The sequence below is a fragment of the Bufo bufo genome, chromosome 8, assembly GCF_905171765.1.
Source record: "Bufo bufo chromosome 8, aBufBuf1.1, whole genome shotgun sequence".
In the NCBI taxonomy this organism is placed as follows: Eukaryota; Metazoa; Chordata; class Amphibia; order Anura; family Bufonidae; genus Bufo; species Bufo bufo.
This window is the reverse complement of record NC_053396.1, coordinates 12,768,724-12,820,885: the sequence shown is the minus strand read 5'-3', so window position 1 is coordinate 12,820,885 and position 52,162 is coordinate 12,768,724. Positions and strand designations below refer to the sequence as shown.

At 49.5% G+C, this 52,162-nt stretch overlaps 2 protein-coding genes and 1 long non-coding RNA gene across 6 annotated transcripts; 2 read left to right on the top strand and 1 right to left on the bottom strand.

The window, feature by feature from the left end:
• The first annotated feature begins 7,720 nt into the window (after positions 1 to 7,720).
• OTUD5 (OTU deubiquitinase 5) lies at positions 7,721 to 36,094 on the top strand. Of its 4 annotated transcripts, none has more exons than XM_040442557.1 (9): positions 7,721 to 8,262; positions 19,985 to 20,075; positions 28,225 to 28,289; positions 28,378 to 28,534; positions 29,346 to 29,494; positions 30,152 to 30,337; positions 33,487 to 33,688; positions 35,330 to 35,443; positions 35,530 to 36,094. In XM_040442557.1, the coding sequence occupies exons 1-9, from the start codon at positions 7,816 to 7,818 to the stop codon at positions 35,649 to 35,651; spliced, it is 1,533 nt and encodes a 510-aa protein (XP_040298491.1). In that variant the 5' UTR covers positions 7,721 to 7,815; the 3' UTR covers positions 35,652 to 36,094. The 4 variants fall into 4 exon arrangements, with proteins under 4 accessions (XP_040298491.1, XP_040298492.1, XP_040298493.1 ...); XM_040442559.1 differs by having other exon boundaries at positions 7,786 to 7,808; XM_040442556.1 differs by having other exon boundaries at positions 7,816 to 8,262; positions 19,982 to 20,075.
• A 3,124-nt stretch (positions 36,095 to 39,218) lies between these two features.
• PIM2 (Pim-2 proto-oncogene, serine/threonine kinase) lies at positions 39,219 to 49,948 on the top strand. The gene is made up of 7 exons (XM_040405137.1): positions 39,219 to 39,473; positions 46,343 to 46,449; positions 47,180 to 47,295; positions 47,379 to 47,429; positions 47,704 to 48,067; positions 48,529 to 48,705; positions 48,799 to 49,948. Exons 2-7 carry the CDS (start codon positions 46,419 to 46,421, stop codon positions 48,900 to 48,902), a joined length of 843 nt encoding a protein of 280 aa, XP_040261071.1. The 5' UTR covers positions 39,219 to 39,473; positions 46,343 to 46,418; the 3' UTR covers positions 48,903 to 49,948.
• On the bottom strand, positions 44,439 to 45,181 carry LOC120977282. The gene is made up of 2 exons (XR_005773864.1): positions 44,879 to 45,181; positions 44,439 to 44,753 (listed from the first exon to the last, which is right to left on the bottom strand). It is a non-coding gene; the product is annotated as an uncharacterized LOC120977282 (long non-coding RNA).
• Positions 49,949 to 52,162: the final 2,214 nt, after the last annotated feature.

The window sequence follows — 52,162 nt, the reverse complement described above, 5'->3', positions numbered from 1 at the left end:
GGTGGGGAACTGTGGAGGTCACTGTTATAGGGGATACTGCCGATATCTTTTAACGACACACACAAACATTAAATTAAATAGATGAAATATACCCGTGCGAAGCCGGGTCCTTCTGCTAGTATGTATATATTAACAGATTCCATGTTATATCATCAGAGAACGCTCTACAGCTATATAATAATCGATCCCATGTTATAGCATCAGAGAGCACTCTACAGCTATATATTAACAGAGCCCAAGTTGTATCATCAGAGAGCATTCTACAGCTATATAATAATAGATCCCATGTTATAGCAACAGTGAGCACTCTATAGATATATAATAATATATCAAATGGTATATCACCAGAGAGCCCTCTACAGTATATAATAACTGATCCCATGTTATATCATCAGAGAGTACTCTACTATTATATTACAGAGCCCATGTTATATCACCAGAGAGCACTCTACAGCTATATAATAACAGATCTCATGTTATATCACCAGAGGGCACTCTACAGCTATATAATAACAGATCCCATGTTATATCACCAGAGAGCACTATACAGCTATATGATAACAGATCCCATGTTATATCACCAGAGAGCACTCTACAGCTATATAATAACAGATCCCATGTTATATCACCAGAGAGCACTCTACAGCTATATGATAACAGATCCCATGTTATATCACCAGAGAGCACTCTACAGCTATATATTAACAGAGCCCAAGTTGTATCATCAGAGAGCATTCTACAGCTATATAATAATAGATCCCATGTTATAGCAACAGTGAGCACTCTATAGATATATAATAATATATCAAATGGTATATCACCAGAGAGCCCTCTACAGCTATATAATAACAGATCCCATGTTATATTATCAGAGAGCACTCTAGTACTACAGTATATAATAACTGATCCCATGTTATATCATCAGAGAGTACTCTACTATTATATAACAGATCCCATGTTATATCACCAGAGAGCACTCTACAGCTATATAATAACAGATCCCATGTTATATCACCAGAGAGTACTCTACAGCTATGTAACTGATCCGATGTTATAACATCTGTGGGGATTCGCTCTGGTAGACAGGAGTCAGGACAAGCGGACGCCGTATAGAGGCAAAGACCAGTTTGTAACTCAAAAACTTTAGTGTATTATTCACACTTATGGCAAGAAAACAGTATGGCAGTCCATTTGCAGTTTTGGTGTTCGTTCACACCTAGACAGTTCATACAGCAAAACAGTCACCTGTTATCCTTGGTGTTAGTTCACACCCGATCAGCATTGCTCAGGACACAGCAGCCCTCCCAAACTCAGGCCTCCAGCCTAGCACACGGCTCAGATCCCAGTCCAGTGATTGCCAGAGCTCCTCTGTCAGAGAGAGAGGTAATTACTACCAGCTGACACTGCTGGCTGGGTTTTTATATAGGCCAGTCAAGACCCGGCCTGGAACGTGGGGATTAGTCACCCACCCAGCACTTTGACTACTCCCAGTAAGAGCCGTCCCGGATCAGCTATTACAGCTATACTAAATAGCAAGGTGTCAAACAGCAGCTGCTGCTGACATATGAAAACTGTCTCTTACTCCACCAAGGCCAAGAACCTCGTGACACATACCTTCCGTCAACGATGCTCCCTTGCGCCTTCCTACACATCAGAGAGCACTCTACAGCTATATAATAAACGATCCCAGGTTATATCACCAGAGGGCACTCTACAGCTATATAACTGATCCCATGTTATACCATCAGAGAGCACTCTACAGCTATATAACTTATCTCATGTTATATAATCAGAGAGCACTCTACAGCTATATAACTGATCCCATGTTATATAATCAGAGAGCACTCTACAGGTATATAATAACAGACCCCATGTTATATAATCAGAGAGCACTCTACAGGTATATAATAACAGACCCCATGTTATATAATCAGAGGGCACTCTACAGGTATATAATAACAGATCCCATGTTATATAATCAGAGGGCACTCTACAGGTATATAATAACAGATCCCATGTTATATAATCAGAGAGCACTCTTTAGGTATATAATAACTTATCCCATGTGATATAATCAGAGAGCACTCTACAGGTATATAATAACAGATCCCATGTTATATAATCAGAGAGCACTCTTTAGGTATATAATAACAGATCCCATGTTATATAATCAGAGAACACTCTACAGGTATATAATAACAGATCCCATGTTAAAGCATCAGAGGGCACTCTACTGCTGAGATACACGATAAAGTCCTATTATTATGACCACCACTTAATATCCAGAATAACCGCCGTGTGCAGCACAGACAGCAGCTAGATGGGCCAGGGGTCACTCCATAAGGTCCAGGTAGGTTGTCACAGGTATCTGGAGCCCTGCTGACAACAAGGATGGATTCATAGAGCCTTCCACATGCATGAGTGGACCCAGAGAATGCCCCAAAAACCTTCCCCAGACCATAACGTTGCCCCCACCAGCTTGTGTTATTCCAGCAATGGCTGCAGGGGGTACCTTGATGTTTCTCGCCTGACACGCCAACGTCCATCCGTTCCATGGAGCAGAAAATGTGACTCATCGGAGAAGACAACCCTTTACCAATCAGTTGGGGTCTAATTCCAATACTGCCACAAAAATGAAAGCTTTTACTGCCGATTAGTAGAGGTGCAGTGACCATCCGTCTGCTCCGGAGCCCCATATGAGTAGGGTTCTCCGAACTGTTGTGTTAAGGCCTCATGCACACGATCGTTGTTTTGGTCCGCATCCGAGCCGCAGTTTTGGCGGCTCGGATGCGGACCCATTCACTTCAATGGGGCCTCAAAAGATGAGGACAGCACTCAGTGTGCTGTCCGCATCCGTTGCTCCGTTCCGTGGTCCGCAAAAAAAATATAACCTGTCCTATTCTTGTCCGCGTTTTGCAGACAATAGGAAGTTATATTAAAGGCTGTCCGCTCCGTTCCGCAAATTGTGGAATGCCCTTGGACGCCATCCGTGTTTTGCGGACCCGCAAAACACACAATGGTCGTGTGCATGAGGCCTTAGACACACGTCTGGTAGCCCCTGGTTTATTTTGGCAATGAGCTGCTCCACTGTAGTGTGTCGGTTCGCCCTGGCGCCTGCAGTCGCTAATTCACAATGGTGCCATTTTTCCACTGACGATACACTTTCACAACAGCAGCACAAGAAAAGTTCACAAACTGCGCAGTTTCAAAAATCCAATAATCATCCCTTTTTGCAACTATGATAAATCACCCGTTTACCCATGAAAGGGACAAGGGATATGTGTGCAGACAGCCTATCACACACCTTATATACCCACCGAGGAATATGTGTGCAGACAACTTATCACACCCCTTATATACCGACTGAGGGATATGTGTTCAGACAGCCTATCACACCCCTTATATACTGACTGAGGGATATGGGTGCAGACAGCCTATCACACCCCTTATATACTGACTGAGGGATATGGGTGCAGACAGCCTATCACACCCCTTATATAATGACTGAGGGATATGTGTGCAGACAGCCTATCACACCTTATATACTCACCGAGGGATATGTGTGCAGACAGCCTATCACACCTTATATACTCACCGAGGGATATGTGTGCAGACAGCCTATCACACCTTATATACTCACCGAGGGATATGTGTGCAGACAGCCTATCACACCTTATATACTCACCGAGGGATATGTGTGCAGACAGCCTATCACACCTTATATACTCACCGAGGGATATGTGTGCAGACAGCCTATCACACACCTTATATACTCACCGAGGGATATGTGTGCAGACAACTTATCACACCCCTTATATACTGACCGAGGGATATGTGTGCAGACAGCCTATCACACACCTTATATACTCACCGAGGGATATGTGTGCAGACAGCCTATCACACACCTTATATACTCACCGAGGGATATGTGTGCAGACAACTTATCACACCCCTTATATACTGACCGAGGGATATGTGTGCAGACAGCCTATCACACACCTTATATACTCACCGAGGGATATGTGTGCAGACAACTTATCACATACCTTATATACTCACCGAAGGACATGTGTGCAGACAGCCTATCAGACACCTTATATACTGACCGAGGGATATGTGTGCAGACCACCTATCACACACCTTATATACTGACCGAGGGATATGTGTGCAGACAGCCTATCACATACCTTATATACTCACCGAAGGATATGTGTGCAGACAGCCTATCACACCCCTTATATATACCCATACCTCCCAACCGTCCTGGATGCAGTGGCTGTCCTGTGGTCCTGGAATGGGTGAGGTACGTCCCGCTCCCATAGGACGCAGAGACAGGTGCCTGTAATGGTGAAGCAAGGAGCTTTGATCATCAGAGAAGCCAGGTAAGAATTTACTGTTTGTTTTCTTCCTGTAAAGGGGGTACATATCTGGCCATAACTACTGTGAAGGGCACATATCTGGCCACAGGTCCAGCATCAGCACCTAGCAAACCCAGGCAAGTGCCGGGGCCCACTCAGGTCTATGCAGAAGATGGCTAATTTAGCCTCTATTTCTTAAATGCTTCTGCCGGGATTTGAACTCACAACCTTCTACATTAGAAGCAAGAACCTTAACCACTGAGATATGGACTGTGCTAGAAAAACCCTGTAGTTTCTAATGTATTAGGTATTCCTATACAGCAGAAGTATAATGTTATATATTTCTTTGTAATTGTAAAAAAATGTATGGCAGAAAATAAATGTGTAATTACTAAAAAAAATACATATATACAGTACAGACCAAAAGTTTGGACACACCTTCTCATTGAAAGAGTTTTCTTTATTTTCATGACTATGAAGGCATCAAAACTATGAATTAACACATGTGGAATTATATACATAACAAACAAGTGTGAAACAACTGAAAATATGTCATATTCTAGGTTCTTCAAAGTAGCCACCTTTTGCTTTGATTACTGCTTTGCACACTCTTGGCATTCTCTTGATGAGCTTCAAGAGGTAGTCCCCGGAAATGGTTTTCCAACAGTCTTGAAGGAGTTCCCAGAGATGCTTAGCACTTGTTGGCCCTTTTGCCTTCACTCTGCGGTCCAGCTCACCCCAAACCATCTCGATTGGGTTCAGGTCCGGTGACTGTGGAGGCCAGGTCATCTGGCGCAGCACCCCATCACTCTCCTTCATGGTCAAATAGCCCTTACTTTCAACGTTTTCCCAATTTTTCGGCTGACTGACTGACCTTCATTTCTTAAAGTAATGATGGCCACTCGTTTTTCTTTACTTAGCTGCCTTTTTCTTGCCATAATACAAATTCTAACAGTCTATTCAGTAGGACTATCAGCTGTGTATCCACCTGACTTCTCCTCAACGCAACTGATGGTCCCAACCCCATCTATAAGGCAAGAAATCCCACTTATTAAACCTGACAGGGCACACCTGTGAAGTGAAAACCATTTCAGGGGACTACCTCTTGAAGCTCATCAAGAGAATGCCAAGAGTGTGCAAAGCAGTAATCAAAGCAAAAGGTGGCTACTTTGAAGAACCTAGAATATGACATATTTTCAGTTGTTTCACACTTGTTTGTTATGTATATAATTCCACATGTGTTAATTCATAGTTTTGATGCCTTCATAGTCATGAAAATAAAGAAAACTCTTTGGATGAGAAGGTGTGTCCAAACTTTTGGTCTTTTTCTGTATATAAAATCATACTTCTGATATACAGTGCTGCCCATAATTATTCATACCCCTGGCAAATTTTGATTTAAATTTACTTTTATTCAACCTGCAAGTTAATTTTTGACGGGAAATGACAAGATAATAAGACGATGTACAAGAGGCATTATTGTGGGGGGAAAAAAACATTTCTCAGCTTTTATTTACATTTGAGCAAAAAGTGTTGAGTCCAAAATTATTCCTACCCTTCTCAATAATCAATAGAAAAGGCTTTATTGGTTATTACAGCAATCAAACGCTTCCTATAATTGCAGACCAGCTTTTCGCATGTCTCCACAGGTATTTTTTCCCATTCATCTTTAGCACTGAGCTCCACATCTTTCAGGTTGGAGGGTCTTCTTGCCATCACCCTGATCTTTAGCTCCCTCCACAGATTCTCCAGTGGATTAAAGTCTGGACTCTGGCTGGGCCGCTCCAAAACGTTAATGTTGTTGTCTGCCAACCATTTCTTCACCACTTTTGCTGTGTGTTTTGGGTCGTTGTCATGATGAAATGTCCACTGGTGCCCAAGGCCACGTTTCTCTGCAGACGGCCTGATCGATGTCGTTGAAAATCCTCATGTGTTGCTCTTTTTTCATGGTGCCGTTTACTGTGATTAGGTTCTCTGGTCTATTGGCTGAAAAACACCCCCAAAGCATTAGGTTCCCACCACCATGTTTGACAGTGGGGATGGTGTTCTTTGGGTTGTTTCATCTGACCATAACACAGAAGACCAGAAGTCTTCTTCTTTGTCCAGATGAGCTTTTGCAAAGGCCCAGCGAGCTTTTGTGTGCCTTATCTGGAGAAGTGGCGTCCTCCTTGGTCTGCAGTGCAGTGTGCAGTGTCCGTTGGATTGTCTGCCTTGAGACATTGCCACCAGCAGAGCCCAGATTCACCAGGGCGGCCTTGGTGGTGATCCTTGGATTCTTTTTCACCTCTCTATCCTCCTTGCAGCACAGGTGTCACTTTTGGCTTCCGACCACGTCCTCTGAGATTTTCCACAGTGCAGAACATCTTGTATTTTTTGCTCAAATGTAAATAAAAGCTGAGAAATGTTTTTTTTCCCACAATAATGCCTCTTGTACATCGTCTTATTATCTTTTGGGAGACACCTATGTCATTTCCCGTCAAAAAATTACTTGCTGGTTGAATAAAAGTAACTTTAAGTCAAAATTTGCCAGGGGTATGAATAATTATGGGCAGCACTGTATATGAATGCGTAATATGTGGGAAACTACTACTAAGGTTTTTAGCCATAATATATGTACAGCAGATTAACGTGAAGCTCTGTAGCCCAGTGGTTAAGGTTCTTGACTTCAATATAGAAGGCCGTGAGTTCGAATTCCGGCAGAATTGTGGGATTTGAAATAGAGGCTAAATAGGCACCAACCTTTTTAATTTGTATAACTATTATTTTTTGTCTGACCAGGAAGCCCGCGCTTCCGTTTTTTTAACACTCTCAGATGCCGTGGTGACATTTGACAAATGCCACAAGGGGGCCCACTGAGATTTATCGCCCAAGGGCCCACATGTACCTGGAGCCGGCCCTGTCTGGCCATAACTACTGTGAGGGGCACCTATCTGGGTATAACTACTGTGAAGGGGGCAAATGTGAGCATTACTGTTGTGAGGGGGCACATCTGGGCATAACTATTGTGAAAAGGCACATGTGGGTATAACTTTAGTGTGGGCATTACTACGTGGGGAGATTAATAAGGGCAGTGGGTGCATATAGCTAGGTATGTTTGGGCGGAAGTGAGTCAATATTATCAGAGAACACTCTTTATTAATAAAGTTGATTAGAATATATACATATATATGAGCTCTATGTACATTATCTGACATTCACTTCCTATAGCCTCTGTCCTGGGTCTGCAGAGGCTGTTACCATGGTAACCCCTGGTTGCAATAGAGGCCTGGAACGCAAGCACGGACGCGCTGACGACAGAGCGGCACGCGCCGCATTAGGTCCCACCTCTTTGTTTCCTCACCAATCAGGGGTAGGGATACGCCCCGTCACGTGGTGTAGGAGGACGCGTTGCGTAGGGACGTTCTGCCCGGTCCGGCGGTCGGTGTGACGCAGGCTCGGTGTCCGGTGAAGGTGACCGATGACCATCCTCCCCAAGAAGAAGCCCCCTCCCCCCTCTGACCCGGAGGACGGGGACAGGAGCGGCGCCGGCGGGGGTGACTCGCATTCTCATTCGCGTTCCGGTGCTCGTCCTCGCTCCTCCCCCCCTCCGCGATGGGCCCAGGCCTCGCCTCCGCCCGGTGCTGGTGGTCAGGGGGGGGCGGGTTCGGCTCCAGACGGTCTGGGAGGCCTTGGTTGTTGTTGTAACGGGGCGGGGATAGGACCCGGAGGCTGCTGCTCTGGGCCCGGACACAGCAAGAGGAGGAGGCAGGGGGTGAGCGGACCCGGGGGACCGGCGGAGAGAGGACTGGGGCTCCCCGTGGCCGGTAACACCCCGGACCGGGAGGATGGAGCCGGAAACAATAGCGAGGACGAGTATGAGACGGCGGCCCGCACCGAATCCATGGACCCGGACATGGCGGAGCAGGTGAGGCGGGGCCGTCAGAGGGGGAGGGGCTGTCATGTCAAAGGGGTGTGTGTGGGGGGAGGAGCTGTCAAATGGGGGTGTGGGGGAGGAGCTGTCAAATGGGGGTGTGGGGGAGGAGCTGTCAAAGTGGGGGTGTGGGGAGGAGCTGTCAAAGGGGGGGTGTGGGGGAGGAACTGTCAAAGTGGGGGTGTGGGGGAGGAGCTGTCAAAGTAGGGGTGTGGGGGAGGAGCTGTCAAAGTAGGGGGGTGGGGGGAGGAGCTGTCAAATGGGGGTGGGGGGAGGAGCTGTCAAATGGGGGTGTGGGGGAGGAGCTGTCAAAGGGGGGGTGTGGGGGAGGAGCTGTCAAAGGGGGGGTGTGGGGGAGGAGCTGTCAAAGGGGGTGTGGGGGGAGGAGCTGTCAAAGGGGGGGTGTGTGGGTGAGGAGCTGTCAAAGGGGGGGGTGTGGGGGAGGAGCTGTCAAAGGGGGGGGGTGTGGGGGAGGAGCTGTCAAAGGGGGGGTGTGGGGGAGGAGCTGTCAAAGGGGGGGTGTGGGGGAGGAGCTGTCAAAGGGGGGGTGTGGGGGAGGAGCTGTCAAAGGGGGGATGTGGGGGAGGAGCTGTTGTGTCAGAGGGGGGGCTCTACAGTCACATGACATCCTGGTTGATTTGCTGTTGACACTCTGGGTCAGGTCCGGTTGAGGGGCCCCTGGCTGCTCACATGTGGGGGTCTCATCTGACCTGTTCTGTTAGGTCACAGGGAGACTCCTGGTCAGGCCGGGCGGCACCTTATAGTGAGGTGACAAACACACGGCTGTTGCGCGAGGATCGGGGCTCCGCAGTCTCGGGGGCACAGTTTTCACTGACATGAAGCTGGTGTTGGTGTCACCCCCTTGGTCTCCATGATGGCATCTGTCACTGCTGGGACATGACAGGAGTGTGCGGTGGTCACCTGCCGGTCCTGGCTTTTGTGTCCATAAACATCCTAATCTGCTGACCCCCTGCCCGCCCCCCTAGTGCTCCTCTCTGCTGACCCCCTGCCCACCCCCAGCGCTCCTCTCTGCTGATCCCCTGCCCACCCCCCCAGTGCTCCTTTCTGCTGACCCCCTGCCCACCCCCCCAGTGCTCCTTTCTGCTGACCCCCTGCCCACCCCCCCAGTGCTCCTCTCTGCTCACCCCCTGCCCGCCCCCCCTAGTGCTCCTCTCTGCTGACCCCCTGCCCGCCCCCCTAGCGCTCCTCTCTGCTGACCCCCTGCCCGCCCCCAGCGCTCCTCTCTGCTGACCCCCTGCCCACCCCCAGCGCTCCTCTCTACTGATCCCCTGCCCGCCCCCCTAGCGCTCCTCTCTACTGATCCCCTGCCCGCCCCCCTAGCGCTCCTCTCTGCTGACCCCCTGCCCACCCCCAGCGCTCCTCTCTACTGATCCCCTGCCCGCCCCCCTAGCGCTCCTCTCTACTGATCCCCTGCCCGCCCCCCTAGCGCTCCTCTCTGCTGACCCCCTGCCCGCCCCCAGCGCTCCTCTCTGCTGACCCCCTGCCCGCCCCCCTAGCGCTCCTCTCTGCTGACCCCCTGCCCGCCCCCAGCGCTCCTCTCTACTGATCCCCTGCCCGCCCCCCTAGCGCTCCTCTCTACTGATCCCCTGCCCGCCCCCCTAGCGCTCCTCTCTACTGATCCCCTGCCCGCCCCCCTAGCGCTCCTCTCTGCTGATCCCCTGCCTGCCCCCCTAGCGCTCCTCTCTACTGACCCCCTGCCCGCCCCCAGCGCTCCTCTCTGCTGACCCCCTGCCCGCCCCCCAGTGCCCCTCTCTACTGATCCCCTGCCCACCCCTCAGTGCTCCAGACAAAAAAAAAAATACCTAGTAGCTATTGGCTCCTGAACTGAAAAATTTAGGAGCCAAATCGAAACCAAATCAAAATTTTGGTAACGTGACAACGCTACGCCGATCAGATCGGTGGAGGGTTGTTTCGATACCAAAATTTTGATTCGCTTTTGTCACCATAAAAAGTATTGCGATACTCAATACCACGCAAAAAATAAAATAAAAACACCAAAAAAGTTGCGTGCATTTCACATTTTATAAAAAACTTTCGGCCCATAATAGAACAGTCCTCTCCTATTTTTTGGGGTGACAAAAAAATGGCGAATCGCATGGTTTTCATTTATTTATTTCTGTTACGGGGCTCACTGCATAGGAGATATTATTTTTTAATAATTTTATAGTTTGGACTTTTCGGACGCAGCGCTGGGTAATATGTTTATTTATTATAGAGAAAATGACTGGGCACACCTAAGGATACTTAGTTGCTAATGTTTATTAGATAAAAGGACAATAAGTGTAGTGAAGTAAATAATATCAGATATAAACTTGCGACAGTAAAATTATGTAACGTGTGTACATAGAGCAACACTTCATATAAAGCTCTATGTATTTGTAGTTGACGGGCGCATTGATCACTAATAAAATAGCGGTACAATCTGTGACCAATAGCTACACTCCAGGTACAAATAAATAAGTAGATAGGATTAATGCATAAAAGACAACCTCATATAAAAGCAACAATATATATAAGTGAAATACAGTATAATATAGACAAGTATAGTCTAGATAAGAGTGTTAGTCTTGATGAGAATAAGAGCCGCAAACTAAAGGTAAAATATAATATGATATAATATACTAAAATGTAGAAGTTCACTGTCCTGGAGAGATCATAAAGGTCCAGGTAAAACAAATGTCAGTTCGGTATAACAGAAGCGGACCCTGACAGGGCAAAGATACCGTTTATAGTGAATGGTATCTTACTCCGTAGCTGACTCGGCGGCGTCCCGCTTTCAGTCAGAGAGGAATCCCACAAGAAGATGGTAAATAAGTTTAGGAACAGTCTTAGGCCTCTTTCACACGGCCGTTTTTTTTTCCCGTTTCCTGGCCGTTTTTTGCGGTCCGTATAAGGTCCGTATACGGAACCATTGATTTCAATGGGTCCGCAAAAAAAACGGAATGTGTTCCGTATGCATTCCGTTTCCGTTTTTCCGTTTTTCCGTTCCGTTTTAACATAGAACATGTCCTATATTTGGCCGCAAATCACGTTCCGTGGCTCCATTAAAGTCTATGGGTCCGCAAAAAAAACGGAATGCATACAGAAGTGCATCCGTATGTCTTCCGTATCCATTCCGTTTTTTGCGGATCCATCTATTGAAAATGTTATGCCCAGCCCAATTTTTGCTATGAAATTACTGTATACTGTATTTGCCATACGGAAAAACGGAACGGAAAAACGGAACGGAAACGGAAACACAACGGAAACAAAAAACGGAACAACGGATCCGTTTAAAACGGACCGCAAAACACTGAAAAAGCCATACGGTCGTGTGCAATAGGCCTTACCGGTTTTTTGGAGGTTCCTCACGTGTGGAAGGAGCCTCTGCTGTCTATCGGAACTTTGCTGTTTTTCACTGTAATCAGGTAGAACCCCCAGTAGATGTTTTGGGTCACCTGTTAGTTGTTAGTTTGCTGCACGCGGTCCCGCTTGTTTCATGCGGTTGCGATGTCGCAGCTCCAGATAAAAAGTTTCAGACCAGCTTTTTAAAGACGATGTGGACTTGTTCCTCAATAGGGTCAGTGTGGTGCACTCACACAAAGTAGAACTTGGGGGGGTCAGACCAGACGCGTTTTGGGGCTAAAGTATCCCCTTCTTCAGTGGCTATCCGACCTCCCCAAAAGACCTTTCTTTTATGCTCCACAAAGGAGCTTTGCAAAACCCGGTTCGTGTTCTGATTCCGGAAGTCCTATAGAAGTGATTGTCCCATCAAACATTATATGTTTTCTTTATCGATATAGTAGAGCGGCTTATCTTATTCCATTTGTTTCAACCATTAGTTGTATATGTCCACATCTGTAAGTATCATATTTAGTTATTATGTTAAATAACATTAGGATAACCTTGCGGTTCACTTGCGGTTTATTTTAAATATATGTTGTGACTGCAGAAGCGGCTAGACGAGTAGTGTCTGCATATATAAACATGTGGAAAACTTTCCAAAAACATTACCAGTACATATATAAATATCTATATAGTAAATATATTAAAAAATATATTAAAAAACCTACAAAATTCATTTATAGAAATCCTTGTTGTTTTTTATTTTTAATTATTCATTATTTCTAGAATAATGAAAACAAACAGCAAAAGAAAAGAAAAGAAGATAAAGGGTTTCCTAATCAACCAGATATTTATAATATAAATAGGTCAAAACTAATAGTATATGTACATTCTGGGGTACCCAATTGTATATCTAATGTAATGTATATTTGTATATTCATGGAAATAGATGTAGACATTAGTGTATGTTCACAAATAGATCTACAGTATGTTTTCTAGAGATCCAGAAACATTATGTATCCCAGCATTTTGTACGTGTACAAAAAATGAAAAAAAATTTTGAAAATTTTTTGTTTGTTTTGGATATTTTTATTCAATAATGTTATAGATCTAGAGAGGATCCCCTAAAAGTGACAGAAATACATAAAAATCCATAAAAATTTCAAAAAAATCCATAAAAAATTTTTCCTCAAAAAATCCATAAATTTTTTTTTTCTTTTTTATACGAAGGAATTTTTCATTATTTCATTAACTGACAAGATTGAGGCAGTGGCATATGAAGTCGATAGATGTAACCTGTTAGAGCTCCTTTGTGGAGCATAAAAGAAAGGTCTTTTGGGGAGGTCGGATAGCCACTGAAGAAGGGGATACTTTAGCCCCGAAACGCGTCTGGTCTGACCCCCCAAGTTCTACTTTGTGTGAGTGCACCACACTGACCCTATTGAGGAACAAGTCCACATCGTCTTCAAAAAGCTGGTCTGAAACTTTTTATCTGGAGCTGCGACATCGCAACCGCATGAAACAAGCGGGACCGCGTGCAGCAAACTAACAACTAACAGGTGACCCAAAACATCTACTGGGGGTTCTACCTGATTACAGTGAAAAACAGCAAAGTTCCGATAGACAGCAGAGGCTCCTTCCACACGTGAGGAACCTCCAAAAAACCGGTAAGACTGTTCCTAAACTTATTTACCATCTTCTTGTGGGATTCCTCTCTGACTGAAAGCGGGACGCCGCCGAGTCAGCTACGGAGTAAGATACCATTCACTATAAACGGTATCTTTGCCCTGTCAGGGTCCGCTTCTGTTATACCGAACTGACATTTGTTTTACCTGGACCTTTATGATCTCTCCAGGACAGTGAACTTCTACATTTTAGTATATTATATCATATTATATTTTACCTTTAGTTTGCGGCTCTTATTCTCATCAAGACTAACACTCTTATCTAGACTATACTTGTCTATATTATACTGTATTTCACTTATATATATTGTTGCTTTTATATGAGGTTGTCTTTTATGCATTAATCCTATCTACTTATTTATTTGTACCTGGAGTGTAGCTATTGGTCACAGATTGTACCGCTATTTTATTAGTGATCAATGCGCCCGTCAACTACAAATACATAGAGCTTTATATGAAGTGTTGCTCTATGTACACACGTTACATAATTTTACTGTCGCAAGTTTATATCTGATATTATTTACTTCACTACACTTATTGTCCTTTTATCTAATAAACATTAGCAACTAAGTATCCTTAGGTGTGCCCAGTCATTTTCTCTATATTCAATTCCCTTTCAACAGCGGGGTGACGCTGTAGGACTGAGAGCACCCTTTTTTGGTGTGTCTACCACCCTGTGCATCCGACTAATATATTTATTTATTGTTTATATATTTAATATGTAAAATTGGGAAAACGGGGATTTAAACTTAATATTTTAGGGTACTTTCACACTTGCGTTTTTCTTTTCCGGCATAGCGTTCCGTCCTCGGGGGCTCAATACCGGAAATTAACTGATCAGGCATATCCCCATGCGTTCTGTATGGAGAGCGATCCGTTCAGGACGTCTTCAGTTCAGTCATTTTGACTGATCAGGACGGAGATAATACCGCAGCATGCTACAGTTTTATCTCCGGCCAAAAAACGGAAGACTTGCCTGAATGCCGCATCCGGCATTTTTCTCCATAGGAATGTATTAGTGCCGGATCCGTCCTTCCGGTCTGCACATGCGCAGACCGGTAAAAATGTGTAAAAGATACAAGACGGATGGATCCGCATCCGGATGCGTCTCACAGATGCTTTCTGTCACATCCAGATCGGCGGATCCGGCAGGCAGTTCCGACGACGTAACTGCCCGCCGGATCACGCTGCCGCAAGTGTGAAGAGTGCTTGTGTTTTTTTTTTTTTACTTACTATCAGCCCCCTTAGGGGCTGGAACCCTTGTCCTATTCGTGAGGTGAACGCATTGCACCCGCACTGATTTCTGACCCATTCATTTCTATGGGGCTGTGCACATGAGCAGTGATTTTCACGCATCACTTGTGCGTTGCGTGAAAATCGCAGCATGCTGTATGTTGTGCGTTTTTTTTTCGCAACGCAGGCCCCGTAGTTAATGGGGCTGCGTGAAAATCGCAAGCATCCGCAAGCGAGTGTGGATGCGGTGCGATTTTCATGCACGGTTGCTAGGATGACAGTCTATTCACTGTGTTATTTTCCCTTATAACGTGGTTATAAGGGAAAATGATAGCATTCTTTAATACAGAATGCTTAGTAGACGGTCAATTGAGGGTTAAAAAAATAAATAAAAATGAACTCCCCTCCTCCAATTGATCGCGCAGCTGCCGGTCTCCTGTTCTTTCTTCAGGACCTGTCAAAGGACCTGTGGTGACATCACTGTGCTCATCACATGGTACATCACATGATCCATCACCATGGTACTGGACCATGTGATGAGCTCAGTGACGTCACCACAGGTCCTGAAGAAAGAACAGGAGACCTGCAGCTGCGCGATCAATTGGAGGAGGTGAGTTCATTTTTAGTTGTTTTTTTAACCCTCATTGGCACTTTCCACTGTGCCACCAATGTTTATTATACTTAGGTGTTGGGGGGGGGGGGCGGGCGCACTGCGCCACCAATGAAGATAACTGACCTGTTAATACAAATACAGGAGGCGGGTGCTGGAATCAAATAGCCGGTGTTCTGCCAAATCTCTATACCTTGCGAAAAGTCTATACCGGAAGTGACCCGGCCGCACAGGAATCAGCTGAAGGAGGGTGTGTGCGGCGCAAGCGCACATCCACCAGCTTAGCAAAGAATTATTGCAGCGCCGCGATAGAAGTACTTCGAACACCGCGCATGCGCACTTAGGGATATAGAGATTTTGCAGCGCAAAATGTTTCATCAGATCCCCCTACCCTGAGTGCGCAGGCGCCCACAAATCATCAGTTGCAGTTCAGCTCTACTATGTGGTGAGCTCTGTATCCAGCACTCAGCTCTGCGGTAAGGATGAACTGCAACTGATGGTTTGTGGGCGCCTGCGCACTCAGGGGTAGGGAGATCTGATGAAACATTTTGCGCTGCAAAATCTCTATATCCCTAAGTGCGCATGCGCGGTGTTCGAAGTACTTCTATCGCGGCGCTGCAATAATTCTTTGCTAAGCTGGTGGATGTGCGCTTGCGCAGCGCCGCGCACACCCTCCTCCAGCTGATTCCTGTGCGGCCGGGTCACTTCCAGTATAGACTTTTCGCAAGGTATAGAGATTTGGCAGAACACCGGCACCCGACCTCTATGACAGGGAGCTGTGATCCGCTGCAGTTAACCCCTCAGGTGCCGCACCTGAAGGGTTAACTGCCGCTGATCGCAGCTCCCTGTCATAGAGGTCGGGTGCCGGCTATTTGATTCCGGCACCCGCCTCCTGTATTTGTATTAACAGGTCAGTTATCTTCATTGGTGGCGCAGTGACCACAGCCCCTCCTCCTCCTCCCGTCTCTCTTCTTATTGGCGGCGGCAGCAGCAGAAGGGGGAGGGAGAGACTCCACTGCGCTGCTGAGAAGAACATCGGCGGCGGGGAAGAGAACTATCATCTCCGGTGCCCGCCGCTGTATTCAACTGCAGAGCTGCGGTGGCGGGTCTAGTCGCAAATGCCCACCCCCCAGTTTCCCTCTCTGCTGACCCCCTGCCCACCCCCCCCAGTGCTCCTTTCTGCTGACCCCCTGCCCACCCCCCAGTTCTCTGCTGACCCCCTGCCCACCTCCCAGTGCTCCTCTCTGCTGACCCCCTGCCCACCTCCCAGTGCTCCTCTCTGCTGACCCCCTGCCCACCTCCCAGTGCTCCTCTCTGCTGACCCCCTACCCACCCCCAGTGCTCCTCTCTGCTGACCTCCTGCCCACCCCCCCAGTGCTCCTCTTGCTGACCTCCTGCCCACCCCCCTAGCGCTCCTCTCTGGTGACCCCCTGCCCACCCCCCTAGCGCTCCTCTCTGCTGACCCCCTGCCCACCTCCCAGTGCTCCTCTCTGCTGACCCCCTGCCCACCCCCCAGTTCTCTGCTGACCCCCTGCCCACCTCCCAGTGCTCCTCTCTGCTGACCTCCTGCCCACCTCCCAGTGCTCCTCTCTGCTGACCCCCTGCCCACCTCCCAGTGCTCCTCTCTGCTGACCCCCTGCCCACCCCCAGTGCTCCTCTCTGCTGACCTCCTGTCCACCCCCCCAGTGCTCCTCTCTGCTGACCTCCTGCCCACCCCCCCAGTGCTCCTCTCTGCTGACCTCCTGCCCACCCCCTAGCGCTCCTCTCTGCTGACCCCCTGCCCACCCCCCTAGCGCTCCTCTCTGCTGACCCCCTGCCCACCTCCCAGTGCTCCTCTCTGCTGACCCCCTGCCCACCTCCCAGTGCTCCTCTCTGCTGACCTCCTGCCCACCCCCCTAGCGCTCCTCTCTGCTGACCTCCTGCCCACCCCCCTAGCGCTCCTCTCTGCTGACCCACTGCCCACCTCCCTGTGCTCCTCTCTGCTGACCCCCTGCCCACCTCCCAGTGCTCCTCTCTGCTGACCCCCTGCCCACCCCCCTAGCGCTCCTCTCTGCTGACCTCCTGCCCACCCCCCCGTGCTCCTCTTTGCTGACCCCCTGCCCACCCCCCCGTGCTCCTCTTTGCTGACCCCCTGCCCACCCCCCCCTGCGCTCCTCTCTGCTGACCCCCTGCCCACCCCCCCTGCGCTCCTCTCTGCTGACCCCCTGCCCACCTTCCAGTGCTCCTCTCTGCTGACCTCCTGCCCACCCCCCCGTGCTCCTCTCTGCTGACCCCCTGCGCTCCTCTCTGCTGACCCCCTGCCCACCCCCCCTGCGCTCCTCTCTGCTGACCCCCTGCCCACCCCCCCTGCGCTCCTCTCTGCTGACCCCCTGCCCACCCCCCTAGCGCTTTTCTCTGCTGACCTCCTGCCCACCCCCCCAGTGCTCCTCTCTGCTGACCTCCTGCCCACCCCCCCAGTGCTCCTCTCTCCTGACCTCCCTCCCACCCCCCTAGCGCTCCTCTCTGCTGACCTCCTGCCCACCCCCCCAGTGCTCCTCTCTGCTGACCTCCTGCCCACCCCCCCAGTGCTCCTCTCTGCTGACCTCCTGCCCACCCCCCCAGTGCTCCTCTCTGCTGACCTCCTGCCCACCCCCCCAGTGCTCCTCTCTGCTGACCTCCTGCCCACCTCCCTGCGCTCCTCTCTGCTGACCCCCTGCCCACCTTCCAGTGCTCCTCTCTGCTGACCTCCTGCCCACCCCCCCGTGCTCCTCTCTGCTGACCCCCTGCCCACCCCCAGTGCTCCTCTCTGCTGACCTCCTGCCCACCCCCCCAGTGCTCCTCTCTGCTGACCTCCTGCCCACCCCCCCAGTGCTCCTCTCTGCTGACCTCCTGCCCACCCCCCCAGTGCTCCTCTCTGCTGACCTCCTGCCCACCCCCCCAGTGCTCCTCTCTGCTGACCTCCTGCCCACCCCCCTAGCGCTCCTCTCTAGCCCTACTAGACCTCATGTCTGGAGTTCCTGGAGACAGAGCCCCTTTCAGAGGTCTACATATGGTGGGCACTAGAGGTGGCACTGCACGGCCTCCCAAAGCCAGGGCTTGCGGCCCCCACTTACTGAATTATGCGTCATATGCTGCCCAGTGATTTGTCATATTGTAAAGCGGGGTTTTATGGGGGGATGTTGGGACCCCTCACGTAGAGCCTCAGAACAGCGAGGAGTCCTGGCCTCTGTGCCGGAGCAGCCCTTTAACTCTTGTCAGGTTGGGGTCTCCTCTTCCTGCATTTTTTGACGATTGGGATTGGGATCTACAACCTCTGGCTCACCAGGCGTGGTGAAACCTACAACTCCCAGCATGTGCACATCTGCTCGGCTCTTCTTGGAACTTCCAGAGAAGTGAATGCTGCATGCTGGGAGTTGTAGTTTGACCACAGCACTGGAGGTTGCTGAGCCTGATCTAAAGCCGAATCTGCACCTGAAACCTGCAGGCTAACTCCGCTGTGCTGCAGGCGGATGATGGGAGGCATGCTCCGGGATTTTATAGCCTCTGGACGCCCCATTAAGTATTGGAGCCGATTTTTGGGCTAGCTACGTGTGAACACCGCCATGCACAGGGTGCCGGAGAAGTGCACGCAGCCTTTACTGTGTTTCTGATTTCATGGATTCTGTGGAATATTTTAGAGGGGGGGGGTTGACTTCATCTTACGTTCTCCGTACCCCACTTGTGTGAACATAGCCTTTGCATGCATGGATTGGTGTAAGGACACCGGTCTGAACGTCCTGTTAGATCCTGGGTGAGAGCTCAGATCTTGGCTTGTAATACAGGGGCAGGTGCCATTTCTGCTATATTTCCCCCCTGCCCCCCCCCCCCCCCCCAAAAAAAGGGCAAAAAAAATAACTCACTGCCTCCCATTTGTTCACTGTTTGCATCCAGTGAGATAGAACTGCGCTCTTCTGACCACCAGGTGGCGCCCTTATCCAGGATTATACAAAGCAAGCTCCACAATAAATCCCTCGGCACCGAGCAGCCCCCGCTCCGCGAGCTGACACCGGATATGCAGAGAGAGGCCGAATAGTATCACGGGAGAACCCGATTCACCCTATAGCCACACACTTGCGGTTGCGCTGCTTTTCTTGGATGGTGATGTAGTTTACACGAGTATTAACTGTCAACCAACCTACCCAGCAGTGAAGTAAATCGACCACTGGGGGGCAGTATTGTATGAACTCCGCTATCCAGGCTCTGCTGGGCTTCCCCCATACACGTTGCATTGTCATAGTTTCACCTTTTAAAAACCGCAACTGTAGGGGGCAGGCAACCACCCCTGTCCAGGACGGGCACAGGTGGGGAGTACGTCCTCAGCCCCCATAGCAGGTAGTGACCTCCTCCGAAGACTCCTTTCAGGCCCATGAGTTGTCGGAGGAGGCGCCGAGGTCATTACTGAATCTTCCTAATCGTGTCTTAGGCTTTGTGTCGTTTAGGATCCCCCCCCCCCCCCCCGGATGGTTACAAAGCAACTTTCTAATCGACTTTGTGCATTGTCTTTAAGACATCTGCTAGCTGTCAGTGAATGGAACGCGCTCGTTGCCATCCCCAGACTGTAAACTGGCGCGCACCTTTTCCTTCTCTCGCGCCCCCCACCATACCAGAGCGAGGTGCGTCGTCAGGGGTATGTCCTTGGGTGCGTCATGGCGTTCAGATGGAAGCCGCGACGCGGGTGTGAACAGAGCCGCAACTGCATCTACTCGGCTGCAAGAGGTTCTTGCCACCTGGACGAATGTTCCCATTCACTGACAGCAAGCAGAAATCCAGACAGCGTTAGACGTCTTTCAAGTTCACATTTTAATTTCTAATCTTTCTCCAGCAGGAGACCTGGTTTGAGAAGGCTTTGCAGGAGAAGAAGGGCTTCATCATCAAGCAGATGAAGGAAGATGGCGCCTGTCTGTTCAGAGCTGTGGGTAAGTCGCGGCTGTATCTGCCGTACACACAAGGATCGGGCATGCTGGGTTATTCACGTGCTTGATCCTTTGTTCTCATTGAGGATAAGCGGCGGCTGTGTCCTCTGGCAGCTGCTTATCCCCCTCCAGTATAGAAGTAAACGCGCACTCTCGGCCCGTCTGCAGCGTCTGACAGCCAGGGTGTGTGCACGGCAACCCGCGGTCTGCAGCGACCACCATAGGACGCTAGGGGTTGTAGTGTCCCAGTTTGCCGAGCAGCGGGTCGCCTGCGTGGATGCGTGAGATATTCGAGGCGTTTCCAGTGACTCAGCAGCCGGATCGTGGAATGGTGACTCAGCTGTGAGGAATCCTGATGTGTTTTGGCCGCGCGGACAGCGGGGGGCGCTAGTCTCTCTTCCCTCCTGCGTGAGTTAATCAGACACAACAGGTGCCGCAGACAGCTGGGTGCTGGCAGATAGCGTCCTCCTCGTACCGTGGGTATAGCAGGATTTCTTCATGATTTGTGCTATTTACATATGAGGGGCATCATTACTCGCCATACTCTTTATCGCATGGAGATCAAGTTGCGCATGCTCAGTGTGCTCCCATTCACTGCGGGGTGCCTCTGGGATCTGACTTGCCTATGGGCTATGCCACCATTGTGCGAGACGGGCCAACCCCTTTAAGTTATTGATGAGCTATCCTCAGGACCGACAGAGGGCGGGCAGGCGCTGGAGACAGAGCACTGCACCTCAGCTCCCATTCATTTCAGTAGGAGCTGAGCTGCAGTTCCTCATCATGGCCACTACACAGTGTGTGGCGCTATCTGCTTCTAGGTCCGCGCTGGCAGCTGCTGGGTTTTGGACCCCCCACCGGTCTGAAACGGATGACCTATACAGTGAGCGCTCTGCAGGTTATTGACTTCTGTTAATAATATATGACAGGAAAATGCTGTAAAACCGCTGTCTGTGTGTCCGGCTATGAAAGCCATAAAGGAGGGCTCTCCACTTGAAAAGCCTTTTTTGTATCTCGCCGTGGCCCATGGTGCTACACTTTAAAAGGCATTTACCACCTATCTGCAGGTTAGTTAATAAGCGTATGACTGCTGGGACCCCCACGATCACTAGGACAGGGGTCCCGAACACCCAGTTCTGGAGGCATTTGGAGTAAAGTATGGCTCAGTTGTCAGATTCAATGACTATGGGACTGACGGACCTACCCGAGGACTGCACGTGGCCCCTCCATCAGTCACATGGCGCCGTATGGAGATGGCTTGTGGCCGTCTGCTGTGAATGGAGTAAAGTTTTTTGCAATAAAGTATCATAACGGTTTTCAAACTTGCTGTCAGTGAATGGAAGCATTCTTTTTTCGCCATCAGTAGCTGAAACCTGTCCAGCCGCAGGGTTTGTTGCAGTGTATGGCGCCGATAGATGTCACCTAGATATGTGTGATCAAGACCTGGTCAGGGTACATTTTTTTTAGCCTCTAAATGGAGATAATGATTTTATTCACTGGCAGCAAGCAGAGATCTAGCATGTGCGGAGGAATTTACACACCAAATCTATCAGAACGTGGCAGGACTTTTCATGATGACAGTGTCAGATTTTCCCGGCCGCTTTCTTACCTGCTCTTGGCTTCCTGTTTTTGTGGCCGTTTTGCCGCCCTGACTTGGGGGAGGGGAGTTTTCCACCTGAATTTCCAGTAGCTGTGATCGATGTCACCTCTGTGATTACCCAGATAATATACAGGAAGTCAACGTGACATCACAATTTCCCTTTACAACCGGCTGCCTTCAAAAGGTCACATCAAAAGGACATGTTTGTGGGTGTAGAGCCAAAACGTGGTGACCACGTGAGCGATGACGCTGTGCGATTGTCTTCTGATGTATAAGAGTGATGTCACTGCTGGGGTAGGAGGAGGGAGAAGGGTGATGTCACTGCTGAGGAAGGAGAAGGGTGATGTCACTGCTGGGGTAGGAGGAGGGAGAAAGGTGATGTCACTGCTGAGGAAGGAGAAGGGTGATGTCACTGCTGGGGTAGGAGGAGGGAGAAGGGTGATGTCACTGCTGAGGAAGGAGAAGGGTGATGTCACTGCTGGGGTAGGAGGAGGGAGAAAGGTGATGTCACTGCTGGGGTAGGAGGAGGGAGAAAGGTGATGTCACTGCTGAGGAAGGAGGAGAAAGAAAGGTGATGTCACTGCTGGGGTAGGAGGAGGGAGAAGGGTGATGTCACTGCTGAGGAAGGAGAAGGGTGATGTCACTGCTGAGGAAGGAGAAGGGTGATGTCACTGCTGAGGAAGGAGAAGGGTGATGTCACTGCTGGGGTAGGAGAGAGGAGATTAATGTCATTGGGTGGGTAGGATGAGGGGGAAGATCGGGCAGAGGTGTGATATTACTGCCGCTGTAGGATCGGGCAGAGGTGTGATATTACTGCCGCTGTAGGATCGGGCAGAGGTGTGATATTACTGCCGCTGTAGGATCGGGCAGAGGTGTGATATTACTGCCGCTGTAGGATCGGGCAGAGGTGTGATATTACTGCCGCTGTAGGATCGGGCAGAGGTGTGATATTACTGCCGCTGTAGGATCGGGCAGAGGTGTGATATTACTGCCGCTGTAGGATCGGGCAGAGGTGTGACATTACTGCCACTGTAGGATCGGGCAGAGGTGTGACATTACTGCCGGTGTAGGGTCGGGCAGAGGTGTGATATTACTGCCGGTGTAGGGTCGGGCAGAGGTGTGATATTACTGCCGCTGTGGGATCGGGCAGAGGTGTGATATTACTGCCGCTGTAGGGTCGGGCAGAGGTGTGATATTACTGCCGCTGTAGGGTCGGGCAGAGGTGTGATATTACTGCCGGTGTAGGGTCGGGCAGAGGTGTGACATTACTGCCGCTGTAGGATCGGGCAGAGGTGTGACATTACTGCCGCTGTAGGATCGGGCAGAGGTGTGATATTACTGCCGGTGTAGGGTCGGGCAGAGGTGTGATATTACTGCCGGTGTAGGGTCGGGCAGAGGTGTGAAATTACTGCCGGTGTAGGGTCGGGCAGAGGTGTGATATTACTGCCGGTGTAGGGTCGGGCAGAGGTGTGATATTACTGCCGCTGTAGGATCGGGCAGAGGTGTGATATTACTGCCGGTGTGGGATCGGGCAGAGGTGTGATATTACTGCCGGTGTAGGGTCGGGCAGAGGTGTGATATTACTGCCGCTGTAGGGTCGGGCAGAGGTGTGATATTACTGCCGGTGTAGGGTCGGGCAGAGGTGTGATATTACTGCCGGTGTAGGGTCGGGCAGAGGTGTGATATTACTGCCGCTGTAGGATCGGGCAGAGGTGTGATATTACTGCCGGTGTAGGGTCGGGCAGAGGTGTGATATTACTGCCGGTGTAGGGTCGGGCAGAGGTGTGATATTACTGCCGCTGTAGGGTCGGGCAGAGGTGTGGGATTATAGTTGCAGGTAGGTTCCCCATAAGCAGAAATCTTAGTTTATAATTTGCTCTTCTTGTGAGGAGTTGTCTTTCTAGGAAGTTGCTGCTCTTGGCTGTCGATAGGACTCCGGCGCCTCTCCCTCCGACTGCAGCCCCTGATAAGTTTATCACCTCCGACAGCCCGAGCTCTGTGTGCTGCCTGCAGATTAAAGGAGTCTTCTTCCGGTTATATCAAGTCCCCTGTCCGCAGGATAACTATTAGATCGGTGGGGTCTGAGCTCTGGGCCCCCACTGATCCTGAGAAAGGGGGTTCTCCGGCTGCTCGAATGTCTAACCGTCTGCTCTGTTCCTTTTTGGGGACTCCATGGGGTGCTGGGCCCCTGTTCTCAGGATCAATGAGGGTACCAGCGGATGCACCGGGATTATGTGAAAGTGGCCCTAATGTGAGATCAGACGGGGTCATCAGACGGGGTCACTATCACGTCGCGTTCTCTGCATCTCCCCCAGCTTGTCCAGGATTGGAAACAGCGCCACCCCTGCCTGTGGGTTGTGTCAGATATTGCAGCTGAGCTCCATTGAAGTGAATAGGGCTGAGCTGCAATACCACACACAGCCCACGGACAGGGCGGCGCTGATTTTGGGAGAGAGCAGCCATGTTTTTCTACTCCTGTCAGCAGGACATTTGGATTGCAGTGTTGCTTGCAGTCACGTCCCCGCCGTGGTTTTGCGCCTGCGCTCGACTCGTGTCAGCTCTTTGGAATCAGCATTTTTGCGACCCAGAAAGCGGGAGCGTGTCGCCTCGTCGGTGCAGCCACCGCGCGGTTTCAGGTTCAATGAAAACATTTTCTGTGAATCCCCCGGCTTTTTGTGACCTTTCTTTTTAAGTGAAAGACAGTTCTGAGAAGCTGCTGAGGTGTGGAGGGTGCGGGGCTCTTCCCTGCTCTCGCCTCTCCATGTCTGTGCGTCTGGTGTGACCCCCTTAGTGCCACCTCGGTGGGGACTCCCTCGCTGTGGTGATGCTCTCCAGGAAGAGACCACGTGGGGCCCAGAGAGGCTGTCTGCTTTGTGTCCCCAATTAATTTTAGCGGGCGGTGCAGTCAGGACATGTTATAGTGACATCTTTTTAGTGATCTGTTTAACCTTAAAGGGGTCCTCCGACATTACATCTGACCTGCAGTGGTGGTGTCCTGATGCAAGATAAGTGGGTCACTGCTGCAGCCCCACCGCCCCCGACCCCGTCAACAGGGTGTTGATATAGGCCTGGGAGCGATGGGTAGCCATACTGTGAAGTCTGATGTTAGATGACCCCTTTAATAAGTTAAAGGGTAATTCTGGGATCCAGCAGATCCTCCTTAGTTACACAGAACTCGCCTTTAGGAGAAGGTTTGTAATATACTTATCGTTCCGTAGTCACGTAGATCGGCTGCTCAGGAACCCGGTCACATCCACTGACGTCCCGTCCGTTACCGCATTTCCGGCCTTGGCGTTTGATGTGATGTCACATCCACTGACGGGGCAAGAACCTCTCCCTCTCCTTGATGCATGTGCAAACTCCTTAGGGTACTTTCACACTAGCGGCAGGTCGGATCCGACAGGCTGTTCACCCTGTCGGATCTGTCCTGGCGCTTTTTCGCCGTGCCGCCGGACTGCCGCACCGTCCCCATTGACTATAATGGGGACAGGGGTTGGAGCTCTGGCGCAGCTCGGCAGTGCGCGGTGAGAGGCCGCCGGACTAAAAAGTCGGACATGTAGTACTTTTAGTCCGGCGGCCTTTCGCCGTACACTGCCGTGCTGCCCCGGAGCTCCGCCCCCCCCGTCCCCATTATAGTCAATGGGGACGGAGCGGCAGTCCGGCGGCACGGCGAAATAGCGGCAGGACGGATCCGACAGGGTGAACAGCCTGTCGGATCCGTCCTGTTAATCCACCAGCCTTACTGTGCATGCGCGAGGGAGAAGATTAGTTCTGGCCCCGTCCACAGTAGAAGCACGGGAAAGGACGTGGTGTCAGCGGAAGAGGAGCGGAACGCGACCAGCTCAGGGGAAGAAGCCCCCTTTAGGCTGGCCATTCACTTGTTTGAGGATGCCACCGATTTCGTCAGGAGCCGCTGACCAGCTAATATGTCTTGGGGGGTGCCGGCCCTCCACCAAAAGCAGATGTCGGGGAAAAGAATGATCAGGCTGTTTGATTTCAACATGTCTGATCCATTTATTTCCAGGGGAGATAAGCCGCTGCCAGAAATGTCTGGCATCGGCTTACTCCCCTCTTCTCGGCTGAGAATGCATGTGTATTGGAGGGATAACCGAGCTCGGGGATGCCAGCTCCCTGCATTGTATGGCCAGCTGTACAGGCGGCAGCAGACACGGGGCCCTTGGTCAGACCTGTCCGCCCCCTGATCCCAGTTCAGTCCTGACCGGTGGATGAGGGTATTTTCGGGGATGTGTCCTTTCAGTGACCAGGAGCTGGTCTCGACAGAAGTGGTCACACCCGGCAGAGAGCGTCACGGGGAAACAAGTTCATCATATGCAAATCTGTGGCGTAGGCGTCAGCGCTGATCCCCGTGTTTGCATACGAGGCATATTCCGTAGCCTCGCGCCTCGTCTCAAGTGAAGCATGCAATGCTGCTGTCACATTAGCACCCTCACCAGGTGCAGAGGACGAGCCGTGACCCGGCACTGGTCATAGGTGGGGGGGGGGGGGGGGGGGACGTAGGGTGCACTATTGGTTGTCCCCTAGGATATTCCAGTCAAAAGCGATGACCCCGTATCCACATCTGCTAGATTGGTGGGGGTCCGGGACTCCCTCTGCTCGCCTGGGCACCCCGGGCTCTCTTACCCGCCCATCCATCCGCTCCTGACCAGCGGGCCCTATTCTGACCACCAGCATTCGGACCCCAGTTATGAACTGTCCGCTGGGAATGGTGCTGATTCCTTCTGGGTGGAATACCCCTTTACAGCAGAAAACGCAAGGATATTCACCAAAGAGTGTGACGCGCCATTGGTTCCTGCAGACTGGAAGCTTCACTAGCGCCTGCCCAGGACCTTTCACTCAGAGATCAGCAGTGGATTGGTTCTGGAAGGTGATGTTGAAGGCCACTTATACTGTGACCGGGAGTCGGTGTTCAGTCTGTAGTCCATCCCGTGTCCGCCATGATTGACCCTGTGGGCCGAAGCACACACCTTTAGGGACTGCAATCACGTTTAAACATGTATTTTTTTGCCCCGTCCTCAGCGCAGAGAAGGGGTTCACGAGACGCGCCTACATTTTATTTTTCCCGGGGCACGGCGTATGTTGTGTTTACAGTTGGCACTGACCCACTTTCCGCCCCGCGGCGCTCGGTGCGCGCACGTGTCTGACACTTCTCTCCACTCCGAGATGTTTGCAGCACTTGTATACACGGCTTCTGTTGTGGTTTCCTGTTATAAATTCCCTCCGCGCGGGGGGAGACGCAGCCCCTCCAGTCTATTGGCCCGGAGTAACCACCTCGCTAGCCCCCCCCTAACTTCTAAGAAAGTTGGTCATGTGACGAGCGGGAAGAGCTGCCATGTATAGCCCTCGTTAGCATATCGCATATTGTTTACATCCAGTGTGGTTTCACTAGGCGGCTTATCGCCAGATCTGCGGTTTGGGTGATTATTTTTTTATAGTTATTTTTTACACTGTGTATATATATATTGGTTACTATGTGTCATGTTATGTTTTTGTGGTCTTGTAACTGTGTTGCCCTTTTAATCTATATAATGACCAGGCCAATATAACTTAAAGGGGTCTTCTGAGATTTTAATACTGATGACCTATCCAGTATCTGATCGGTGGGGGTCCGGTGCACCAGGCAGTGAAAATGTCATCACACCTGGTTCTATCAATCCTAGTGCAGGGTGCGCAGCAGTTGCAGAGAGAGCAGAGCCTCTAGGTGCAATGGCAATGCCCCCGTTGCTCCTAGAGGCTCATTTGCATATATTAACCAAATTTTTCTCAGCAATGCGGGCACATATAAACACGGAACCAACACAGACGTCTTCAGCTGCCAAGCGCGCATGTAACAGGTCAGCCAGTGTCATAGGGACAAAACTGCTGACAGATGCCCTTTAACAGCCAGATATCAGGTGTAGATCTTTAGGTTAAAGGGGTTGTCCCATCTGGAAGCCGCTTCTATCACGAGAACGGGGCCGTACCACGAGTGCACATGCGCAGCGTCCTCTCGATTCACTGCTATAGGATGCCCAAAAATAGCCAGGCGACCGCACAAGACATGCGAGGGTCACCCCTCCGTTTACTCCTACAGGACGCCTGAAAGTAGCTGAGCTTTTAAAAGTCCCATAGCAGTGCATGGAGAGAGCCATATCTACGCAGCGACGGGCCCACAGCTACCAGACCTTTATGGCATATCCTATTGATCCAGGGGGAATAGCCTTTTGAAAAGGGTTGGCTGCTTTCTTCCACAAACACAGCGCCACGCCTGCCCACAGGTTGTGTCTGGTATTGCAACTCAGTCCCATTCACTTCAGTGGAGCTCAGCTGCAGGAACGCCTGTAACCCACGGGCAGGAGTGGTGGGGTTTTCTGGGTCTCCAGTTACCTTGCGGGTGTCGGTATGATATACGTCACCTCCCGTGTTGGATTGTGATGAAATTGATCTTGTGGGAGCGCGTGCGCTTGTGAACGGGGAAGATTAGATTGCACAAACATGTATGAATCGGAGGCGGCGTGACATGTGAACTTCATCGCGTTCTTCTGCTCTTCCTTCCAGCCGACCAGGTCTACGGCGACCAGGACATGCACGAGGTGGTCCGGAAACACTGCATGGATTACCTGGTAAGAGGGGCTCTGGGGGTCCGCAGTGACAGCGGCGGTGGAGCATCTTTTTATACGCCTCCCATCTTTTGCTTCTTTTGAATTACAGATGAAGAACGCGGACTACTTCTCCAGCTACGTGACAGAAGACTTTACCACTTACATCAACCGGAAACGGAAAAACAATTGCCATGGTAACCACATAGAGATGCAAGCCATGGCGGAGATGTACAACCGGCCCGTAGAAGTGTACCAGTATGGAACCGGTGAGGACATTCTGCCAGGTCTAAAGCTGCCCGTTCGCCTCTAGACTCCCTCGCACACATGCATGCTGGTCGGAGCCTCTGACTATGGGCCTTGGCTATGCTGGAGGCCCTCATGGCCCTGCCGAAACTGGCGGGTTTGATTGACAATCACCTAATGTGTCTGGGGGCCCTAAATAATCGAAAAAAATCACAGTACCGGGGCCCTCCTTTTCCGCTGCACGTCCAATGATTCATTGGTTCTTAGATGGCCGCTGGGTATCTTTAGTCCGAGACAAACCCCAACGTGCTCCACAGTTGCTGGCTATCGGGGCATGATGGGAGTATTAGTTCTACATAACATTTCTCTAGACTCTGTATAGCGATGAGAGAATTTATTTATCATAATGAGCCGGACTGTCCTCCGCCATTTGATTGACATGGCCGGGGGGGCGTCTCGTCTGCCCCTGGCAATCTGAGTAGCGGCACAAGCACAGAAGCTCTACTTCTGCTGTCGGGGCATCGACTGCGCGTGCTGACCGTCCCGGGTGGCAGCGCATGAACAGTGCTGCTTCAGTAAAGGAAATAGAGGCGCCACCTTGTGTCGCTACTTGAGCAGCGGTGCAGGGACGGGCGAGACGTCCGCCCTGTTAATCAAGCGGCAGGGACAACCCCTCGCAGGTGAAGAACTCATTATGATGGACCAATCGGTTCTTGTAGTATCGCCAGTGGGACGTGGTATGCTTTAGGCTATCCTTGGCCTGCCACGGATTTGTAGCTTTAGGCCACGTAGAGCTTTTCTCTTCCATTCAGCTCTTTGCTTTCTGTTTTCCAGAACCAATCAATACATTCCACGGGATCCAGCAGAATGAAGACGAGCCAATCAGAGTGAGCTACCATCGAAACATCCACTACAACTCCGTGGTCAACCCCAACAAGGCCACAATAGGAGTAGGCCTGGGCCTACCATCTTTCAAGCCTGGGGTGAGTAAAGCTACTTTCACACTGGCGTTTTGGCTTTCCGTTTGTGAGATCCGTTCAGGGCTCTTACAGACGGTCGAAAACGGATCAGTTTTGCCCTAATGCATTCTGAATGGAAAAGGATCCGTTCAGAACGCATCAGTTTACCTCCGTTCTGTCTCCATTCCGCTCTGGAGGCGGACAAGCAGCCTTTTGGTGTCCGTCTGACGATGCGGAGGCAAACGGATCCGTCCTGACACACAATTTAAGTCAATGGGGACGGATCCGTTTTCACTGACACAATCTGGCACAATAGAAAACAGATCCGTCCCCCATTGACTTTCAATGGTGTTCAAGAGAGATCCGTTTTGGCTATGTTACAGATAATAGAAAAGCGTGCGTTGCTGGGACCGGTCGTCACCACTTGGTGGTCAGGGGAGTAGGAGGTACACAATGCATGAGGTGAGGTCTGTGGGAAGGAAAGGATTGCGCAGTTGGAATCCAACATACCCGATCCTTCTCTCCCCTGACATCAGCGTAGTGGTGGAGTCAGGAGGTCCCCATACAAAATAGATGGTTGGCCTGGGTGAAACAGCGTAGATCTACTGTATATGGCCGGCGTTAGAGCCCTATGAATGTAAGTGTCCGTGTCTTAAGGGTCAAGGTGGATTTTGTGTTCAGTACGCAGATCAGTCCCTGATGAAGAATGCCATCCGGACCTCAGAGGAATCCTGGATTGAGCAACAGATGTTAGAAGACAAAAAGAGGGCCACAGACTGGGAGGCCACGAATGAGGCGATTGAGGAACAAGTGGCACGGGAATCCTACCTGCAGTGGTTACGGGACCAAGAGAAACAAGCCAGACAGGTAACATTACACGCTGCGTGCTCTCGATTTCCTGTCTGCTTCCAGTCGTCTTGCTGCATCTTATTTCTGTTGACTGCAGTCATGTGCGGCTTCTCCGGGACCAGGTAAGAGCGCCGATCTGCACCCCCCTTCCCTAATACGGCTGGTGACTACCAAATAATATTTTTATGGTCACTGGTGGTTTAAAGTAGTTTATAGTAGACCTGCACAATATATCGCCAAAGCAATCGTATCGCGATAATCGACGATTGCGATATGGCGATTACCTACAGTGATAAACGGCCGCCGCACAGCGCGGTGGGCAGGTGTATCAACAGAGGGAGGAGGGGCTGGGGGCCGGCATCTGGATTAGGAATGACAGCGGGGACTGGTGCAGTCCCTGTATTCTAATGCACCGGCCCCGCTCACTGTAGTATAATGTTATCTAACCTGCATTGTTAAAATATAATAATCATGTGTAATCCAGCTGTATTACTTACAACTATATTCTGTAGCAGAGAGGAGGCAGGCCGGGAGGGCGGTGCGTCACTCACTACGTCATACACCTGCGCCGCCCACTTTATGAATGAAGCAGGCGGCACGGGCGCGTGACGTAGTGGGTGACGCGCCGCCCGCCCGTCCTCCCGGCCTGCCTCCTCTCTGCTACGGAATTTAGTTGTAAGTAATGCAGCTGGATTACACATGATTATTATATTTTAACAATGCAGGTTAGATAACATTATACTACAGTGAGCGGGGCTGGTGCATTAGAATACAGGGACTGCACCGGTCCCCGCTGTAATTCCTAATCCAGATGCCAGCCCCTGTATTGGGGGTCATTCACACTGCAGGGACACTGTTATGGGGGGGGGGGGGGGTGTCTGTGGATAGCACATAGCATAAGATGCTATATATGTGTCATCCACAGATTCCCCCCCCCCCCCCCATAACAGTGCCATCCAGAGATCCCCCCCCCCATAACAGTGCCATCCAGAGATCCCCCCCCCATAACAGTGCCATCCAGAGATCCCCCCCCCCCATAACAGTGCCATCCAGAGATCCCCCCCATAGCAGTGCCATCCAGAGATCCCCCCCCCCCCATAACAGTGCCATCCAGAGACCCCCCCCATAGCAGTGCCATCCAGAGACCCCCCCCCCATAGCAGTGCCATCCAGAGATCCCCCCCATAGCAGTGCCATCCAGAGATCCCCCCCCATAGCAGTGCCATCCAGAGATCCCCCCCATAGCAGTGCCATCCAGAGATCCCCCCCCATAACAGTGCCATCCAGAGATCCCCCCCATAGCAGTGCCATCCAGAGATCCCTCCCCCATAACAGTGCCATCCAGAGATCCCCCCCATAACAGTGCCATCCAGAGATCCCCCCATAACAGTGCCATCCAGAGATCCCCCCCATAACAGTGCCATCCAGAGATCCCCCCCCATAACAGTGCCATCCAGAGATCCCCCCATAACAGTGCCATCCAGAGATCCCCCCCACAACAGTGCCATCCACAGATCCCCCCCCACAACAGTGCCATCCACAGATCCCCCCCATAACAGTGCCATCCACAGATCCCCCCCCCATAACAGTGCCATCCACAGATCCCCCCCCCCCCCATAACAGTGCCATCCACAGATCCCCCCCCCATAACAGTGCCATCCACAGATCCCCCCCCCCATAACAGTGCCATCCACAGATCCCCCCCCCCCATAACAGTGCCATCCACAGATCCCCCCCCCCCATAACAGTGCCATCCACAGATCCCCCCCCATAACAGTGCCATCCACAGCCCCCCCCCCCATAATAGTGCCATCCACAGCCCCCCCCCCATAATAGTGCCATCCACAGCCCCCCCTCCCCCCATAATAGTGCCATCCACAGACCACCATTAGTTCAAAACCCACCAAAAGCACACCTTTTGGTTCAAAATATTTTTTTTCTTATTTTCCTCCTCAAAAACCTAGGTGCGTCTTATGGGCCGGTGCGTCTTATAGGGCGAAAAATACGGTACATTACCTTATATTGCTGCTGCTGACTATGGTGTTCTTTAAAAGTTCCTGTTTGTTCAGTGTTCGGAGAATCTTCTTTTCATGAACACGTTCTTCTATCTCTTCTGTTTTATGTGTCTGTTCTGCGCTATTAGGAAAATGGCAAGTTGTGTGTTTTGTACTTTTGCAGTAATGCAAATATGTTACTTTAGTAAAAGATGTTTTATTTTGAAAAACACTGTGCATTGCAGTTCTGGAGTTGAGCCTAACTACATTTCAGCATTATCAGTAATTTGTGTGGGATTTTGCCTTGAGAATCCAAGCACATAGACCTCTGGCACAATTCCCTTAAAATACCGCATCGCAGATCGTTATTGCAATTTTTAGGGCCCTAATCGCAATCGCACAAAATTCCCTTATCGTGCAGCCCTAGTTTATAGTCACATAATCCAATAATGAAAATCTGCTCTCCGTGCACTGACTTGTACATCATCTAATCTAAACGAGCAGGGCTGCAGTGCAAAGTATGGGGGAAAGACTCTGGTGCATCCTGAGCCATTCCATTTTTCTAACAGGCTGAACTAGTCATAGCCTGTCCGTAGTGGAAATGTGTTCTGAATGGGGAGGAAGCCTCTGTCGGGCTCCTCCGGTCAGCCGGTCCTGCTGAAATCAGTGGGTTTGGCCAACCTTAAAGGGGCTATCCCATGAAAACAACTTATCCTGTATCCACAGCATAAGCTGTAAGTGTCTGATTGGACTGGGTCCGATCGCTGGGGCTCCTGCCAATTGCGATCCGTTGTTCCCCTTTGTAATGGAGCGGCGGTCACTCGTGCACACTGCCGTTCTATGGGGCCGCGGGAGATGGAAAGCGCATGTACTCGGCTATCTCCGGCAGTCCCATAGAGTTGAAAGGAGTGTTGGACACGCATGCAAGGCCCCCTCCTTCTAGCGATCGTCGTGGGCCCCTGTGGTAGGACCCCAGCCAATCAGACACTTATTCCTTATCCTGTGGCTAGAGAGCCCTTTTAATGTGTGCGGCCAGCTTTCCTCTGCTTCTCCTTTGTTGTCTTCTGTCTCCTCTTCTCGTTTCCGCCCCGCTCTTGTCGGCGCCTTTTCCCGATAACGTCTTCACTCCGTGGTTCCTTGTTCTAAAAATAACGGCCTTTCTTCCTCCTTGCAGCCCCGGAAGGCCACCGCAACCTGCAGTTCTGCCACAGCCGCCTCCTCAAGTGGACCCGAGGAATGGAGCAGTCGTTCCCCAAGACAGCGCAGCACTGCAGGCTCTCCTGAGCACCCCGACGTCCACGCCGAGCAACCAGCAAAGCCGTCTTCCCCAGGGACCACTCTAGTTTTAGCTAAGCCCCCTTCCCCGTGTGCGCCAGGTAATTCCAGCCCTATGTCGCCGTAGATGTAGAAATAGGTTCTTTGTTTTTGCGATCTCCAGACTTTATACAGGACTTTCTGAGATTGCCATGAGGCTGTGGGGGAGTGCTGGGCGTTGCAGGGTGTCGGGGCATGCTGGGAGTGGTAGTTTCACCACATCCTTGCATATAGTACACTGCAGGTGGAACAATAACCTAATCCTGACAAGTCTCTGGTGCATAGGTTGGGTACTGCAGTTTGGCAAACGGGCTGGCAACTGGTTAACCCCTTAAAGTATAATGCCATACATGTACAGCATTATGCGCAAGGGCTTATATGGAGCAGGCTGCTGCCCTGAGCTGGCTCTATAATACACCAGGCACCTGGCCGCAATCACCGAGATCGGCGATGACACCGAAAGTGCTCATTTAACCCACAGTCAGTAGCGATTGCTGCATCTGTGAGGTTAGGCAGAGGGGGAGGGGGCTCCTTCTGCCTTCCGATCGCAGGCCTCTTAGTAAAATTGCGGGGCTCCGATTGGTCACCATGACCTGAAGATTCTCGGGGCCGTCATGGTAAGCTTTCTGTAAAGCCTTGTGTGAGGCACAGCTTCAGAGGCAGGCAGTGAAAATGTCACAGCCCATAATAGCTTTCTATCAGAAAATTGCAGCTTATAGCCCCATAAGGGGGCGAAAAGGAGTAAACCTAAATAAATCTATAATTCAAATCACCCCATCCTCCCTTTTATTTAGTAATTTTTTTTAAAGCTAAAAAACTAAACATAGCGGGTATGGCTGCGTCTGAAAATGCCTGCATTTTCTTGTCACCAGGTCCCCCAAACAATAGAATGACAGCGATCAAAAATTGATACGTAGCCCCAAAATTATGCCAATAAAAACTACAGGTCCAACAAAAAACAAGTCCTCATACAGCTCTGTGGACGGACCGGGCCGGGGACGGAGGAAGTGACAGAAAATTCAGCTGTGGAATTATTTATTTATTTATTTATTTTTATTTCACAAATTATTTTTATTCATTATTATAGTCAATTAGGGTCTATTCACCCGTCCGTTGTTTCTTTCCTGATCTGTTCCGTTTTTTGCGGAACAGATCTGGACCACTTCTGTACCCCTTCATTTTCAATGGGTCCTGAAAAAAATCGGACAGCTCAATGTCTGATTTTTTTTTTCAGGACCCATTGAAAATGAATGGGTACAGATCTGTTCCGCAAAAAACGGAACAGATAAGGAAAGAAACAACGGACGGGTGAATGGACCCTTAAACGGTGCCATTAAAAAAAATACAACTTGGTCCCGCAAAATAAAAAATAAGCCCTCCTATGGCTACGTGAACGGAAACTTTAAAAAGTTATGGCTCTTGGAATGTGGGGAGGAAAAATCTAAAAGGCAAAAATAAAAATGGGCCCGGTCTTAAAGGGTTTGGTTAAAAAAAATAAAATACCTTTTAACCAGAATAGCTGCATGTTCACTAAGCGAAACGTACAGGGTCACCCCCTCCTGTATGCTACACCCCGGGGGATGCAGCGCCACTATGAGGGAGAGAATGGCTGGCGCCCTGCCCGCTGTAGAACACAGTAGGAAGTGTCACTTGATGGGTTGGTTGTCGGGCACATGCTCTCACCAAGTCTGTTCTCCGCCTAGGCCCAAGCAACCAGCCATGTACTGGTGCCGACTGCGCCACCTCACCCCTTGTGTCTTTGTACCCAGCCCTGGAGTGTAGAGCACTTATGCAACACATGTCTCCCACAGCATTTGGTGAGTGTGCCCGCCTCATCGAGCGCGTCTCGAGGTCTCCGCCGCCGTCTTCTAACACCCCCCCCCCTCCCCCTCTGTGCCCTCAGGTCTGAACGACTGGGACGACGACGAGATCCTGGCCTCCGTTTTAGCAGTGTCACAGCAGGAATATCTAGACACGGTGAAGAAGAGCGCCCTGCGTAGGGATCCTTCCCCCGACCACAGCTGATATCCAGCTCTGGCTCCTCCATATTCTCCCATCTCCATCCTGTCTCTGCTTGCCTTTCCTCTTCACTCCCGAGCCCCCTCCTCCCAACGAGTTTTTATCATGCTCACGTTGTGATCTCCACCTGAATGATGCTCTTTTTCTGTAAGCGTACCTTTCCTACTAGCCTACGGAGGACTTGTATAGCTGCATGTTACAGCGAATATTGACAGCCCCCAATGCCCCCCTTTTTTTTTTCCTCCCTCGAAACCCTTCCAGACTTTGCTCTCGAGGCTTGCAGCGGGACGACGGGAGTCGCTGGCTCCTGCAGGAGGCGCCCTGACCCGTGTCGCCACCTTTCACGGTGGGGGGTGCAGAGATGAAAATGACTCAGCCGGTGGAGCTATCCACTTTTGTATCTTCCTGAAGTTTTTTTTTTTGTTTTTTTTTTTTGGTTTGTATCTTATCAAGAGGACGTTCCAATCACCTAGGAATAACTTTTTTCTTATTAAGAAAGTTAAAGAAAAAAAAAAGTGAAAAAAAATCTTCTACGGAAGAATTGAAGTGTCATGTTGTTCATTTATGGCGGAAAAACATGGGGCGTGATCACCCGTCTCCACGGGTGTTGGATGGGTGGAGGGGGTCCTGTGTCCTCCATGCTCAATGGTCAACCCTTGGATGACACCGAATCCACTGCCTGGACCCCCACCAACCTAACATCACCTATCCTATGGATAGTAGGAGACCCCTTTAAAGAAAAAGCCTTGAATTGCCCCTGGGATGTCTAATATTTGGACAGATGAAGCCCTCACTAGAGGTCACAGGGATGCTATACTGACCAGCCATGGTCTCCCTTGTCATAGGTCTTCTATATTGATGAGCTATCCTCAGTGATGGCTAACCTCCAGCTGTGCTGAAACCACGACTCCCAGCATGCTCCATTAATTTCTATGGAGTTCTGAGAACAGCCAAGCAAGTGTGCATCTTGGGACTCGTAGTTTAACCACAGCTGGAGTGCCGGAGGTTAGCCATCACAGCGATAGGTCAATATCTGACCGGCAAGGGGTTCAACTGCCGGTACCCCCATTGATCAGCTGTTTGAAGAGGTTGCGGCCCCCTCACAGCTCACCAAGCACAGCGCCATCCATTGTGTAGTGGCTGTGCTTGGTATTGCAGCTCAGACTGGTGAGCGTGATGTCACTGGCCTAGGAGGAGGCCACAGTTTCTTCGGCCTGCTGATCGGTATCAGTAGGAGTGCCCAAAAATCAGGTATTGACCTGAAGATAGGTCATCAATATAGAAGACCTGGAAAACCTCCTTAAAGGGCATCTGTCAGCAGTTTTGTCCCTATGACACTGGCTGACCTGTTACATGTGCACTTGGCAGCTGAAGGCATCTGTGTTGGTCCCGTGTTCATATGTGCCCGCATTGCTGAGGAAAATGATGTTTTAATATATGCAAAGGAGCAACGGGGGCGTTACCATTACACCTAGAGGCTCTTCTCTCTCTGCAACCTTGGTGCCCTCTGTGCTTTGACAGGACCAGGCAGTATAAACATCATCCTGCTTGGCCCTGCCAATCGGTGGAGATGAATTGTAGAGAGAGCTGAGCCTCTAGGTGTAATGGTAACGCCCCCGTTGCTCCTAGAGGCTCATTTGCATATATTAAAACATCATTTGGGGCTGAGCTGCCATACCAGACACGGACACCGAGGAAGAGGGGCGCTGTTTCTGGTCATGCAACCCCTATCAGTGTTGTATAAGGCGGCTGTCGGAGAATTCTCCTCTGCTACAGAGGGGCCTGGGTGCTATGTAGAGCTCTGCAGCTCCTGCTCTTAAAGGGAACCTGTCATGTTGAACATGATGTACAGTTGTGTTCAAAATAATAGCAGTGTGTTTAAAAAAAAAAGTAATTAAAGCTCCAAATCCTTCTGATGGCTTCTATTTCCATACACACAGATGCATTGGGAGCACTGCACATTCTGTTCTAAACAAAAACATGAAAAAAATATATCAAATTTGTGTTTTTCCTCTAAAAAAATTGAAGAATAGTGAATATTAGACTGTTCAAAATAATAGCAGTGTTTGTATTCTTCTTTATAAACTGAGAAATGTCTGAAGCTTTCCTTCCCTCTGAATCCCGTCACTAATACTCAGTTGTATACCCGCTGTCTCTGAGAACGGCTGGACGTCTGTGCTGCTCGGAGTCACCACCTTCGGCCCCTGTGACCAGGTATTCCAGCCCCGGAGGATTGGACGACATTCCACAGTTTTTCTCTATTTCTTGGTTCTGCCTCAGAAACTGCATTTTTGATGTCACCCACAAGTCTTCCATTGGATTAAGATCCGGGGATTGGGCCGGCCGCTCCATAACGTCAGTCTTGTTGGTCTGGAACCAAGATGTTGCCCGTTTACTGGTGTGTTTGGGGTCGTTGTCTTGTTGGAACACCCATTTCAAGGTCTTTTCCTCTTCAGCATAAGGCAGCATGACCTCTTCCAGTATTCTGATGGATTCATACTGATCCATGATCCCTGGTATGTGATAAATAGGCCCAACACCGTAGTATGAGACACATCCCCATATCATGATGCTTGTCCACCATGCTTCACTGTCTTCACAATGTACTGGGGCTGAATTCAGTGTTTGGGGGTCGTCTGACAAACCGTCTCCGGCCACTAGACCCAAAAAGAACAATCTTACTTTCATCAGTCCACAGAACGTCTCTTCAGGCCGTCAATGGGCTCTTTGGCAGATTGTAAGCTCTTCAGCACACGTCTTGTTTCCACCAGTGGGACTTTGCGGGGGCTTCTTGCAGATCGCTCGGCTTCACATCGGCGTCTTCTCATTGTAACAGTAGTCACAGGGAACTTTACACCTTCTCTGATCTTCCTGGAGCGGATTGTTGGCGGAGTCCTCGCCATTTTGGCTGTTCTTCTATTCATCCGAATGGTAGTTTTTCGCTTTCTTCCGCATCTTTCAGGTTTGGTTGCCATTTTAAAGCATTTGCGATCATTTTAGCTGAGCAGCCGATCATTGTCTGCACTTCTTTATATGTTTTCCCCTCTCCAATCAACTTTTTGATCAAGGTACGCTGTTCTTCTGAACAATGTCTGGAACGACCCATTTTCCTTAGAATTTCAGAGAGAAATGCACTGTAACCGGCATGTACGACATGTGCTGCCTTCCTTCCTTCCTTAACTAAGGGCAATAACTGCCACCTGTTTTTCAAAGAATGAATGACCTCACTCATTGCACTCCGCACTGCTATTATTTTGAACAAGTGATTGAATTACACAGAATCAGCAGCATGCATGTCATGACTGTTGGGTTTCTATTATTCTACTACACCTGCTAGTAAATTATTTGCCATGTAGAAATATGGTCAGGTTAGTGATGTCTGACTGCTATTATTTTGAACACAACTGTATGATCTGCAGGCAGAAGGAGCTGAGCAGATTGATGTATAGTTTTATGGGGGGAAAAATTCAGTCAAACTTGTATTTTATACATTTACATTTCTGTTCATTCTGGGCTTTGAAGTGATTGACAGCTCATCTCAAACATCTGATCGGCGGGGGTCCTGGGTCTTGGACCCCCACCGATCAGATACTGATGACCTATACTGAGGACCCCTTTAAGGCATCTATGGGGAGTCGCCGTCACTGATGCCTGACTTATCACTTTGACTTGTTAAATATAAGACGTGGCTGGAGTTCCCCTTCAGTCACACTGCAATATGTCTTCCTGCATTGTCTGCCGCCAGCATACTCGTGTCACATGATGTTTTACGTGACGTCCTCCGCGGTCCTGACAGAAGAGACGCTCCCCCATTGTCGCAAGCACCAGGTAAGGGGCTTCATATCGCGCTGTGTATGATCTGGGTACTCGGCTGTGGCTCCGGCTTCATGAATTATTATACTCCATTCTTTGCAGGCAGCGGAGGTCCAGCTCTTTGGTTAGGATCTTTACCGCTATGGATATGTATGTACGGGCATGGTGGGAACTATTAGCTGGTATATGCTGGGCAGTTATTGTAACGAACCCTCTGCGGGATAATTGCTTTGGTTTTGTGAGCAGAGCTAAAGGGGTATTCTGGCTGTTAGAAGTTATCGCCTGTCCTCAGGATGGGATTGGTGGGGGTCCTGCCACTGAGACCCCCCTCCTCCCGATTGCACGTGGCCGCTCCAGAAAGCAATAGATAAAATGTTCGTGCTATACTGTTAGGGTACTTTCACACTAGCGGTTTTCTTTTCCGGTGTTCAGTTCCGTCCTCGGGGCTCAATAACGGAAAAAAACTGATCAGTTTTATCCTAATGCATTCTGAATGGAGAGCAATCCGTTCAGGATGTCTTCAGTTCAGTCACTGTACGGTTTTTGGACGGATAAAATGCTGCGGTATTTTCTCCAGCCAAAATTCCAGAACACTTGCCGGATCTGGCATTATTTTACATTGAGATGCCGGCCCTAAGTGTTCTGGGAAAAACTGATCCGGTTTTGCAGTCTGCACATGCGCAGACCTTTAAAAATGTGAAAAAGATAAATACCGGAGCCGTTTTTTCCGGATGACAACCGGAGAGACGGATCCGGTATTGCAATACATTTGTGAGACGGGTCCGCATCCGGATCCGTCTACAAATGGTATCCGTTTGCATACAGATCGCCGGATCCAGCAGGCAGTTCCGGCAATGGAACTGCCTGCCGGAATCCAGCGACGCTAGTGTAAAAGTACCCTTATAGGCTACTTTCACACTTGCATTTTGGACGGATCTGCAAAAACGGATCAGTTTCAATAATACAACTGCATGCATCCGTCATGAACAGATGCGTTTGTATTATCTGTAACATAGCCAAGACGGATCCGTCATGAACTCCACTGAAAGTCAATGGGAGACGGATCATAACCTGGGGGTCGATTTGTTAACTAAATAAAGTTTATTGAAGGGAGCGCTCTTTGTTTTACATTCATAGATTGGTTGCTATGGGCAACAGACAGTTTAATCAATCACAGCACAGCTCTCATTTCTCATAGTGCTCTTGAAAGATGAGAGCTGTGCTGTGATTGGTTGCGACAGGCACTTTCATCAATCTGCCTCCAAGGACAAGGCCCGTGTACATACAATAAACTTTATTGACAACCAACTATACAGCAAGAGAACCTAACACAGTCTTAGTATTTTCTTAGTATATCTCGCCACACGTTTTCACCACACACCTCATAACGTGTCGTTCTCACTTGTGGCCGCCGGCAGGAGCTCCGAGAATTCAGTGGCATCTTCACTGAGTCATAGGTGTTACACTGTGTGGTTTTGGGGCCCCGGACCATGTGACTTTTGAGAAAGCTCTGCTACGGTGGGGGTTGGGGGGATTACGATAAGTGCTGCGCCCACTCTGGTAATAGAAGAACAGCAGCGGGGTCCACTGGTCAGGACCTGAGGGGGGACCTTGGGTCACTATGGTCCAAGTCGGTAGCTTCTGGGTCAGGATACACTGCTGGAAGATTTTCCGCCTGCAATTCCCCAAATTGGATGAAAATGTACCTGTAGGTTTTAACCATTGCAGTGCATCATATGAAATCCGCAACAAATATTGGAAATATGGGAATGTGGCTCTATAGTCACATCCTGTAGGGGGCGCTACAGGAGATGACAGGATGCACATGATGACAATTATTGGCGTAACTTTTCATGGGGGATGTGGTAGTCAGTATGCTGACGTGTGAGGGAAGCCGGCGACATCACCCATGCCATACTGACGGCAGGGAGAATGGGGTATGGAGACTGGTGGTCGTACATGTAGACTGGAATTTGTTTAGACCTTAAAGGGGTTTTCCGGGACATGGATATTGATGATCTATCCTCAAAATAGGTGGTCAGTATCAGATCGGTGGGGGCCGGCGCCGTAAGCTAGAGAGTGGACAGAGGTGGAAGCAGAAGCCTCCACCTACCCTGTAGTGGCCGTGTCTGGATAGTGTAGCGTGGCTCCCATTCAAGTGAATTGGAGTTAAAGGGGTTGGCTCATTTCAGACATTGGTGGTATATCTCTAGAACGGGACCTGCAACTATCACATTGGTGGCATATCCTAGCGATAGGCCTCATATGTCCAAGATGGGCCAACCCCTTTAAGCTCCAGTATACCAGTGCTAGGAACTACACAGTGGATAAACTTTTCCATCCACTGAAGTTTCCCGTGCCCGAAACAGCTGATCAGCCGGGGTCTCGGGTGTCTGACCCCCCTCCCCCTTCCGATGTGATAATGATTACCTAACCTGTGGAAAGGACATCATCTGGAAAACCCCTTTAAAATGAATAGATCCACCGTTTGTCTTAATGTATTTCTGAAGACACGGAGCTCCGTTTTTCTGATACAGAGCTCAAAATCCTCTGAATAGACAGTAAAATAAGTTTTGACCACCTGCAGCCACCACTAGAGGGAGCTCACTGCTTATTATTGACATGAGCGCATATACTGTATGCAGTAAGCTCACAAGCTCCCTCTGGTGGTGGCTCCAGGTAGCAAGAATTTTATCATTGAGCTCTATGCAGAGATCAGAAATGAATTAGCAAGGTCGGACTTAAAAACGGACAGACCATCTGAGTATATGGAGTCCCTTTTACCCGATGAACCAGAAAATTAAAAAGCCTAATGTACAAACTCAGTGGTTCTCCATAGTTTGTTTGGGGGGATTTTTCTAGAAAGGTTATATACACATACATGTTGCACTACTACCAGCCTTACGGGAACGTACCCTCTGACCACTGCCGCCAGTTATGGGAATATTTTCATGTGCTGCTCCTTTAAGAGAACTGCAGCGGTGGCATACATGGTGTGTCTGTATATGCAATACTTTGCAATGTGGAAGTGGTCCAGCTTCCTTCCACGTGGCTTCCAGTATGTGTGGAGCACGGCAGACAATTACAGAACCTGTTGGAAATATGGAAGTAAATAACAAGAGTTTGATCTCCATATGCAAAACCGTCCTCATACGGAAATGAACAGGTGCATATGAATATCATCCATACGCACCATCTGGAGCTGCGTACCGCAGCCGACTGACGCGGAGCGCTCGGGGTGGATCAGGGATTTCCTAGGAAATAACACGAAGCGCTAATGGGAATTTCTACAGAAACTCTTAAGAACTAAGAAATGGGATTATGAAAACAGGGAGGATTTTTTTTCCCTCCTTCTCTTAAAGGGATCTGTCTAAAATTGTGGATAACATAGGTCATAACGCTCTTCCAGTCTGCCCCTTAAAGGGGTTATTTTGTAGTCCCATCTTCAGGATAGGTCTTCAATATCAGATCGGTGGGGGCCCGACACACGGGACCCCTGCCGATCGGCTGTTAGAAGAGGTTGGGTGCTCTGCGAGCGTCGTAGCCTCTTCCTAGGCCTGTGACATCACTGTACATCGGTCACATGGCCTAGTTGCAGCTTAGCCCCATTCATGTCAATGGGGCTGAACTGCAATACCAAGCACAGCCACTATACTATGTATGGCGCTGTGCTTGGGAGAGATGTTGGGAGTCGGCTCCACTTGCCAGAGCTCCGGTGACCACAGCTGGCTCCCCGTAACAGCTGATCGCCAGGGGTGCCGGAGTGTCTGGCCCGCAGATCTGATAATCCCCTTTAAAGTGAATGTCCATCCGCGAGCACAGGGGTTCTGTCTGCTGCTGCGACTCTGTTCCTTTAAAGCAGGGATGCCCAACCTGCGGCCCTCCAGCTGTTACAACTCCCAGCATGCCTGGACAGCTTACAGCTATTAGGACATGCTGAGAGTTGTAGTTTTGCAACAGCTGGAGGGCCGCAGATCGAGCATAGCTGCATTAAATTGAGCTGCAATACCAAATACAACCTGTGGACAGGTGTGGCGCTGTTTTTTAGAAAGAAAAAAAAAAGCAGCCATGTTTTTCCAATCTTGGACAAGCCCTTTAAGGGGTTTACCTTCGCTTTTGTTCTCCCACGGCATCTGATCATCCAGTATGATGCCGCGCTCTTTCATGGTTTCTGTGACAAGCATACCATGCTCCGATCATATCGTGCACGGGTCCAGTTATTGAGAACGGACCCGTGTTTGATAAACTCTGGGTGTGGTAGATCGACCACGGCAGGTGTACCACGCAGGAGTAGACGGGTAGGCATGCGAATGCTTCCCGTAAAAACATGTTGCTAAAAGGTAGAGTGTCACTTTAAGGCAGCCATTGATCACGAATGGTTAGAGATTTGCCCCATTCTCTGCCAGCCAGGCCACAGTCATGGCTGCGCAAGTAGGTGGCACATGCCCGCTTGCCCCTCCCCCAAAAGGACCCACCAAGTATACCATACCAGCCTGAGAGGGCACATAAATATCATATATTGCACTTTACTTTCCAGCGTGTTGCAAAATTGGCAGTAAAAGGAGGGATTGCCCTTCCGATCACCCACAAAGTTGAGAGTCCTCAGAGGGGGCCCCGACCACTCTGGGGCCCAGATATTTTGGAAGTAGTGTCTCTGACTGCCAGCGGTTGTGCCTGGGAGCCAGGACGGTTGTCAGATCTGGTGTGACACCTGCCACGTTTCACTGACTCATACGATCAGTTTCGGGTCTTGCGGGTCTCTGATCGGCCGCCCCGGTGACAGAACAGAAACTTCTAGAGTTTGGTGATTGATTTCTGATGTTTCTTACCCTGAGAAATGTAAAAAAAAAAAGTATATTTTTGTGGCTCCAAATCTGTACAGAAAATGGTAGATCCTTATCGCGTGGAAACATTTTTAGGCTTCATAAGAATACAGGAAATGTTTTATCAGTTAGGAGCTATATAAACAATGTGTGTACGGGCGGTATATAACACGGGATGTATGTAAATATGTCTGTACGGGTGGTATAAAACACGGGATGTATGTAAATATGTCTGTACGGGCGGTATATAACACGGGATGTATGTAAATATGTCTGTACGGGCGGTATATAACATGGGATGCATGTAACTATATCTGTACGGGCGGTATATAACATGGGATGCATGTAAATATGTCTGTACGGGCGGTATATAACATGGGATGCATGTAAATATGTCTGTACGGGCGGTATATAACATGGGATGCATGTAACTATATCTGTACGGGCGGTATATAACATGGGATGCATGTAACTATATCTGTACAGGCGGTATATAACACAGGATATATATATATATATGTGTCTGTACAGGCGGTATATAACATGGGATGCATGTAACTATCTGTACAGGCGGTATATAACATGGGATGTATGTACATATATCTGTACAGGCGGTATATAACACGGGATGTATGTAAATATGTCTGTACGGGCGGTATATAACATGGGATGCATGTAACTATATCTGTACAGGCGGTATATAACATGGGATGTATGTAAATATGTCTGTACGGGCGGTATATAACATGGGATGTATGTAAATATGTCTGTACGGGCGGTATATAACATGGGATGCATGTAACTATATCTGTACGGGCGGTATATAACACGGGATGTATGTAAATATGTCTGTACGGGCGGTATATAACACAGGATATATATATATATATATATATATATATATATGTCTGTACAGGCGGTATATAACACGGGATGTATGTAACTATATCTGTACAGGCGGTATATAATGGGATGTATGTAACTATATCTGTACCGGCGGTATATAACACGGGATGTATGTAACTATATCTGTACGGGCGGTATATAACACATCCCGTATGTAAATATGTCTGTACGAGCGGTATATAACACGGGATGTATGTAACTATATCTGTACGGGCGGTATATAACACGGCATATGTGTATGTGCATTATATAAAATGGGACACCTGTAAATATGTCTGTACACACGATATAGGATACGGGATGTATGTAACGACGTATGACATGGGACGGCTGCAGTTATGTCTGTACCTGAGGAATAGGACACCAGACACCTGTATGTGCGGTATATAACACCTGTAACCTGCCACCTGATAGTCCAGAAAGTCTAATAATCCAGCACAAATTGTATATACTGGGGTCAGGGGGTATATACTGGGGTCAGGGGGTATATACTGGGGTCAGGGGGTATATACTGGGGTCAGGGGGTATATACTGGGGTCAGGGGGTATATACCGGGGTCAGGGGGTATGTACTAGGGTCAGGGGGTATATACTGGGGTCAGGGGGTATGTACCGGGGTCAGGGGGTATATACCGGGGTCAGGGGGTATATACCGGGGTCAGGGGGTATATACCGGGGTCAGGGGGTTTATACCGGGGTCAGGGGGTTTATACTGGGGTCAGAGTATATGGGGCAGTTGCTGGAGTCCGTGTGTGGGAAGCAGGAAAAAGAAGCATCTGAGGTCCAAATGTGATGTCGGCTCATCTCCTGGCCGTGGGGTGTGTAACCCTATATATACACACACACATAGGGTTGATATGTCCGGTATAGATATATTATATAGGGGGGGGCACTTGGCGCGCAGGCGCAGTCGCCTCTCTCTCTCACGCTGACGCCCGCGCTCAATGGCTCATCCTTGTAAATATAAATACAGTTTGTTTTGATGCTGTGACTCTCCCGCCCGCTCAGCTCGCACGCCGTTGGTTCTTTTATTTATTATATTTGAATATTATCAAAACGCTGATCTCTGATTGGCTGTTGCTTCACGAAACCACGCCTCCTCCCCAGCAAAATACCTGGAACCGCAACTGACACGCTCTTCATTCACTTGTTCCAGTGCGTAGTAGTAAGAGCAGCAGGTGACTGAGCAGAGCCGGGACGGCGCGGTGTAGTGTCGGCCATACTCTCCGGAGATGATCAACACCATCATTGACTCTGTGACCTCAGGTAATAAGACAGCATTCCATCCCTGAACTACAACCCCCGTTCTGAGAGGAACTGCAAGCCCCTCTAGAAGACAAATACTCATAGGACATGCTGGGGCTTGTAGTTCCACTTCACATGGAGGACCTGATCTAATTAGGACATGCTGGGGCTTGTAGTTCTGCTACACTGGGAGAACCTAATCCAATCGGGACATGCTGGGGTTTGTAGTTCTATTACTCCAGGAGGACCTGATCTAATTAGGACATGCTGGGGTTTGTAGTCCCACAACATCTGGAGGACCAGGACATGCTGGGTTTTGTAGTTCTACCTCAGTTGTATGCGCTATTTTCCTAGCTAAGTGTACACAGCGCCCTCACCAGCCGTGACCCCATGTACAGGATGTATTCACATTGCTGCTATTTCTCTGTGCTGCTGTGAGCCATCCATGTGTCAGTCACCAGGGTGTTGGTGCGTGGGAGTAAGCGTGCACGTTGCAGGGACGGACTCGCCCGCGTGTGCCGACTTGTAAATCTGGGCGAGGAAAAAACATTTTTACAGGGTGCGTAAAAAAAAAAAAACTACAACTCCCAGCATGCTGGGAACTGATGTTTCCTAGTAGAGGGCGAGACATGGGTGGCAGAGTTTTGGTGATGGGTGCATGCTTATAGGGGATATATATATATATATTGCCCCCCCCCCCCCCCCCCTTTAGTCTTGGGGTTCCTCTTTAAATGTATTTTTTATGTTGCCCTTACAGGGAAGGACAGGGCGTGTTTCGAAAAGCTGTACCAACTGGGGCCCGAACTGGGCCATGGCGGGTTCGGTACGGTGTACAAGGCATGGAGGCTGGCGGACCACACGCAGGTGAGTGCGGCAGGACCCCGCGTGTAGCCCCCGCACCCATCACTGACTGTATGGAGAGACTGACTGCTCTCTTGCTCCCCCAGGTGGCCGTGAAGCACGTCAGGAAGAGCCGCGCCATGGAATCGGCTCAGCTGGTGAGTGTCGCGTTATTTCTTCAAATTCCTTTTAATTCGGAATCATTGGGGGTAAAAATGTGGTCGTCGGATCATGATTGGTGGACTCATACTCCCATCATGCACGTTTTGATATTCCTTTTATTTTTAGAAGCGCTCCATGTCGCCCCCTATAGAGCACTTTCTGTTTGGTGGGATGAGTTTTCTTGACTTTTCTGCTCCACACTGCCCCCTAGTGACAACAATATGGATAACCAAAATTCCTAATTTCCTTTTTTTTATTTTATTTTTTTAGGGTAAATTCTCTCGTGTGCCCATGGAGGTCTATCTGATGATGAAGGTGAAAGGCCACCATGGCGTGATCGACCTCCTGGACTGGTTCGAGACCTCCGACAGCTACCTGCTGGTGATGGAGATGCCGGAGCACTGCCGGGACCTGTTTGATGTCATCACCGAGCAAGGTCCCCTGAAAGAAGACGTGGCGCGCAGCCTCTTCCGCCAGGTGGTGGACGCCGTGGTGCACTGTCACGCCCAAGGGGTCACCCACAGAGACATCAAAGATGAAAACCTCCTGCTCAACACCCAGACGGGAAAGCTCAAACTCATCGACTTCGGCTCGGGGGCTTTGCTCCATGATTCCACCTACAGTAACTTTGACGGTGAGTAACCCATAGGAAAGCTGTTATTTATTTTTTATTTTTCCTGCACCGATACACTGTAACAAACATGGCTGCCATTGTATTTAGGATTAGATACGATGGTAGCAAACCCTCTGCTGTGGGAAGTTTTAGGTCTGTATGTTAACCAGAATCTGCATGAGGCCTTACTGGCATACAATTGTAGCAAACCCTCTGCTGTGAGAAGCTTTAGGCCTGTTACAGATTATTTGGATGTTCGCAAGAATGTTCCCATTCACTGACAGTAAGCAGAAATGTTAAATAAAGGGTGAATAACTGAAACGCAGAATTGATAAATTGTTGAGGCGTGAGACTCGGGGTGCCTCATGTACATATATATATATAATTTTGCTAACTAGTCAGCCAGGATTTTACCAATTACCACCAAATAAGGCTTTATGTTTTTTTTTAATAAATTAACCCTTGGCTGTCCTCCTTTGCAGGCACTAGAGTATACAGCCCCCCAGAATGGGTTGCATTTCGGAGGTACAAGGCGCTGCCGGCCGCGGTGTGGTCTCTGGGCATCCTGCTGTATGACATGGTGTGCGGGGACATCCCGTTCGAGCGAAACCAAGAGATCCTCCAGGCTCAAGTCGTCTTCAAAACCAAAGTTTCTCCAGGTAAGAGACGGGTTCAGTGGGGCCGCCATGCTGCTTCGCCGTCGTCCATGTTGGCGCAGTGTCATTATATCATCTTCCTGTCTTTCTTTCCAGAATGTGAACATTTAATCCACTGGTGCTTATCCACTCGCCCCTCGGAGCGTCCCTCTCTGGAGCAGATCCTTCAGCATCCCTGGGTGAAAGAAGAGCGCACGTAATGCCGTAAAACGTAATCTGAGACGCAAGAGGCGACCTGCCATACATCAGTCTGGTCACTAGAGGGCTCTGTATACCAGCCAATTGCTAAATGGCCACCGCCAGGCTTCTGGATGGCAGGTGCTAGGTTTACGGGTGCCATCTGCGGGTCTGGGGAGAGGAACGTCAGCTCTGAAGGACAAAGAAGTTAATTGGAGAAATTGTTGTGACACTGACAGGATGTCCTGTAATGGCCGCCCGTTGGATGGTGCCGGGTCCACCCTGCCGTGACTCAGAGGTTGTGCAAACAGGGAAAACCATGTTTATTGAAGCTCCTGGTTTTACAGGACGGTTCCCCTGGGAGTCAGTAACGGGATATTTTGTAAAAGCAGAGCTCATCCTAGTCGCTTACGTTGCGCCATTTTTATGAGGAAAAGACGCTGTTTTTTTATTAGGTCGCCAAGATGCTACAGATGCACAAGATCCACATTGTCAGTCCATACCTTAAAGGACCACGGTGCACAGACTGAAAATCGGCGTAATTACGTTTCCATTCATGAGAACAACTGTGAAGACGCTTGTGCTTTTACAGAATCTTTCCGTCTGCATTGTTAGTATAAATAAAAGGCTCGTTGCCAGTTCTTTACTTAAGCCAGACACAAAATGGAGGAGTTATCTGTAGCAACCAATCAGATGGGTTGTTTCACTTCCCAGCCTGGGCTGGAGACATGTGAGGTGCAATCTGATTGGTTGCTATGGCTCTCAGGTATTAACACTAGTACTAATAAGACTTGGAGAGGAGCTGCACAGAGCAACCAATCAGAACATTCCTTTCATTTCCCAGCCCATGACAGGGAACTGAGAGCCGGAAGCTGATTGGTTGCTATGGGTAACACTTCCAGTTCTTGAGGCCCTCCATTTTGTGATGGCTGTTTGTTAGGCCTTTTGTTGAAAGAGTAAATACTTGTGTATTAGATGAAGGGTCCGCACCATTTCCACTCCTGTATGTCTTATTGTATATAATGTACAGATGCTGTTATTGTGATTTAATAAATGAAGCATTTTTCTAGATGTTATACACGTTTTATTTCACAGAAAATCCCCAAAATGGCCTGGATAAAGAAGCCCTACCTATTGGCTCTGTTCACACTTCTGTTAAGATTTTAGTTTTTCCGTTCCATCAATGGAGCAGAAATTTTAAATTAAGGCATCCCGATCTGCCATATGACAGACACAATTGGCTCCTGACAGACCAGTTTGACTCATAATGAGGTCCATTGGGTTCTGCCATAATGGGAATCCTAAGGCCTCTTTCACACGGGCGTCATGTTTTTTGCCCGGGTGCGTTGCGGGAAAATGCACGATTTTTCCGTGTGAGTGCAAAACATTGTAATGCGTTTTGCACGCGCGTGAGAAAAATCGGCATGTTTGGTACCCAGACCCGAACTTCTTCACAGAAGTTTGGGATCGGTGTTCTGTAGATCGTATTATTTTCCCTTATAACATGGTTATAAGGGAAAATAATAGCATTCTGAATACAGAATGCATAGTACAATAGGGCTGGGGGGGTTAAAAAAAAATAAAAAAAATGTAACTCACCTTAATCCACTTTGCTCGCGCAGCCGGCATCTCTTCTGTCTTCTTTGCTGTGCGCAGGAAAAGGACCTTTGATGACGTCACTGTGCTCATCACACGTCACCACAGGTCCTTAGCGGCAGCTCAACATTACAGAAGAAGACAGAGATCCGCAAATAAGCGATCAAGTGGACTCGGTACGTTAATGAAATATATATTTTTTTTAACCCCTCCATCACTATTTTACTTTGCATTCTGTATTCAGAATGCTATTATTTCCCCTTATAACCATGTTATAAGGGAAAATAATACAGTGAATAGACTTTCATCCTAGCAACCGTGCGCGAAAATCGCACCGCATCCGCACTTGCTTGCGGATGCTTGCGATTTTCACGCGGCCCCATTCACTTCTATGGGGCCTGCGTTGCGTAAAAAACGCAGAATATAGAGCATGCTGCAATTTTCACGCAACGCACAAGTGATGCGTGAAAATCACCGCTCGTGTGCACAGCCCCATAGAAATGAATGGATCAGGATTCAGTACGGGTGCAATGCGTTCAACTCGTGCATTGCACCCGCGTGGAATACCCCTAAGGGGGGGGGGGGGGCGCTGAACAGAACGGAATGCACCAGAATGCATTCCTTTCCGTTTGGCTGCATCTCCATTGCGGTCAGAATGACGCGTCAAGCAGCGTTTTTCTGTCCGCGATGTGGTGCGGAGCAAGACGGATCGATGCAAGTCAAATGGGACGGATCCGTTTTCTCTGAAACAATAGAAAACTGATCCGTCCCCCTTGACTTTCAATGGAGTTCATGACGGATCCGTCATGGCTATAGAAGACATAATACAACCGGATCCGTTCATGACGGATGGAGACGGTTGTACACTGCTCAAAAAAATAAAGGGAACACTTAAACAACACAATGTGACTCCAAGTCAATCACACTTCTGTGAAATCAAACTGTCCACTTAGGAAGCAACACTGAGTGACAATCAATTTCACATGCTGTTGTGCAAATGGGATAGACAACAGGTGGAAATTATAAGCAATTAGCAAGCCACCCCCAATAAAGGAGTGGTTCTGCAGGTGGTGACCACAGACCACTTCTCAGTTCCTATGCTTCCTGGCTGATGTTTTGGTCACTTTTGAATGCTGGCGGTGCTTTCACTCTAGTGGTAGCATGAGACGGAGTCTACAACCCACACAAGTGGCTCAGGTAGTGCAGCTTATCCAGGATGGCACATCAATGCGAGCTGTGGCAAGAAGGTTTGCTGTGTCTGTCAGCGTAGTGTCCAGAGCATGGAGGTGCTACCAGGAGATAGGCCAGTACATCAGGAGACGTGGAGGAGGCCGTATGAGGGCAACAACCCAGCAGCAGGACCGCTACCTCCGCCTTTGTGCAAGGAGGAACAGGAGGAGCACTGCCAGAGCCCTGCAAAATGACCTCCAGCAGGCCACAAATGTGCATGTGTCAGCTCAAACGGTCAGAAACAGACTCCATGAGGGTGATATGAGGGCCCGACGTCCACAGGTGGGGATTGTGCTTACAGCCCAACACCGTGCAGGACGTTTGGCATTTTCCAGAGAACACCAATATTGGCAAATTCGCCACTGGCGCCCTGTGCTCTTCACAGATGAAAGCAGGTTCACACTGAGCACATGTGACAGACGTGACAGAGTCTGGAGACGCCGTGGAGAACGTTCTG

Coding starts and splice junctions, on each gene's coding strand:
- OTUD5 (XM_040442556.1), top strand. CDS start 7,816: ATGACCATCCTCCCCAAGAAGAAGCCCCCTCCCCCCTCTGACCCGGAG. Junction 8,263..19,981: donor ACCCGGACATGGCGGAGCAG/GTGAGGCGGGGC, acceptor ATCTTTCTCCAG/CAGGAGACCTGGTTTGAGAA. Junction 29,495..30,151: donor TACCATCTTTCAAGCCTGGG/GTGAGTAAAGCT, acceptor TTTTGTGTTCAG/TACGCAGATCAGTCCCTGAT.
- PIM2 (XM_040405137.1), top strand. CDS start 46,419: ATGATCAACACCATCATTGACTCTGTGACCT. Junction 48,068..48,528: donor CACCTACAGTAACTTTGACG/GTGAGTAACCCA, acceptor CCTCCTTTGCAG/GCACTAGAGTATACAGCCCC. Junction 48,706..48,798: donor CAAAACCAAAGTTTCTCCAG/GTAAGAGACGGG, acceptor CTTTCTTTCCAG/AATGTGAACATTTAATCCAC.